This window comes from Papaver somniferum, chromosome 11 (genome assembly GCF_003573695.1).
Source record: "Papaver somniferum cultivar HN1 chromosome 11, ASM357369v1, whole genome shotgun sequence".
In the NCBI taxonomy this organism is placed as follows: domain Eukaryota; kingdom Viridiplantae; phylum Streptophyta; class Magnoliopsida; order Ranunculales; family Papaveraceae; genus Papaver; species Papaver somniferum.
The window spans coordinates 4,823,812-4,895,900 of NC_039368.1; the positions used below are offsets into that span (position 1 = coordinate 4,823,812).

Below are 72,089 nucleotides of genomic sequence, written 5' to 3' on the forward strand. Positions count from 1 at the left end.
ACAATTTTATGTCATAACACCGCACTCGGTCAGAACAATGGAATCAGTTACAAGAAAAATCTTGTCTGAGTGTTTAGTCTCTGAAACGATTTAAGAGCACATGAATTGGTGAAATAAGTCGATAACCATAGAGAAAAAGGTTAATGACTGTGCTTGATATCCTGTGGCAACCATGTTATACTAATAGTCTGCTATCGAGTTAGCTTGAGGAGTTTAATAAAATTTCGGTCCAGGTTCACGCGTGAGCTAACCCGAAGTCAGTATAGACGTTGAACTGTTGATTAACCATGAGTTAAGTGCGATACCTGAACTAATGTTTTCTAAATTGGGGCTGATCTAGATGAGTAACTTGCTGTACGGCCAGAGTACTCTGGACCGTGATTTAGAGATTTAAAAACATGCCAATTAGCCGATCACATCTGCTGAGCCTCAGTTCACATGAAAAGTTGACATGCTGTTAATGTTATGATATTAAGCCATTTGCATGGTTCTTACAGTTCTTTACAGAAGAGTAATTTTTTGATTTCATTTGCAGTACAACTATGGCGCGATCCAGGCTAAAGCCGATGGAGCATCTTCTGCAGATGTTTCAAAGGCTCCTGATGATTGTATAGCAGATGAACCCCAGATTGACATTGTATCGAACTGGAATATATCAGAGTACTTGCCGAAGGTGACTCAGGTAGGTCAATAAGTAATGCCCATAAGCTTAGTAAAGTTGTCAATGCAACACGTAATGAGTGGTAACATGAAATAGGATTTCCTATACCAACTATGATGTACAATTACTTAGTCCTAATCATGCCAGTCTTTATTAATTCAACTTCTGGAATCGGCCTTGCAGGATCATTTTATTTTAATTGTCTCCGAATTTTTGTATAAACCATGGAGGTATGCACAAGAGCAAGCTGCAGTTAGAGCATCCTCAGTAGATGGCAGCCTGTGCACTCCGTCAATAACCGGTGCAGCTGCTGAGTCTTTTGAAATACAGCTGACAGCATATCTTAAAGAGCAGGTTTGGCGACAGATAATGACAAAGATTTTGTATGAATTTCATTGTTTCAAATATTATAAGCCGTGGTATTGATTTGTATTTAAATGTCTACAGGTCAGCTCCTTTTTTACGGAGAAACTTCTTAAGATTGTACGTGATATCACTCAACATTTTAAGACGAATAAATCTAGGAATGATGGGCAGCAATCTCATGAATTGCCTCATGTAGCTGGCTCCAGCTCACATACAGGGGATGCTGCATTAGATTTCATTAAGCATGTCTGTGCTGTTCTTGCTCTTGACCGTAGTGTTCAACATAACGCTCTGGTAAGGCTTCTAATATTTCTTAGAAATTCAGCTATACCTTTTGAATGGATAAAGATTGATAAAGCAATATTATTTGGCCCATATCTTTTCTCACAGGTGCTGAGAAGGAACCTCTTAAAATTTGTCCGTGTTAAGGAGTTTGATCCAGTAGCAGAGTTTCGAAACCCCTGTGTGTCGTTCACCTTACCAAATGTGATTTGCAGGTAATTTGAAAGGAGATACTAATCTTATTTTATTGATACTTGAACATTATTACTGACTAACATGCTCTGTCCTGGATAATTCGTCATGATTTTTTCTTTTTGTTTAGTTTTCTTACAAGAATAAAAATGAATTTTTCTTTCACTTAATATCATTTAAGAGGTTTAATTGAATATTTTCTGCAAAAAAAATTATTGAACTGGTGGTTAGGGAGTTTCTACTCCCACAATGAGTTGAATGACTGAAAATATATATGTTTCACCTCAGAGAATAATTGTTAGATATCAGAGAAACATCGTTTTCTTTTCACTTAGTTACTTGGATCGTTTCTGATTTCTCTGAGTGTGAAACTCATCATCTGACCATGGTTAACTGGATTCATCTAGTTGCTCTCTGGTTTTGTTTTAAGGGTATTATGGTTAATTGTTTGCTTGTCTAGTTTGTTGATTGCGTCTTTCTAGTTGCGATTTCTGATATTGTTTGATGGGTATCATGTTAAACTAATTTCTGATTTGGTTTACCGTCTTTTTAGCTACTGCAATGACTGCCGAGACTTGGATCTATGCCGTGATTCAGCTTTACTTTCAGATGAGTGGCGATGTGCTGTACCACAGTGTGGGCAGCCTTACAACCGTGAGGTGATGGAGAATGCACTTCTCCAAATAGTTCGTCAGAGAGAACGCCTCTACCATATTCAGGATCTCGTGTGTCTCAAGTGCAACCATATAAAAGCTGCCCATTTAGCTGAACAATGCAAGTGTGCTGGCGCATTCAAGTGCAAAGAAGATGCATCTGAATACCACAGCAAAATGCAAGTTTTCCTAAATATTGCTGTTCGTCAAAATTTTCAACTTCTTCAAGAGGCCATCTCATGGATATTAGAAGTTCAATAATGGTTCACAATACATTTCCAATTCATCTGTAGATTTTTGTGTACATAAGTTGTCCGAGCAGATTAGAAGCACCAAACTGTAAATATCCTAACCCTCATCATAGAGTGAACTTAGTAGGCATGAGCAATTCAGAACTAGAGGATGAACATATCTGCAAGGTTTTTGACTATCATTATTTATTTATCCCGGTTTCTTCAATGCATCTTTGTGAGTGTATCTGTAAGCCTCTGTAACATTTTCTAATTACAAATAGTAATAGCTTAAAGAGAATTGCAATGTCTCAACAAGAGAAAACTGACACATCTCTGTATTCAACCTGGTAACGCTATTAAATAATTTCCTTTTTTGCTGACAAACTTGTACAAATCTTACCCATTACTATTCATCAAGTCAGCCTAGCTGCCTCCTCTTCCTCATAGACATGAATAATCTTTGTGAAAACTACGGGGAGACCCATTCTCCATGATGTTTCTACTGTGAAACCCATGCTCCCAAAATTACAGGCGCGCACCCAAATTTTGGAAGAAAATTATTCTCAAACTCAAAATATATAAAATTTTGTTTCTGTCTTTTTTCTTCTTCTTCTTCTTCGTCTTTTTTTCTTCTTTTTCTTTTCCACTATACCTAGATCTCAGAAAAAGGGAGAGATTCGATTGATTTCGAGAACAAGTTCATGCCTAAATTCGATTGATCTCAACAGCAGCACCAAATCGTCTTCTTCTTCGAATTAACGACGAACACTCTTACTACCGATTCTCTTCATTACAATTTAAATTCACTACTGTTATTAATGGTAGCAGCAAAAATCCCTAAATGGGTTTGTAGAACACGGTTTGGTCATCATAGATTTATGATCAAAACTTGTTTTCAATGAAGATTTGAAATGAATTTCAGATTTTTATGAAACTCTCAGCCGTGAATTGAGTTGGAGTAAGCATTACTGGATGAGTTGTGAAGAAGATTTAATTGCAGATGATGGTGTAAATACATGAAAGAAGATGATGGTGTAAATACATGATTTTGACCAAGAGCCCCCGAATAACTGAGATAATGGTTTGCGTGGGAGTTAATGAAACATGAAAGAAGATGATGATGTGGTTATGACTGCACAACATGTCATTCAGTCGAGAAACTGTCTGCATAACATGTTATGCATTCGTGAAAATGGATGCATAACCTGTTATGCATCTACAAAATTTGTTGCATAACTTGTTATGCAGTCCAGAAAACCTGCATAACCTGTTGTGCTTCCGAAAATATGGCTACATAATGCATTATGCATCGAGAAAATAGATGCATAACCTGATATGCATCCGTAAATATGGATGCATACTGCATTATGCATCAATTTTTTATATGTACGGCTAAAATCAACCAAAACAATGGTTACATAACTTGTTATAGATGCATAACTTGTTATGCAGTCACCAAAAACGATGCATAACACATGACTGCATAATGGTTAAGTATCAAGTTTTCAAAAAATTTCCCTAAAATGAGGATCACCTCCGATTTTTTCGTTAAAAACAAAAATTTGATATTCTTGTTTGTACTCGTTGCGTAGCTCTTTTAAAAAGATTTCCAACGATATAAAATTTGTAAAATTCTAAGGCGCTGATTTTTAGATATGTTATGTCCAAGTTGCGCTGCCAATTATACCCCTGAAAAAGATAGTATGCATAACGAGTTATGCCTGAAAAGATAGTATGCATAACCAGTTATGTATTGATTCATATAATAATTTCATATAATTATCGGTGTCACGGTATACAAAATTAACTGTGGGACTGACAACGAGAATATTTTTTTTTTTGGGTCTCCCCCTGATTTCCATCTTTTGTAATGCCATGGTTCCCGTGGGCTCGGTCTTGTTCTTATGCAGTCGAAAAAATGGTTGCATAATTCGTTATGCGTCTGCAGAATGTGTTATGCATCGTTTTTGGTGACTGCATAATGGTTAAGTATCAAGTTTTCAAAAAATTTCCCTAAAATGAGGATCTCCTCCGATTTTTTCGTTAAAAACAAAAATTTGATATTCTTATTTGTACTCGTTGCGTAGCTCTTTTAAAAAGTTTTCCAACGATATAAAATTTGTAAAATTCTAAGGCGCGGATTTTTAGATATGTTATGTCCAAGTTGCGCTGCCAATTATACCCCTGAAAAAGATAGTATGCATAACGAGTTATGCCTGAAAGGATAATATGCATAACCAGTTATGTATTGATTCTTATAATAATTTCATATAATTATGGGTGTCACGGTATACAAAATTAATTGTGGGCCTGAGAACGAGAATATTATTTTTTTGTGTCTCCCCCTAATTTCCATCTTTTGTAATGCCATGGTTCCCGTGGGCTCGGTCTTGTTTTTTTAGAGCCCAAAACCAAAAAAACAGAAGGCTGATTTTAGGCATACGTAAAACTTTGAGGGCATACTAAATAAAGACAAAAAAAAGGTTGTAAATAGCAAAATCAGAAGCCCCTTAACCAAATATTTTTGTTAATGGCCAATCTGCCCTTTTAGGATTAGTGTTAATACTAATGATTAGTCAAAATAATTATGATTAGTGATTAATAATTAGTGATTATTTTTAAGATTATTTAGTTATAAATTTGTGTAGATGAAAATTTTTGAGTAAGGAAAAAAAAGTCAGATTTTTTTGGAGAAGGAGAAGGGAAAAATGAGAAAAAAGCTTGTATTTGATTCAATGGATGAGGAGGGTACATGGTACACTTCTATCTTATGTTTAATCTCACTTTTGTAGCTTAAAATCATAAAAAATTTGTGTTTTTCACTAAGGTTCGGCGAGTCTGGAATATGTTCGGCTTAATATATCAGCCGAACCCACCTGGATATTGACAACTAATGAACAATTCGGCAATCTAAAAGTGTTATTATTGTGAGCCGAACCCACTTTGTAGCCCTAGTTCGGCTTGTTTAAAAATGTCATAATGAACCGAACCTAATCCTGTATGATCTGGAAGAAAAATTATGTGAGGTTCGGCTTATATTGAGAAAATCATAAGCACCGAACCTTTTGGTAGTACATGGTTCGGCTATTTACATAAGTATTATATAAGCCGAACCTGATCATTTATATTCCTGATAATTGTCGGGGTAATAATTTTGTATTGGTTCGGCAAATAATGTGAATATCGTAATACCGAACCTCTTAAATGTGCTAGGTTTATGATTATCGAATACGCCGAACCCCTATGCACCTCTATCTGTGACTAGGTTCGGCTTGAAATTTCATGCCGAACTGTTCATATACACTTACATGAAGCTTTTGTGAAGAACAGTTCGGCTAAAAACGCAACTCAATTTTGAGCCGAACCCAACACCGTAACCGTCATTTAATCGATGAAAAACAGCAAATAGGAAATTGGGTTTGTAAAACTTACTTTCTTATCCTCATTTCCGGAGTTGGAGATGCAGTTGGTTCAATTTCTGGTTCAAGTGGTTGATTTTCAGTTTCTACACCTTCATTTTCAATTGGTTCTTCTTCTTCAATTGATGGATTAGAAGACGATTTGGTTTGCCTAGTCCCTGCTTTTCTTTGTACGAGTCATTATGTAGTTGAGTTTTAATCGACGATCAAATTTTTACGAATCGACAATTAATCACGGTGATGAATTTTTTTTTTTCCGCGGGAGGGGAAGAATTCGGCTAGAGGAGGAAGAAGAAGAGATGTTAAGGAAAACTGATTTTTTAGAAAACTGATTTTAGATTTTTGTATTAAGAATATATAGGTAATTGAACTACCCATTGGGTACCTCTTATAAGGTCACGCAAAACGGGACTATTATTTTGTATGCCTAGAAAGATTTACGTATGCCTAAAAACGACCTTCAAAACAAATAGAGTGTGTGGGTTTTCTCTGGTTTTACTGGCAGCTCCAAATTTACTTCCCCCACACCAAAACCCACAGCTTCAAATTTTACCAGATTTGCAAGAATAAGAGATATCTTCATTCAGTCAACTAACATAAGACAGTTAGATTTGATCAGTGATTAATTTTATTTGTTCGTCTCATCCTTGTTACTTTCTTAACTAGTACTAGCATTTAAATCACCACACCTTGCCTATGGTTGTCTTCTGCCACGGCTTTGTACTTGTTTATGTTGGTTTTTATAGTGTATATCTGTCTCTGACTATTGGACCTTGTTAGTGATATCTTTCGAGACCGGTGTTTAATGTATGTCCTTATAGGTATGCTCCGGGAATTGTAATTATAATTGCCCTTATAGGTATGTCCCGGGAATTACCGATTGTTGTTCGCTAAAGCTTTATCGGTATGTTGGTCATTAGTACTATTTCATTTATCCTGTACGTCTGCTTGGGGATCTGTGATCTTTAGAGCCTTTTATCAATGAATCCTCCTTTGCTAAAAAAAAAAAAACAAACCACCACACCTATCCCACCTGAAAATACAGCCAACTGCCTAGAGTCCTAGACCTCATATATATTCATTCATCTAGAGATGCGCATGAGAAAATTCCCTCTTTTTGGTGCAACATAAAAAGATGTGCAACAGACTCGCAGTCAGTAGCTAGAGATATCTGCCTAGCTGACTCTCTCTCTTCTTTAAGGACTGAATGCCCTTTTTAAATTCAATAAAAAATGAAACAAATTGGGTGTGAGTTTTCAGCTTCTATCATTGTCAGTCAACTAACATAAGACAAGCTAGATTTGATCAGTGATTTCTCATTTGTTGTTTGTCTTATCCCTATTCTGTACTAGCATTTAAGTCAGCTACACCACCCCACATGATCATAGCCAAAGATGTTGGTTGCCAAGTGCCAACTGCCTGGATCTCATATATACATATTCATTCTTGGGATAACCATGAGAAAATGTGCAGCAGACTTGCAGTCATAAGAGATATCAATCACAGCTAGATGATTTTGTCTCTAGTGTTGACTGTCTTGGATGAAGCCCAGGGTACTTGTTTATCCCTTTTTCATGAGAGTGGTGAGGAGAGAGTATTTTTGGTTGTTACAAGGGTCTACTAGACTTTGCATTCACACCTGAAGGTCCTGGACATGTGGGTTTGAATGAAATTCCTCAACCCCAGTAAGACCAACGTTCTTTTTGTCACCTGCATGCTGGGATATAAAACTTACTCAGTAGAGATCTAGCTATAGAAAGGATGGGAAGAAGATCAGGAAAGTTGGTGATAAAGTATATAGAAAACTCAACCAATAGAAAAGTAACTTACTCAAAGAGAAAAAAAGGGATTCTTAAGAAAGCTAGAGAACTAACCATTCTCTGCAATGCTCAAGTTTGTGTCATCATGCTTCCTAAAAGTGGCAAAAATGCTGAATATGTCAGTCCCTCCATTACGTAAGTTCATTCATTGATTGACATGATCAGTTTCTCCATTTTGAACACCTTAAACATCTCTTCACATTTCTTTTTTTGATTTTTGAATTTTTTTGGTTTAGGATGAAGGACTTTCTTGATAGGTACCAAAGGGAGACTAATACTAGTCTATGGGAAGCTCAATATGAGGTTATGATCAGTACTCTCTAATCTCTTTGTTTTTCTATGTTTTCTAGCTACTGACTAGTACTAGTTTGTTTATATGCGTAATAATCATTTGTAATCCGATCGAATCCATAGGCGTTGCAAGAAGAATTGAGAGCACAGCAGGAGATTGGCAGGAGACTTAAGAAAGAGATTAGGTAAATGGTGGATGCATTAATTTTACATGTAATTTTGACCGTTGCTATATGTACTACTTGCTAGTTCATTATGAAATGATGTTTGTTGGGTATTGTGTCCAATAGGCAGAGGACTGGACAAGAAGACGACTTGAGTGAATTTAGCATCGAGGAACTAGGTAGTCTTGAGAAAAATTTGGAAGAGTCTTTGGAAATTGTTCGCGATAGGAAGGTAAATGTAATGCCATAAGATCATCTCCAGTGACACTTTTAGCTGCAATTTGAAAATGCTGATATTCATTTGTGTAGATGTTTTTCTTTAATGTTGTATGCCTCTAGCGGCAGTTCATTTGGTGGAGACTTTGTCTCTTAATACCTCAGTTGTTCTATTTTTACCAATTAGAACATTTATAACATTGGATATACATTTGTTTTTGGCATTTCACTCTAAGCTAACTAGTTTGATCTCTCGTCTGATTAATAGGAGCATGTGTTGACGAGTCGAGCCAATACCCTCACCAGAAAAGTAAGTATACATAATACATAAATTTCCTTCTATTCTCTTGTAGCTTTCTTTCATGTATTTTTTTCTTCAATTCAAGGACTTGCATCATTTTGCTCCGTTTCGCAGGTTAGATTCCTAGAGGAAACACGCACACATCTCCTACGCCTATATGTAAGTTTCAAACTCAATAATAATAATATATATGTTCACCAAGAGTTCCAAATTGGTGAATTATATCCTTGTGCAGGATTTAGTACTATATATAACATTGCTTGTGTGGTTGAGTAAAATTTCTAAATTTGTGAATTATATCCTTGTGAGATTGGTCTTAGGCTAAAAAGTGGAGCCCTGCTATCCAGTTCCCGCTGATAATGAAGGATACCATTTTCTTGATTTTGTAAGTATGACTGACTTCACGAACTTTAGCATGAACTCTTAGTAAGACTTCACGGATGACATTGCTTTAAAATCTAATTGAGAATTTCTGTTCTTGTTTGTTTGGTCGACTTAGGCTCACAAAGAGGAACAAGAGTTTTTCTATGCAGTTCCTGGCAATAGCGAACGAAATCAAGGGCCCAACTATGGATCTGTGTCATCGTTAATGAGAAGTGAGTCAATTGATGGGCGCGGTGGTGATTTTAAGAGTTCGGAAATTACATTCCTACAGCTACTACAACCAAGCCACACCAACCTTCATAACGAAGCAGGGGGAGCATACTGGTACAATCAAACCATTGCTTGAGCAGTCCATCAACAATCAAGTACCTGTTGCAGCAATAAAGAACCCTTTTGTAGGCTTTCCTGGTTCAATTCTGGGGTCTAGTACGTAGTGTACATTTCACCTAAGAACCATTTTGTAGGCTTTCACCGTACAAATTTTGGTGAGTGAAAAATATGTAGCAAGAAAGAAATTTTTTGTAGGCTTTTCCGGTTGGATTTTGGTGTCTGGGAGTTAAAAACTAATTTTTCTTTATCTGAAATTTGATCAGTGCGACTCTGATATGACTAGAAATCTCAAGTATTGTTTAAGTTTATCAGTCAATTTTCTTTTTGCATTCCCATTCCAATTGTATTGTTTTCTATTCTCCTTTAACATTTTGTTAAATTCAATGTTCACTTACAGGATATATATAATAACCCGTGTTGCTAGCATAAAACTTACAACCAGCAGATACATATCTCCGTAGCACCAAAGTTAGTAAAGCTTGCAATGGCAAAAATTGCAGCATGTTTGAATGCTAAAAACTGTCCTATTAATGCTCATCAAATATGCCTATCTTCTTGATATACGGGAATGGCTTTTGTCTGGGGTGTAATACCATGCATGGGTTGCAGTGGAGTATTAAAAAATAACAAAGGGAGGTGTGGGTTTTCAGCTTCTTCTAGGGCTTTATTTACTATCATTTCAGTCAACTAACATAAGACAGCTGGATTCGATCAGTGATTGTTTCATTTGTTTTTCCGTCTCATCCTTATCCTTTGCTTTCCTAACAGGTACTACTAGCATTTAAGTCAGCTAAGCCATCCCACCTGAAATCACAGCAAAAGATGTTAGTCGCATTCCAACTGCCTGGACCTCATATTTATTTATTCATTCATTCGTCTATTCGTCTTGGGATAAGCAAGAGAAAATTCGCTCTTTTTGGTGCAACAAAAAAAGATGTGCAACAGACTTGCAGTCATTAGAGATATCAATCACAGCTAGATTATTTTGCTTCTATTCTAGTCTATCTTGAATGAAGCTGGGGTACTTGCCATGCATACATGGGTTTTTCCCCTTATTATATAGTATGAGAGTGATCAGGAGAGACTAGTTTGGTTGTTGCAGCATTCACACCTGAACCACTTGCAAACTGAGTATTAAATGGTGTGGTTGTGAGTTTGAATGAAATTCCATAACTCCTTAAAACCAACATTCCTTTTGTCACCTGCTGGGATATATACATAATATATACTGGCAAACTCGCTCAATAGAGATCTAGCTATAGAAAAGATGGGTAGAGGAAAGATAGAGATTAAGTATATAAAAAACCCATTAAACAGACAAATAACTTACTCCAAGAGAAAGTCAGGGATTCTTAAGAAAGCTAATGAACTAACCATTCTCTGTAATGCTCAAGTTTGTCTCATCATGTTTTCTAAAAGTGGAAAAATTGCTGAATATGTCAGTCCTGCTACTACGTAAGCTCCTTGATTCATTCATTCACATAATAGTAAGTTTTTATATTAAGAACTCCTGCAACATCATCTTTACATTTTTATTTTTATTTTTTGGTTAGGATTAAGGACATTTTAGATAGGTATCGAAGGAAGACTAATACAAATCTGTGGGAAGCTCAATATGAGGTTAGAAGTACTCTAATTAATCTCTTTGATTTTGATTTTGTTGATATGTGTAAGTAATTGTTTGTTATTGACTGCATAGGCGTTGCAAGAAGAATTGAGAGCACAGCAGGATATTGGCAGTAGAATAAAGAAAGAGATTAGGTAAATGACGGATGGATTCTACAAGTTATTTTAACCCTTGCTATATGCATTACTTGCTAGTTACTTATGATTGATATTTATAACTTGGGTATGGTTTGTAATAGGCAAAGGACTGGAGGAGACGGCTTGAGTGAACTTAGCTGTGGCGAACTACGTGTTCTTGAGGAAGATTTGCATCAGTCTCTGGGTATCGTTCGAAATCGTAAGGTAACATAGTAGAAAGATCTTCATTGATACTTTTAGTTCTAGTTCCAACATTTGTATCTGCTTTCTATGTTTTAGAAAACCATTCAAAACTAACTAGTTTGATCTATGGTTATTTGGTACCAGAACCATGTTTTGACCAGTCAGACTCGTACCACCATGGAAAGTGTAAGTTAAGAAATTAACTTTCATTCTGTGTAAGCTCTCCTATGTTAACGTTTCCCTCAGCTGTCGGACTTACATCATTGTTTGCTACTTTACAGATTAGATTCGAGGAAACACGGAGGAGTATTCTCCAACGCTCATTATGTGTAAGTTTCAATCTTAAAAATAATATATGATCTCTATTAAGGTTTCTTTTTTGAGCTTTAACGAACTGTCGGCCTTGCTTGGTATTTAGGCTGAAAGAGAGAAGCAGGAGTCTCGTCTCATTGCAGTTCCTGCTGGTAATGATGGAGATGACCAGCCGCACTTTACTACGTTGCAAATGTTCACTAATTGGTTTCCAACTGCAACCAAGCCATCTCAATCTTCCTGATCCAGCAGGAGGACTATACTTCTTAACAGTTTGCTCTAGTGCTGCTCTATCAATGTTCGAGTAATTACATTTTGATGTTTCACTTTCACCCCAATGACTCCAAATTGGTACTTGAATATCGTATCTATCTTTGGCTTTTCAATGGAGTAAGTTTTTTGTGGCCGTTTTTAGCACTCTCTTTTGTGGAGTTGGATGTTGATTTTTTTTTTGGCTGTAGCTCTTGGCGTTGTTTTGCTGCTAGTGTACTAATGCTGTAGAGAGCTCTTGGCACAGGAAAGTGATGGTTTTAACTACTAGTGTACTATTGGTGAAATTATTAGCAAGAAAGAAGTCTTTTTTAGTATTTCCAATTTGATTTTGGTGTTTTGTTGTTAGAAACCAAGATTAGCACGATACTTCATAAGTGATTGCCAATGCCTTAAGAATGATAGTCAAGTATAACAATAATCACACTCAGCATTGCTAGAACCATAGAATAACCTATATAGGGGTTGGTTCCAAGAGTTCCCAAATGGAACCAAGCAAAAGGCAACTGCCCCACTTGGTAAATACTCGTTTATGCACATTTGTACCCGAACCCCTTGGCAAACTTGAAGTCATACCTTTTGGACACAAATACTCATGTATATTTTCCCTTGAATACTTATAACAAGTATTTCATTTTCCAGGTTATAGAATCATTATCTTGACGATGTAAAGGTTGATAAACCTATTTATGAAGTGACATACAGATATTAACATTAATAATGGTTTCATCTCTTATTTTTAGTTTGGAATTTCTAGCTCATATTTGTGAGGTGGTGGAGAAAATTGAAGCCTAAGGAAAACAAAAGAGCTGTCCGTGTTTATCATAATTTATCCTTATTATTATAGTGGGTGAAGTTTCTAATCATCACACCAATTAAACTTGTCAAGAACTGAATTCTTGGTCAATGCGAAAGAAAACGTATACTTTTTATTTTTTGTATTTGTTATTCTCCGACAAATTGTTCTACAAATCTTGAAACAATGCGACATATCACGTTCATCTTTTACCCACAAACATTTGTGAACTTTATTAACATATAGCCTTAGCACAAAGATCACAGGACAAATATCACAAACTCCCACATTCATCAATGGTTTTATATATTAACCAAAAAAAAAAAAAAGTTAGGAAAGACAACTTTCTTCGACAGGAAAAAGAAAACTTTGACAAGCCTCATTACATATATTAAATTACAAGCATTTTTCTAGGAAGAATCAAATACAAGAATATTATAGAAAATGTGGTGATTTCCTTATGGGATTCATTATACCGGCCTTCGTAATTTTTGTGGTTTTTATTAATTGGGTAACCGAATCTCCTTTGGATTCTCTTTTTTTTGTTCGGTTGTAATCATTGGGTTAAAATACCCCTTCAATTTTTTAATGAAATTTCTATTTGGCCTATCGAAATAAAGGGAAGGACAACCGTCTCCACTAGTACAAGGAAGCATGACGTTAGGCCACAAGTCTAATTTTGGGTTGAGGCTTATTTTGGATTAATGCGATACATTTACGCTCAGCGTGATAAATCTTTGGGTTCTGTATAATTGCTCGCTTGCGAATTTAAAGTCATAGCTTTTGGATTTTCATGTACATTTCTCCTTCCATGGTCACATAATTTGTGTTTACAAGTGTTTATGATTTTCTTGGTTATAATTACGGAATGACAAGTCTTAATTTGATGATGAGAAAAACATTATTTATATAAGTGAGACAGAGTCATTATTCATTAACAATGGTTATATAAGTGAGACAAAGTCATTATTCATTAACAATGGTTTCATCTCTCATATTTTGTTTGGAAATTATGGTTTGTATTTATCAGGTGTTGGAGAAAACTGAAGAATAAAAAACAAAAATTACCTGTGTGGCGTATTCTTAATTTTTAGTTATTTCAAGCATAAGTGTCGGTACCAGGTAGATTTTTCACGTCGTGAATTGAGTTTGGGCAGTTAGATTTACGATAAATATGATTATCGTGCAGATTTTAAGTTTCATGAGCGAAAGCAAAGACGGTATATGCAAGTAAGAGCCCTACTCAAGTTCGGCAAAATCATATTTCGGTATAATTATCAAAATAATTTTGTAATTATCACTGATGGAGGGTAGTGGAGACCAATGGGGTCTACCGACACCACTTGATTTTGAAGTTCAACTGATTTAGGCTTGTATGTATAATAATATAGGCTTGAAGTTCAAATAATTTTTGTAATTTCCATATCTTGCGAGGGGAAATATGTGTAACGTATAATACTAGAAATAACCGTGCCGTTACGGCACGGTATAAATAAGAATAATTTTTAGTTATAATAATTTAAATATATAAATACAAACTATGGTAAGATTTATTTTATCCCATGAGAACTTGTGGCTATGAAAATTTAAGACATTTATCATCCAAATAATTATGAATTCGGTACACTTGTAATTGATTAAAATAATAATTTCTGATAAAATGTCAGGTAAATTATTTTATTTTGTCCTAAAGTAATTTTTTTTGGTTGATCCCCAAAGATTGGTGGTCTTTAATACTATTTTGTGTTGTATCCGGACCATTATGCTGAATCTTCATTGACATTGCAACCATTTATGGTTGAAAATATAACATCACTCTGCACTTTTTTCATATTCGAGTTTGTAACACCAAATCAGGAGTTGAGAAGATGGAGGTGAATCATGATAATATAGAAGGATTTGGTGATACTAATGGGTCGGTAATATGGAAGGTTTAGATGATGCTCAATCGTGTTGTTATGGAGGGAAACACATTCAGGATCAAGAAGATAAAAAAATTAATTTAAAAGATGCAGAGGAAAAAGAAAACCGCCCAAAAAGTCATGAAGGTTTATGAGAAGATTGAGGTTTCAGTATCAATGTATATAACTTTGAAAAGAATGTGATTCCAAGCTAAATTGTTGTTCCATTTGCAAGGCTGCAAAGAATGCAAAGTTGCAAGTGTACATGTCCTAGATAGGTCAATTATAAGTTTTAAAATGACATTTCTTTTTTCAATAAAATTAAAATTAGGTCTATGATCGAAGTAAAATGTTTGGTGATTCATTATTTGGATAGACATTAATTATATGTACCTATTTTTATTTTTCGATTGTTTCCAAAAAAAGAAAATTGAGTTAAATGAAAATGATTTTTTTTCGTATTTTTAACATAATGTTCTTTTTTGTTTGCAAGTTGATTAAGGACAATTAGTTTATTTAAAGGCAGAAATATACATGTTGTAGCCGCAAATGTTAAATGTTATTATTTTTATAGGTTGATGAAGACGGGAAAATTCGATTTTAAAAAGATATGAGTCTAATTTTTTTTTAATATAAAATATGAGTTTTATATAGTTGTAGCATTTAATTGGTAAGAATTTTTTTGTTGGCACATTAATTTTTTTAGTTAGCGAGCAAATAATTATGAGGGTTATCAATGAATATGTTAATAATTATAGGAGTACAAATCTTACATCTGTCAGATGTAAGATTTTTGTAGGATGAGACTGGGATGGTCAGACGCAACGTTTGTCTCTCAAAATGTTATCTGACCGTGCCGTAACGGCACTGCCTTAATCTAACTGATGTACTTTTTCTTCCAGCATTTTAATTGTTCTATTCCCGAGAGTTTTATATCTTCCTTTAATCTCGAATAATGTTCATAAATACATAATAAAATTATCCATGTATAAGTCAAAATATGACAACCAAATTAGTTAAGTAATATATAGTCTACATGTCTATATCACTTTCCATTAAACTTACCTTGCAACCATTAAATCTAGTTAATTAATATCTTGAGTTATGTTATTCATTAATTAATATCTTGAGTTATCTGATGCATTAATTAAAGATCAATAAATTAAGGTTCATAATGAAAAAGGTAACAAACACCATGATCGTCGGATGTCTATTGTTAGGATGAGATTGGGATGGTCGGATCACTCATTTGTCTCTAAAAATGTTATCTAGCCGTCGGTGCTCAAAAACGCATGCTGTTTTGTATTATAGACTAGAACTTGGCCCGTGCCGTAACGGCACGGTCACGAAAATAAGTGATTTTATTTTGACCGGTGTTATTCATTTGTTGTTACTATTTAAAGGACAATTGTTCTTCATACATTTTGATTATTATTTGTTCTTTTGTATTTGACCGAGCTTATTTTAACACCTAAAAAATCAAGCACAACTTGTAAAATATAATGTTATTTGTGTCATAACGACATCAAACAAACATTGCACACTACTATATTGACTAATTGTGATACCACCACCAGAACCGCCCATCACAAATGCCTTTTCCACCAGCAGCATTGCCGCCACTGCCTCCATGCACCGCCACTCACAAACATCACCCTGGTTACCCATAATATCTATTGATGTAATTATTAACATAGTTGTTATCTATTGAGTGGGAATATATATTCATTAGATAATTAATAAGACATTTATCATGAGATATTAATAAAATATTTATTATGAGAAATTAATGAGATAATAATGATGTGCACAGATTAAGACCGTTAGATATGAATTTCTAACTTTCAATCATAGACGTCACTTATAAACACTTACGTAAACAACCATTGATTTATCTTCTCCCTGAACAAATCTTGAGGATGATACCAAAAGCAATTGACAAATTAAGGTACTAAAGATTTCGCAGATGATACCAAATATTCAAGGAAATAAGGTTGAGCGGAAGCATGTTCTTGGATTTAAATTCTTTTGTCTCTTTAGTCTATCTCTAATTCCCAAATTTATTTCTGATTTAGGATTGCTAAAAAGTGGGGAACTAAAGTTTTTAATTCCACTCCTCCTTCTGGATGTGAGTGAGAGAATCAATTGTTTAGTTTTATGGGAATCTAGGTTTGTTATTTTTAGTCTATCAAATTTCTCCACTTTGCTTTATTTCCCAATTAAAGAGAAAAAGAGAATATATAATGCATTATTTCCCAATTAAAGCGTGTATTCATGGGATCGACCACACACGTGGATTTAACAATTGGGAAGGAAAATCAAGATTTCTCTTTATGTTAACTAACTTAGTTAAACTTTGTTTTATAATATAGAACAAAGAAACACGAAAAAAATATCACCTAGCTACCATATGACTCGTGTCATAACCGTGCGACTTAGTAATAAGTTAATTTATTGTGTACTGATTTTGATTCGCACCGTTCGTTTGAAGTTATTATTTTAATTGTCATGTATTTTGAACGAGTTTATGTTATCATTAAGACGATCAACCACATCTTCTCTTCTTTATAAGGTTAACCAGTTTGTGGTGAAACATTAATAACAAAATATATTACTTTCACCAACACCTACCACATCCAAAATATCACTTGATACCACTTCTTTCCCTCACCTCACCGTTGCTTCCACCCTCAACCACTGGACGTGCTTTTTAATTTTTAATCATAGACGTCATGAGAAAAGTTTATATTGAACAAATTTAAGTCGTCAATTAATTTATTATACTATTTTATTATTACATTATTTTGTTTTTATTATATTCTCTTTTATATTGTAATCAATTTTATTAAACACTAAAAGTCATGATTTATTTGATCGGGCATTATTTGGATGATCCAGCGGTATGATGACATTTTCTTATATGATCTGGTATCATCCACGAAATATTTGGTTTTTTTCCTTACCAATCGTGCAAAAAATACTGTATCTTTCACAATATAATTTTGTGCGTTTGTAAAGACATAAAAATATTATTGTTCACTATTATTCACCAACACCCACCACCATTAAAAACAACCAGTGGCACTATTTCTTCCACCACCAGGGAAAGACCAACACCCACAATTATATTTTTCTGTCTTTAATATCTCTACCACCCACTACTTCATCTAATACCACCATTAATGTTTATTAATATAATTTTTAATAAAAATATAATTTACTAATAAAAATATGTATTTATTAGATCAATTAAGAGGATATTTATGATAAAAAAATTAATTAATCATTCATTATGAGAAATTAATGGGATACTAATTAATAAAACATTTATAGTTTAGTTGAACAAACCAAGACCGTAGATTTATCTTCTTCCTAGACAAATTTCGGCCACCACTTACATAGCCTTTAGTTCAACGTAGATATATCAAGCACTTAACCCGTGCAGAAAAGGCATGGGCATATTTTTATCTGGATATTAAATTTAGTATTTGTTAATTTTCGAGTTTACTCTCCTTATCATTACAAATGAAGACAAAACCAATATATATTTTTACTCTTCAGTCCACAAATCTTTTATCATGTACTCATATATGATTCCTTTCCAGTATGTTTGATTTTGACATTCTCCCAAATAATGTTTATTCTTGCCCTCTTTCACAACAAAACCAACGATATTGCAAAGACAAAAACATATTATCGATCATTTGAAATGGTATTTCCCTTCTACATCTCCCTTATTTTAGTGACCGCGCAAAACCAAAACATCGTACGTTGTAGAATAAAACAAAAGTACATACTCAAACTCATTTTTCCTATAAAATTGTGCCCCAAAAACTCAAAATCCTTGTTTATTTTGTCTCATTCAAAAATGGTCCAACAAGATTAAAAATCTGAATGGACTCTATAGTACATATTACATGGTATGTTTTTATATTTGAATAACACAAATAAATACTATTTCATTTATCTAAGCCACTATATCATAAAACGTTGATCCATTTCAGATGGAAACCCATTCGACTCAGAAAACATATATCTCCAATTCTTAAAAACTCTCAGACAGTCTATGGCATTGAATGTGAGCCATTTCAGATGGAAACCCACCACCAAAACCACTAATTACCACTACCTTTTCCACCACCATTACTATCATTACCAGCTTCATGCATCTCCAATCTCAAACACCACCTGTGTCATCCCTAATTTCTATTGATATGATAATTAAAAAATATATTATTTATTTAATAAAATATATTTAGAAAAATATAATGGGTTAAAAAGATATTTAAAAGTTATTATGATTCTTCATTACAAAATTTATTATTTATTTAATGGAAGTATATTTATTAAGATAATTATAAAACAATTTAATAAAAATATATTTAGAAAAATGTTATAGGCTGAAAATAATTTCAAAAGTTATTATGATTCTTTATTAACAAATTTGATAATTATCTAATGAAAGTATATTTATTAAGATAATTATAAGCTATTTATGATAAGAGATTAATAAAGTATTTATTATAAGAAATTAATAATACAATAATGATGTGAACAAGCATAGCCATGGATTTAGCTTTGCCAAGAATGAATCCTGGCCGCTCTTTATCTTGCCTAAGTTGTCCAAACTATGCTTTATAAGGGAGATTATATTGCAATTTCCAATATAATCATGATTCTGTGTATCACAAATCCATGGTGAAAATTGATTTGATTTGTACAAGATATATCTATTGCTCTATCGCAAATCCGATAAATAAATCCATTGAGTGATTGCATTTTTTAATACATATATGTGTTATGATTGATTGTGTGATAATAGTCAGTCAATTGGAATCCTCGGAAAAGAGGAGAAGAAAAAGCCGATCCTGATGCGGGGAAGAATTGATCCGATGTGGGAAAGGAGAACAAAAAAGTGTTTATTAGGGGAGCATGTCTCTGTTCGCGAGGACAAAGAACCCTCATGGGAAAATGTTTATTTGGGGATCCCATGTCTTTTTGTGAGGAGAAAGCCAACCAGGCCCAACTCGACCCGATCCAACCAGGCCAACTCGGCCCGATCCAACATGGCCCAACTCTGTCCTGTTCTGTCAGGTCCTGTCCTGGTTATGGGATGTTCCTGACAAAGCTGTTCCGGTTCTGTATACATATATAGCGAGAACCAAAGGCTGAGGTATGTAAATAAAATGTGGATTTTTGCATGAAGTACTTGCTAGGCTTATTTATCTGTTTTTAGGACATGACTAGTTTTATATTTATTTGTCTTAAGGTAAGTCTACATCGTGGGAACGATCAATTTAAATTATGATTGCTGATCTTGATAATTATGAATTTTGGTCTTAATGTTATTTTGTTCTTTGGTAGTTGACGTACGTATCAACTGAATATGGGATGAAGCTAAGGTGTAATTCTAGCTCTCACCAAAGAGTTGGGAATGAATCTTCTTACCGGTATTGGTACAAGCAATGCAATGCGGGTACCATAATAGCAACCAATTTCCATGGGAAGGCCATACTTTAGACATCAACTTTAATGAAAAGAAGAACTTTACCTAGCCAATTGACTATTTATTTGAACTAGATCCAATGTCTGCGCTTATGGAATGAAAAATACTTTATTCCAGCAAGACATAAATTCTCTAAAGCACTTGAGATATATATGGATGAAAAAGATATCATTCCCCTGAAACGTAACATATATTCACTCTAAAGTACTTGAGTTGAATTCCAATTTTGTTACGTAATAAGACCACACCACTTATTAGATCTCTCAAGACTCAATGTCTAACTAATAGTGGTTCTTCTCCCACTAATTTAAGGAATATACACTAGTTGTTCAACTAGTTAGTTATAATGTGACTACGATGATTGGATCATCGAGCGAAGCATTGCTAATTTTTTTTTTCCAAGATGGAACAAAGATTAAAAGTCACGAAATCCCTATATGTACCGAGAGCTAATCACATTATTAAATTCCAAAGAAACCCATGCAAGTGGAAATCATATGGAAACTCACCGTGATGAGAATGTAATTGACTGTATCTTTTATAGTCTCTAATGTATTTGGAAGGAAAATGTAAATCACTATAGTATTTGAATTATTGAATCCATATTGACTCAAACGATAAAATATTAGGAGTTGACTCATACAGGCCTTGACATATACCACAATGACAATTTGGTTGTGACATGATGTTTTGTTTTGAAAGGAATCTCACGTACAAACATCACTTTATTTGAGTGAAAAATCAATGGGATAAATATGGACATAATGCGAAGTTACGTCATATCTCACAATAGGTGTTTTCTAAAATACTTGATGCACCACCCCGTAGTTCCTATTATGCTTTTACAGTAAGGAAACACATCACTCATTTTACAAAGTCTATTGTAAAAAGGATTCAGACCATCCGAAGATGAAAATGGTAAACAACCTATATTACAAAGAAAACGAGGTGAAATTTAGAAAAATATTCATGCAGAATGCAGACCATTAAAGTGACTTACGTATCTAATAAATGTTTTGACATTTTGGACTAGTTATATTTCTCAAGATTTGCGTTTGGAAAAATACTAGCACATATTTTACATATAAGGGCTTACCACCCCTTGCAAATGCTACGAGTGTAAATAAAAAGGAATTGATGGTTATTGCATGTTTAATAGGGATCAATGAAGAACATCCTACACTCCATGGTCTCGCAAAGACTATCATCAAAGGTTACAGATGGTGCCTAAGGCATGGTTATGCGTACAAATCTACCTTTAACTGTTTGGGGAATATTCAATATTAACGCATCTTTACTTAATTAATTCGTTTTAGACCCCAATATTAGTCAACCTTTTATGCGTATCAGTTGGTAACTGGATTTAATCCTGCATTCGTGTTCTTACGCATTTTTGGTTGCACCATATATGTGCCATTACGACTCCGCATCGTACTATGACGGGTCTTCAAAACTGTTAAGTAATTATGTTGGAAATGATTCCCAACAATTATCCGCATTTTAAAACTTTTGGCAGAAGATCTTTTACCGCAAGATTTGCGGGTTATAACTTTAATGAGACAGTCTTCTTATCGTTAGGAGGAGATAAGAAAAAGTATTTTATAAGAGCATGCCATGAATTTTCGTGGTATGTTCCCACTGTGTCTCATATTGATTCTTGTACTCCACAAACGTAAATGTGAAGTGACAAAGGATAATGCATTTTCAGAATGTACACTGATGTTGCTAAAGTGACGAGATCACACATGCCAGCTGCAAACCTACCCGTAAGGTTACAAACCCTCAATAAGGGATATACACAACGACACTTAGTGGAAGTGTGGTTGAGGCCGTGACTCCATAAAGAAAGTTGGAGAGACCACTTGGTTCGATCAGTCCTCACCTATAAAGGAAGTAGGTGAGTAAGGCACAACTTATTTTATATCATCAGAAATCATCTCATAATATTGCTATGAATATGTCCATGCATCAAATTGGAGGACGCTCCGAAGTTTAATAATTCAAATCATCTCATAATATTGCTATGAATATGTCCATGCATCAAATTGGAGGACGCTCCGAAGTTTAATAATTCCAGAGAACAACGACATCCCAAGTGGATTGTGAGAATGCGCACGAGTCAATGGAAAGATCATGCGAACATATTGATGATTAATTTCATATACACTTGCTTAAGTAAATAGAGAATGATAAGTTCGAACTAATCTCCTTGTTGCTTAATGTCAACGAAGAGCAGGTATTTGGTGTGGTAGTGCTAACCAACTAAGTGTAAAACCTATTGGACATACATGATTAATTTGTCACAAAACATAATGAGAAGAAAGCAGTCTTAAAGTATAAAGCCTCGCCTTGTAGCGCGAGGTTTCTCACAAAGCTCTGTAATTGTTCTCTTGTAATGAACGTTATAGCATTCCGCTACTTAGTTGGCTAGGTAATTGCAAAGGGACTTGAAATGCAACATATATATGTGGTTGTTATGTATCTATGAAAAAATCAAGAGATAACAGATATTTACAAAAGTACTTGATAACATTTTGTTGCCCAAGTCAAGTGACTCTAAACCACAAAATGCATTTATAGTTAGATAGAACGCTCACTTATAGATTGAAGCAATCAGGCGGATGTGGTATACCCATATAAGTGGCTATTTGATTGGGATGGGATAAACAAGTAAGTTATTTTTCCTAGCATATTCACAAGAAAGTTCCTGATTTGGAATTGAGCTATCTATGCCGATGGTAAAAACGTAATGGGTATTCTTGATGTAACAAGAGGCCTTAAAAGAAATTTGAAATCCGAATTTGAGATGAAAAATCAGGGGAAATCTCGACCGAATAATGAGATTGTGGTATATTATTCCACCAGTTTGTATATGTCTAAATTTGTCAGGCAATTTAACAAAGACATGCATCCTGATGGCACTCCCATGATTAATCGAGGTTCAAATGGAAGTAAGTGACCATTTCGTCTAAAGGAAGATGACGAAGATGTGTTAGGAGATGAAATTCCCATATCTAAGTACAATAGATGCATTTTTGTTTTAGTATAATAATTTACTCGATTAAATTTTACATCCTCATGGAACTTGTTAGCTAGATATAACTCAGAGCCAACGCAACGTCATTGGAATGGTATAGTGAATGTAATCATGTACTTAAAAGTAACCATTGACATAAATTTGTTTTATCCCTGTAAAGACATAAAAAGGAAGGATAATGAAAGTGCAATCCAAAAGTTGTTGATTACGAAGGAACAATAATCTCTTCTCCAACGAAAGTAATCAGGGAGAGATATGGTAAACTATTTTCTAAGTCATTATAGATATTCAGTTTCGAAAAGTACGTGACTAAAAGAATTGTCTGGAACAACTCTAACAGTAATCAGGAGGAAGCAATAGTCAACTTCAACGGAGCAAAGTGATCACTTGCAACAGATCACCTTTACTTACATCTGTCACGTTGTACTCTTATCCTTTCGTTAAGGTTTTATCCCACTGGGTTTTCCTTGTCAAAGGTTTTAATGAGGAAACGTGCATCCAACTATGTTCTAAGTTTACTTAATATTGTACTCTTTTTGTTTGGTTGGTTTTGTCCATCTGGATTTTCCTGATGAAGTTTTAACGAGGCAATTAACTTAAGACTCGTCGGTTTTTGAAGATCGTATTGCATATGATAAACTACATGTAAAGTACGAGACAACATGTGAAGTACCACATGTGAGGATTTGTACCAAGGTTTTGTCCCATTGGAAATTTTTCTTGTCAAAGTTTTAATGAGGCAATTGATTTCGGCAGAAGTCATCATGGAGAGGACGAGATTTAATTAAAGAACTACATTCGAAGTACTATACGTGAAGCACTGCATATGATGTTTTATTGGACTGCAGAAGGGGAAGTGTTGTGGGGCCTACGATCCATAGATGTGGGGCTCAACTAGATGCCTAGGATTTGTCTTTCCATGTATATATGTGTTATTATATCCATATAACCTAAGAAACTCTGCCGCTTTCTCTACCATTTCCACCTTTATACTACAACAAATCTTACTTTTAATGGGTCAAAATTATACCAATAACTATAAACTGGTACTAACAAAATTACGTCAAACATATATGACATAAAATTACCATGTCTAATATAATTACAATATATTATAATTTAAATTATAATTTATAATTTAGTTATTACAAGAAAATCAATTAAAATGCCAAAAAAATGAGCACCCTTCGGCCATACAGATAAGCACGAAAGTGCGACGCATTTTCACCCATAATTGCATTAGCTGGGACTCATTTTATGACTAATAAACTTGTTTGCAGGTATTTTTAGGAAATAAACATTTTTGGAAGAGTCGGCTCGAAAAACTGCTAAAGGCACCCCAGGAGGACATTTGCTAAGCGGACTCCAAGTTTGGATAAGAGGCACCCATGTATGTACACCCCAAATTCATTCTCAGCACCCACATACTATTGGAACCCCGGGAATGGTTAAGAGGCACATTCTTCTCTAATTCGAATTTCATGTTTTGGCGGGAATAATCTTTGCAGCGAGAACATGATTTGGGTTGGATTTTTGGGGTATCTCGAGACTGATTCAATCGCTGGAATCGGTTGCAATCAGCCTGTTTGGTATTAACAGGCTTGGTATGTCTCTTTGGTTCGACGGAAATTGGCTAGATGATCCAATTAGAGATCAAAAAGTGTCTCGGGATTTTGGTTTGAAACAGGGAAGATATGGACGAGATTTAGTTGGATTCTTTATTAGAGTTGGATTGGGATCAATCAAGTACGACTAAATAGGGTGATGAGTCACTTAGAATTGAAGGAAAGGTTACGTGTAAACACACGAAAACAGGGTGCATATTTTCTGTGATATTCTGTGAGGATTTGTGGAGTATTTTTCTCGTGCATGTTGATTGTGTTGACCCTGTTTCATCTAGACAGGGAAGCTATGTAGATTACTTTCGCAAACAAAAGGAAAGAAACGTGCGGACATGAGAAAACAGATTGGAAGAGATAAACGGAGTTTTGTTAGGGTTTTTTTTGGAAGGTTTGAGCGTGTAACCGAGTATATTGGACTATGTCTGCAGCTCTGCAGCGATTGAACGCATGGGAAGGCAACAAAGGAAAGAAAAGTATCCAAGTATATACCTTCTTTACTGTCGAGTTATGGGAATTTTTGGGAGTTATTATTAGGTTTAGGATAAGAGAGTGGAAATTATAGATCGATAGAGGAAGACACCGATTAAAGCGATTAAAGTTGTGCAAGATGACCACCATTTACAGTACCATCGTAGAAACAGGCTAGAACATATATGTATCAGATGATGCTGATCTTAAAGAGAAGATAATGAGCAAATAATATTCGAATAAAAGAGAATACAAATGTTCTGATATGTTGGCTGCCAACATAATATCGGTCAACAATGACTTAGATAATTAACGGGGTTACCGTATGTGATATGAAATCCAAGAATCATATCCTGAATATTTATGAAGATCAATCCAGGAAAATCTGAACTGGAGCAACAAAGATTGTTTTGACAATCAGTGCTAACTTGTTGCTAATGAAGACAAAGAAATAATGATTTGTTCTTTTCTTTTACCCATACTGAACAAATGCTGATGAAAAATGAGATAGACATAAAACCAATAAGGTTTGTCATGTGAGAAGAAAAATTGGGAAAAATTATTAACACACTGATTTTAGCATTGTTGGAGAAGCTAATCTCCAAGAAACTATGGCTAACGATTTGTGTAGTGGTTGAAACCCATGAAACACAAACGAAAATTGCGGAAGCAATTGTTACTAAACATTATAATAATGATGATGTTATTATTAGGTAGAATAGAGAAAGCAATGAAAAAAAAAGATTTTTTTTTTTTACTACTAAACATCATCAATGAGAAAAACAAAAGCAAGGATCTTTTCCTGCTCTATACCATATTAGGTTTATGATAAGAGAGTGGAAATTATAGATCGATAGAGGAAGACAGCGATTAAAGTGGTTCTGCTCTGTAGCTTTAGGGTGAAATTAGATTGATCATCAGTAGATACTGTGATGTTCTACATTTACATTGTAATTCCTATTTATAGGAATGATAAGGTTATTAGTAAGGGTTATTTTGTTTTTGGTACTCAAGTTTTGTCCAACTTTTGAGTTTGGTTTTAACATTTGTCCAACTTGGTGTTTGGTACTTGGAAAAGACGTTGACCCGCATTGACTCAGTTATAGCTTGACTTCTTTTAATGAATTAATAAATAAATTTTTAGAAAATGGTAAAAATATAATTATTAGATGAGTTTACTATCATACCCATCACTTTCTTAATATTTACATTAGATCCAACGGTTTTAATAAACCCATTTAGTCTACGGTCGTGATCAATCTATTAACCCTAACTTTTTATTTTCATTTCTTCACTTCGTTTATTCCGCCTCTACTGTTAACTTAGATCAAAACAAAGTAAATCGAGAACAGAGAGAGAGATTGAGAGAGGGAAGATTTATGATGAGAAATCGAGTGGAATTATGAAAGGAGATCAAGAACAGAGATTAGCAGGGAGATTGAAGCTGTTGTTGGTTGAATGAAGATGAAATTGAAGAACAGAAGATAAGAACCGAAGTAACAAGAAGATACAGGTGGTAATAATGATGGTTTCTGCAATCGAAGAACACAGAGAGGACATGGTTGTAATGGAATCGATTATAGGTTGTCGGATTTAGTTCTACGGCAAGAATTAAACTCAAAAGACGATTCTTGAAGTTACAGAGCAGAAAAGTGGGTGTTTCGGAATCGATAGGAAGAATGAAGGTTAGGGTTTGTGACGAATTAGAACATGAAATTGAGATCGAGAAGAACAAGACGCTGGTGTTGTTGATTAAAAAATTGGGTTGCAGATTTGATTTCGAAGAACACAGAGAGGAGATGGTTGTAATGGAATCGATTATAGGTTGTCGGATTTAGTTCTACGGCAAGAAATTAAACTCAACAGATGATTCTTGAGGTTACACAGCAGAAAAGTGGGTGTTTCTGAACCGATAGGAAGAATGAAGGTTAGGGTTTGTGACGAATTAGAACATGAAATTGAGATCGAGAAGAACAAGACGCTGGTGTTGTTGATTAAAAAATTGGGTTTCAGATTTGATTTTGGTTTGTGTGTGATTGATTTCTGATGGGTATTGGTGCTGGTAGTAGTATTGCAGAGGTGGTCTAAGTGAATTTGCCCGATGGTGCAGGTGAACTTAAGCTGCAAATGGTAGTGAGTTGCTGTTGTAATTTGGATCTCGATTCAATTGTATTTTTTTGTTTTAGGAGTTGAAATTTTAAGTTTTGATTTTTGTTTTGGGATCTTTAATGTGTTAATTTATTTCCTGAAATGAATGTGAGATGGGTGATGGTAGAAATGATTTGGTAGTGATTGGTAGGGTTGTAACTGAATTTTAGTATGCCTTAAAAGGTTTCATTATAACTTGATGGTGATAATTGCGGTAGAGTGTTGGTGGTGGTGGCGGCGGAGTCGGTGATGGGATGGGATGGGATGGCGAGAGGCGGACGACACATCATGTAAACTCGATGGAAACATATGGTAAACTTTACTCCCCTTCAGTTTAAAATGAAGGGCATAATAGTAAATTCAGTCAAATATTAGATTTTATATTAATTTTAATAAATCTTAAACAGAGGTCAACAATCAACGTGGGTCAACGTTATTTTCAAGTACCAAACACCAAGCTGGACAAATGTTAGACCAAACTCAAAAGCTGGACAAAACCTAAGTACCAAAAACAAAATAACCCTATTAGTAAACCCTAAAACCCAGAAGATAATAACAAAATTAACGTATCTTGACTAGGTAATCTCACTAGAGTAAACAGATGTACTAGCTAGATTAAAATGACTTGGTCTTCTAAATATCTTTGACTTTATCTTCACTAGATGCACGGCTACAGTTTTCACGGTCACCTCGCTCGGTTATATTGTATAGGGCTAGATATTCCAACAGTTATTATCGAGTTATTCTGGGTCATGATGGGTATATATAGAGCCATGGTGAAACAGAGAAGGGTATCGAGAGTTTGGGGAGAAGAATAGAGGGTTGCAGAGCAGATTTTTCTGCTGCTGCAGAAAAGAAGAAGAAGAACATACTACGCTCGTAGTCTGTCGTTTAGAACTGTCACTGTTTCTCCAAGGAATGACAGTTGTCTGTGACAGATAAAAACACTTGGTCTCTGTAATATTCATTGTAACAGTTTTGTAATGGGTTTACAGCGTTGCGAAACTCAGTTTTCTTATCTCTTCACCTCTTGTAAGCACTTTTGAGCAATAAAAATGATTTTGAGCATGTTTACAATATGAGGAGTTAAGCCCATACACTTGGTCGACGGAGGAATCCGAATTTCATACATGGGTAAATTTATTTTATACTTTTTATGACTTTTGCACTTATTTTAAATGATTTATGATTTGAATTAATTAGTTATTGTTTTATTTGATGGTTCATGCTTGCTTAAATGTTTGATGTCCCATGCTTACGATTTATAACTAATATTTTGAGAATCTACCTTGGAAAAATCAGAGTCCATGTTTTTATTTATTGAGCTATAATTGCTGAAGAATAAATAATTGAACCTTATGATATGAATTCCGTGAACTTCTAGTCCCAGTAACTCTCGCTTTTATTTATTATTTTTATTAAATCTTTAAATTTAATCTTCACAAGTCTTAGAGTTCGAATCTTTATTACTACAACAACAATTAAAAATCTTATCACATACATCCGCCAGTATGCACAGACTCTTACTACTTCATCCGTCCCAAATTAGATGAGCTAGTTAGTTTTAAATTTTGTTCCATAAATAGATGAGCTATCTCACAAATCAAGGGGATATTTCTAAAACTACCCTTTTAATTGATTCATTTTACTATAAGAAATATGTATAATTTGATATCCATATTTATATTCGTTAAGTAGGTGTTTTAAAATGCTAATCAACGATATAAAGTTTACGAAAAACCGTGGTATAGTTTAAGAGATAAATCGTTTCTAAGTTTTACTAGTTATTATTCATTAGGGTATGGTTGTAAAAAATACATAAACATACTCCCTTTCCTACCTGCCTTAAAGATTGTGCAAACTACAACTAGCTCATGCTCATCTAATTTGGGACTGAGGGGGTAAATAAAATTTCCCCGGCTGGGATAAAGATTTGGCTCCGTCAATTTTAATTTCGGTGTTTGATTAACCTGCAGACTTGCGGTCATAAGAGATGTCAACCACAACTAGATGATTTTGTCTCCAGTGTTGATTGGATGAAGCCTAGGGTACATGTTTATCATGAGAGATATCTTTTGCCTTTTTCATGAGAGTTGTGAGGAGAGAGTAGTTCGATTGTTGCAATGGTGTACTAGACTTTGCATTCACACCTGAAGGTCCTGAACCACTTGCACATGTGGGTTTGAATGAAATTCATTAACTCCAGTAAGACCAACATTCTTTTTGTCACCTGCTGGGATAAATAAACTCATTCAGTAGAGATCTAGCTATAAAAAATATGAGAACTATAAAAAATATGAGAAGAAGATCCGGAAAGGTAGATATAGAGTACAGAGAAAACCTATTTAACAGACAAGTAACTTACTCCAAGAGAAAGTCAGGGATTCTTAAGAAAGCTAGAGAAGTCTCCATTCTTTTTAATGCTCAAGTTTGTCTCATCATGTTTTCTAAAAGTGGCAAAATTGCTGAATATATCATTATCAGTCCTTCTACTATGTAAGTTCATTCATTCACATACTATTTTTTTGCATAATTACGAAATCCTGCAACATCTTTAAAACCACAATGTGTTTTGGTTTTTTGATTTTTTTCTTTGGTTTAGGATGGAGGACTTTATTGATACTTGATAGGTATGAAAAGAAGACCAATGCAGATGTATGAGAATCTCAATATGAGGTTATCAGTGCTCTAATCTCTTTATTTTTGTATGTTTTGTTGGGTGGAATAATCAAAAACAAGGAAAAATCAAATAAGTAAAAGTTATTGATACTTAGATCCTTTATAATTGAAGTGATCAATTTGACGAAACGGACAAGCTCCGCATTCTCCGCAACCTCAAATTCCAATTACAACAAACACCAATTACAGAAATCAACAAATTGAAATTCTAATTAAATCAAATACCTAAATTAAACCACAGAAATCAACAAATTGAAATCCTAATAAAATCAAATACCCAAATTTAAACCCTAATTACATAAATTATTCAAATTCAAACCTTAATAACATATAAAATTGATAAAATATATAAAAAACAAAATCAGATAATCTATATTTTTTCTTCGGGATTATTGATTTTGTTTTTAAACAAAAAAAACAAATATAAAATCAAACCAAGTACCCATCATAGATTTGATTCCCTTTTCAAAAAAATAAAAACAAGGAAGAGATCTAAATAAAGAAAACGAACAGATAAAACAAGAAAAATAAAGTTAGGGTTAGAAAGTTCTTACGGCTGCGTACACTGCTTCTCCTTTTTTTCTTCATCTTCAGGGAAGAGATGTTCATTCAAAAATCCTTATCTATCAGGGAAGAACAAAGCTTTGATTTTTCAGAGACAAAGTTTTTGATTTTTTTCGAAGAAAGTTTCTTCGGAGAGAACGGTGGAGAAAAACGAAGCTGAAGAGAAATAAAGAAGGGATGAAACCCTAACCACAGTTATATTATTTTTCACTTCTCAAACACGTGTAACCTTCTGGTGATTTTAATCTTGAGCCGTCCACTAAATAAACGCGTGGATGGTAACAGATGTTTGAAATCTTAGCCGTCGATTAAGCCAACGCATGGGCGGTGTGATATTTACTTCATCATTTCTAGGCCAATGGGTATATTAGTAATTATGCCCACCTTTTTCTCATCTCGTGTAATGAGAAATTGACAAAGTAAACGAGATTTTACCAAAATGGTGGGATGGAAAGAAAGCATAACGGCGTGGGCATTAAATAACTATTGAAAAAAATGTGGACATTTTCTTAAATGCATTTGCTCACATGGGCACTTTTTTAAGTTTCCCTATAATTTTTAAGCACCATGAAAATATTCCGAAGGCAATTCTTCATCTTTTCACTGCAGTCAAAGTTGTCCAGGGAGATGGACCTCTTTCTGGCTGTATAAAGGAATGAGACTATATTGTTGGTATTTTTATAAACAAAATATTGCAATTGGTGATCCCATCTATATGAATCACTTTGTAATTTACCTTCATTTGTTTGCTTTTGTGCTTGCAGAGGGTAAGGCAATGAGCGGTAAGGAGGAAACCACACGCAATGATGAAATGAGGACTTAACATCACCATATAATTGAAGAAGAATTGATGAAGGATTTCAAGAAGTGTTTGGTCAAGTTACGTTGGGTTTTTCACTCCTTATGGACCTAACAGTCCAAGTGAGCCCCTTAACCATTAGGGGATCTTCCTAACAGGTGCCTTATTAGGTAAGGAAAAGGAAACCGTGAATTGATATATATAGTATATCCTGTTCGTGAATAAGAAGTTTGGTACGTACAAAACAAAGATGCGAGTTTCGCAGCCGTGAGCCGCGAGCAAAACAAGCTGGTATTGATGCCGTGAAGAAAACATGAAGTTAAGAAGAAAGGGAGAAGAATTAACTTCAGTTAGAGAAGTTTGGCGAAGATTGCGTGAGCTTGAAGAAGAAGGGTGTTCTGGCGATGAATTGGTTTGGTTATTGAAGAGTTATACACCACATCCTACATCTCTACAAAGGGTTTACAGGGTTTTATCAAATCCTAGTAGCACTAAGTTTCCCATCTTCCTTGTTTTGTTATTGGTTGAATCTACCTAAGTTTTTGTTTTGTTATTGGTTGAATCTACCTAATGGTTAAGAGTTAATTATCCATAGTTAGCGCTCAGTAGAGAAAGAGGGCATTGTTATCCAAGTACTATATGCATCTTGAAGTTGTATGAAACCCCAGTTTGAGAAAAGTCGTTGTAACCCATTATTTGTCGTAGTGGAAGTTTGCCGGGTTGTTTACTCTTCGCATAGAAGAGGAAGTTTTTCCACGTTAATCTTTGATGTTGTGTGATTGGTATTATTTTCGACGTATTGCGTAATATTACTTGTGTAGGTTCCATATTGTACATAACGTCCCGGATCGATAATTCCCCCAACAAGTTAATCATTCAAGTTTTATGAGCAGAAATGCTAGATTGACCGTGAGTTTCGCAGGAACATTATCTTTTGTGAGAGAATGCAGAGATCCACTTTAGTCCATTACCACGACTGTTTTAACGCGCATTTTTAAATCCATCTGGTAAGGATCCACTTTGAATATTATCCTTTAGGATATATCTCCGTCAGTCTAGAATGGTTGTTTTATGAGTTTTCTCTATCAGCCACGACTGTTTTAACACGCATTTTTTGATGGTTTAGCTGCATATGCATGGTACCCAATCAATCATGTTTAGTTGCATGCATTGTCACATACCCAATGGGACAGTTAGTTAGAAGTATAGTCTAGTCAATTTCCAGAACAGTTTTTCAAATTGTTTCTGCTAGTAGACAGGTAGGATTCTTTGTAGAACCAGGGGAATGCCGTGTTTTTTGAACTTCAGGTAGAACGAATGTTCCTTCCAGTTAAAATTCAGTGGAACTACTTTATTTTATTTATAGAAAATGTACTCGAACCACTTCCTCCACATATTCTCGATCTGTGCCTCTTTTAGACAGTATTACTGTTACAGTTCAACCACTTCCTCTATATATTATTTGACTGGATGTTGTAATGGATAGATCATAGATGTATCCATCCAGGACATAAACAATAAGCAAAGACTAATGAATAGATGTATCCATCCAGGACATAAATTTAGTACCCCATTTACGTATTATCTAACGCTGGCAGGTAAAAGGAAAGTTAGACATGTACAGCTCATAATGTCACAATATCAGCTGATTCTTTTTCTATATAAACTCGTTATACCAACATGGACTCAGTATCAGCTGCTCTAGTATTTCATAGTTCCATATACTTGTGTGCAATGGCTCATCATGGTGTTTCAGGTCTAGTTGGGAAAATTGTAACTGAATTGGAGGTGAATTGTAATGCCGACGAATTTTATAAGATTTTGAAGCGCGATGAAGATGTTCCACGGGCAGTTTCTGATCTTTTCCCTCCCGTCAAAATTGCCAAAGGAGATGGACTTGTTTCTGGTTGTATCAAGGAATGGGACTGTGTTCTTGGTATATAAAAACAATATTCATTCTACATAATTACTCTTTGCATGAATTGATTTGTCACTTTGTAGTTTCACTCAATATATGTTTGTTTTTGTGCATGCAGATGGTAAGGCGATGAGCGGCAAGGAGGAAACAACACACAACGATGAAACGAGGACTTTGCGTCACCGTGAATTGGAAGGAGACTTGATGAAGGATTACAAGAAGTTTGATTCCATAATTGAAGTTAATCCAAAACCAAATGGACATGGAAGCATTGTGACGTGGTCAATTGAGTATGAGAAAATGAACGAAGATTCTCCGGCTCCCTTTGCTTATCTAGCTTCCTTCCATCAGAACGTTGTGGAAGTTGATTCTCACCTCTGCCTTTCTGAATAAGATGCAAGTACATGAACACGACTTTAGTGTTCGATGTACGTCAGTATATGTTGTTTAAATGTTCTTCTTGCGGTATGCCTATGTCTACGTGATCAAGTTCAGTGTTCGTACACGTGAGCTTTGTGGTTTTGTGGTTACCTATACTATGTGTGTGTTTCATAAAAATAAAGATTAATTAAGGGACTTGCAAGTTACAGTGACATCTATCGCATATTGCTTTTAATCTTATTGAATACTACGTATATGGTCTATTCTTCAACTGACTCTACCAAAAATCTTGAACTGCATGCATAATGTGAAGGGTACTAAAAGTAGCATTATTATCTATGAAATGAACTGGGATTATCTAGAATTACTATTTTATTGGAAATCCAATAATCATAACTGATTCTGAAAAAGCCCTAAAGACTAGGATGTCGTATGCAGGATTATGTGTTGAAGTTGATGCTAGGTGTACATTCCCTGCTGTCCTTCCATTCCACATTGATAAAGAGAAATGAATCATTCTAGACAGACCGCCCTCCCAACCACTTTAAAAACCGCCCACTCTTCGCATAGAAGAGGAAGTTTTTCCACGTTAATCTTTGATGTTGTGTGATTGCTATTATTTTCGACGTATTGATGTTGTGTGATTGGTATTATTTTCGACGTATTGCATATTATTGCTTGTGTAGGTTCCATATTGTACATAACGTCCCGGATCGATAATTCCCCCAACAAGTTAATCATTCAAGTTTTATGAGCAGAAATGCTAGATTGACCGTGAGTTTCGCAGGAACATTATCTTTTGTGAGAGAATGCAGAGATCCACTTCAGTCCATTACCACGACTGTTTTAACGCGCATTTTTAAATCCATCTGGTAAGGATCCACTTCGAATATTATCCTTTAGGATATATCTCCGTCAGTCTAGAATGGTTGTTTTATGAGTTTTCTCTATCAGCCACGACTGTTTTAACGCGCATTTCTTGATGGTTTAGCTGCATATGCATGGTACCCAATCAATCATGTTTAGTTGCATGCATTGTCACATACCCAATGGGACACTTAGTTAGAAGTATAGTCTAGTCAATTTCCAGAACCGTTTTTCAAATTGTTTCTGTTAACACAACGTGACTCCATGTTATACACGGCAGTCCTGTATATTTGGAAATCCCTGTATATTAGGAAGTTGTGTTTATTTAGGAAAGATAGTATCTTAACCCTCAAGTTAGTTGTGCATATATATATGCATTTAGTCTCTGTATATCGTATAAGTTGAAATCAATAATATACAAAGTCTTGTTTGAAGTGGTTCTGTCTCTTCCGTCTCTGTTTCAGTAGTTCTAGTTTGGTATCAGTAGGTTAGCCGATCCTATTCAGTTATGACAGAATCATCAACCATCTCTTCTACAACCTCTTATACAGTCTCTGCTATGATTAACTCTACCATGTCTTCAATGCAGTCTTCTATGATGTCTTCTTTTCAGTTTTATCAACCAGATCACATGATCACTGTAAAGCTAGATGACACCAATTACTCCTTATGGCGTGCTCAATTTCTTCCTTATCTTCAGGGACATGACTTGGATGGTTATGTCACTGGTACAACTCCATGCCCTCCACCAACTCTTGCTGCTGATCTTCCAAACCCTGCCTATCTTTCCTGGAGAAAACAGGATAAACTCTTAGTTAGTTGGCTGTTTTCTTCTCTTACCCCGACTGCTTTTCGTCATGTATATCGATTAACAACGTCTAAAGAAATCTGGTTGTCTCTGGAATCTCTTTATGGCTCTAAATATGATGCTCAAGTTCATCATCTTCACTGTGAACTACGAGCATTACAGAAAGGTTCCCAAACTATGCGCCAGTACATAGACCGTGCTCGTGATCTTGTGGACAGCTTAGCAGCAGCAGATACCATTGTCACAGACAAAGAGTTTCGTCACTGTCTATTAGCTTGGTTGGACAGTACATATGATGATATTGCCACATCATTAACCACCACGTTGAGTTCACTGTCTGTTGAAGATTTTCTCACTTTTCTCCTGACGTTTGAACTACGTATTGATCAACATACAAAGCTTTCCAACTCTCAACCAGTTGCTAATCTCGCTTCCCAGAATCGACAATCCTCGTATAATTCTTTTTCATCATCTGGATCATCTTCAACACCCAACTCTCAGTTATCTTCTTTTCGTCCTACTGGTAACAACAGAAATCAGAATCAACATGGGCCTGTTTCATCTCAGCCTGTTCGTTTTCAGAATCAACGTGGGCCTGCTTCACCTGACAATCAACGTGGGCCTATGAACTCTGATTCTTCTTCTACTCGCTGTCAACTTTGTGGGCGTAAAAATCATGAGGCCCAAGACTGCTGGAACCGTTATGACAAGAGTTTTCTACCACCTAGGCGTCAACCACCATCCTCTGCACCTCGGGCTTATGCTGCTTATGGACCTGGGTTTTCATCATCACCTTCTTGGACGCCTGACAGTGGCGCTACAGATCACATTACCAATGATTTCTCTCGTCTTCAATTTCCTACTGAGTATACTGGTCCTGATCAAATTCAGATGGGTAATGGTTCTTCTATACCAATTTCTAATGTTGGTTCCTCTATTTTAGGGACTCCCAACCGTAAGTTGCAGCTTCGTAATGTCCTCTTTGCACCCAAAATCTCTCATAATCTCTTATATGTTTCTCGTTTCACTACTGATAACAATGTCTTATTTGAATTTCATCCAAATTTTTGTCTTGTGAAGGATCGATGTACCGGGAAGGTTCTTCTTCGTGGCATTAGGAAGGGTGGTCTCTATCAACTTGATGTTTCATCTCCAATTCCTCAGGATTACATAGGAGAACGTGCTAGTTTACAAGCCTGGCATGCTAGAATGGGTCATCCAATGATGCGCACAGTTCGCAAAGTTATTTCTCAGTTTTCTCTTCCAGTTTCAAATCAAACTATCAGTTTTTGTTCTTTTTTTCATGAGCATAGAAGTCATAACTTACCCTTTCAATCCAGTACGACAGTTTATTTGAATCCATTAGATTTAATTCTCTCCGATGTGTGGGGACCCTCTCATATTTTATCTAATGAAGGATATAAATATTATATTATATTCATTGATGCGTATAGTCGTTTTACTTGGATGTTTCCTATGTCTCAAAAATCTGATGTTTTCTCAATATTTTTCTTATTTCAAAAGCATGTTGAAAATCTTTTTAGTCGAAAGATAAAAATATTTCAATCTGATAATGCTGCTGAATATCGCAAACTCACTCCATGTCTCCAAGAACTTGGAATTTTTCATCATTTTTCATGTCCACACACTTCTGAAAAAAATGGTTTGGTTGAACGTCGTCATCGTCATATTCGTGAAACTGGTCTTACTATTCTTAACATGGCCTTTGTGCCGTCTTCATATTGGTATGACTCCTTTTACACTGCCTGTTTTTTGATGAATCGTGTCCCTTCGACTTCTGTTAATAATTCTTCTCCATATGAAGCTCTTTTCGGTATTCCGCCTGATTACACTTCTCTTCGTGTATTTGGCTGTCTATGTTATCCTGACTTGCGTCCGTATAGGTCTCATAAGATGGATGCTTTGTCTTATCCCTGTGTTTTTATTGGCTATAGCCCCTCTCATAAGGGTTATAAGTGTCTTCATATTCATACGGGTCGAATATACATCAGTCGACATGTTGTTTTTGATGAGACTACCTTTCCCTTTGCATCCGCGTCATCACCTTCGCCGTCGTCGACTCCTTCACAGGTAACTCTTCCCTTGCCTGTTATTCACAATGTTGAGCCATCATCAGTATCTATCAATCATGAAACGTCTCCAGCTAATCATGAGCCGCCAACAACTTTTTCTCGTCAACCACCTGTTGTTCCTTCACAACCGACATCATCCTTCTCTAATCATCAGCCGTCACCTTCCGTTATTATTCCGTCGCTGCCATCACTCTCTGACGTTTGTCAGCTACAGTTGTCGACAACACTTGATGTTGTAGATTCAGTGTCCCCTGTTCCTGATTCGTCCGACTCTCAGTTGTTGTTGCCGACTTCTTCTGCTGCACCAAACATAGTTCAGACGTCTACTTCTGCTGTTACATCTGTAACTTCAACAGATCCTTCTCCTGTCACACACCCGATGACTACAAGATCTAGATATGGTATTTTCAAACCAAATTCACGCTATGCTCTCATCTGTGATTCAGTTCTTGAACCGTCTTGTATTTCTCAAGCTCATAAGGACCCTGAATGGCGTACATCATCCGACGATGAGGTCAATGCATTACTCCGAAATGGTACTTGGTCCTTAGTCCCATATCATCCTTCTATGAATGTTATTGGTTGTAAGTGGGTTCTTCAAATCAAGCGTAGTCCAGATGGTACCATTTCACGTCGTAAGTCTCGTCTAGTTGCCAAAGGATACAATCAACAAGAAGGAATTGATTACTCTGAAACGTTTAGTCTGGTTGTTAAACCATGCACTATACGCATTACTCTTACATTAGATTTGTCCTCCAATTCGCCCATTCATCAACTTGATGTGTAGAATGCTTTTCTTCATGGAGAACTTTTAGAGGAAGTCTACATGAAACAACCTCCAGGTTATGTTGATTCTCGTTTTCCTACACATGTTTGCAAATTACATCGTTCGCTTTATGGACTTAAACAGGATCCTCGTGCGTGGTATCACAGACTTAGAAATTTTTTGTTGCAAATCGGTTTTGTTACTTCCAAGTGTGATTCGTCCTTGTTTATTTATACTGGGACTCATGGTGTGATCTATTTGTTGGTGTATGTGGATGATATCATTGTCACTGGCTCTAGTACTACAGGTATTACCTCTATTCTCTCTCGTTTGCAGCAAGAATTTGCAATTAAAGATCTTGGTCAATTATCCTATTTTCTTGGGATTGAGGCAATTCGTACTTCTTCGGGGCTCTTTCTCTCGCAACAACGTTATGCTCAAGATCTTCTTATTCGAGTCAAAATGGATGGCGTCAAACCAATTACTACTCCGCTGAGCACTTTTGGTGATGTTTCTTCTGATCGTAGTACTTTATTAACGGATGCTACTGAATATCGTAGCATTGTTGGAGCTTTGCAATATTTTACTTTTACTCGTCCGGATCTTGCATTTGCTGTCAATAAGGTTTGTCAATTTATGCATGCTCCTACAGAGTTTCACTGGGGATTAGTCAAACGCATTCTTCGTTACCTCAAGCACACAAGTACGTTTGGTATACTCCTTAAGCCATCCCCTTCTCTACAACTATCTTTCAGTGCATATACTGATTCTGATTGGGCTGGTTCTCTTGATGATCGTCGTTCTACAAGTGGATATTGTGTTTATTTGGGTGGTAACATTATTTCTTGGAGTGCTCGTAAACAAAACATTGTTTCTCGTTCTAGTACTGAAGTTGAATATCGAGGACTTGCTATTGCTACGGCCGAAATTATGTGGATTCAGTCACTTATTTCTGAGCTTCGTATATCCACACGCTCCCCTCACATATTATGGTGTGATAATCTTGGTGCAACTTATCTCACAGTTAATCCTATATTTCATGCTCGGACGAAACATATAAAAATTGATTATCACTTTGTTCGTGATCAAGTAGCTTCCAAGCTTCTTGATGTCCGTTTTATATCCTCTAAAGATCAAATTGCGGACATATTTACAAAACCACTTTCTAATGATCGGTTTTCTCTTTTAAGGTTCAAACTTACGGTTCAAGATAACCCGTTACGCTTGCGGGAGGGTGTTAACACAACGTGACTCCATGTCATACATGGCAGTCCTGTATATTTGGAAATCCCTGTATATTAGGAAATTGTGTTTATTTAGGAAAGATAGTATCTTAACCCTCAAGTTAGTTGTGCATATATATATGCATTGAGTCTCTGTATATCGTACAAGTTGAAATCAATAATATACAAAGTCTTGTTTGAAGTGGTTCTGTCTCTTCCGTCTCTGTTTCAGTAGTTCTAGTTGTTTATGCTAGTAGACAGGTAGGATTCTTTGTAGAACCAGGGGAATGCCGTGTTTTTTGAACATTCAGGTAGAACGAATGTTCCTTCCATTTAAGATACAGTGGAACTACTTTATTTTATTTATAGAAAATGTACTCGAACCACTTCCTCCACATATTCTCGATCTGTGCCTCTTTTAGACAGTATTACTGTTACAGTTCAACCACTTCCTCTATATATTATTTGACTGGATGTTGTAATGGATAGATCATAGATGTATCCATCCAGGACATAAACAATAAGCAAAGACTAATGGATAGATGTATCCATCCAGGACATAAATTTAGTACCCCATTTACGTATTATCTAACGCTGGCAGGTAAAAGGAAAGTTAGACATGTACAGCTCATAATGTCACAATATCAGCTGATTCTTTTTCTATATAAACTCGTTATACCAACATGGACTCAGTATCAGCTGCTCTAGTATTTCATAGTTCCATATACTTGTGTGCAATGGCTCATCATGGTGTTTCAGGTCTAGTTGGGAAAATTGTAACTGAATTGGAGGTGAATTGTAATGCCGACGAATTTTATAAGATTTTGAAGCGCGATGAAGATGTTCCACGGGCAGTTTCTGATCTTTTCCCTCCCGTCAAAATTGCCAAAGGAGATGGACTTGTTTCTGGTTGTATCAAGGAATGGGACTGTGTTCTTGGTATATAAAAACAATATTCATTCTACATAATTACTCTTTGCATGAATTGATTTGTCACTTTGTAGTTTCACTCAATATATGTTTGTTTTTGTGCATGCAGATGGTAAGGCGATGAGCGGCAAGGAGGAAAAACACACAACGATGAAACGAGGACTTTGCGTCACCGTGAATTGGAAGGAGACTTGATGAAGGATTACAAGAAGTTTGATTCCATAATTGAAGTTAATCCAAAACCAAATGGACATGGAAGCATTGTGACGTGGTCAATTGAGTATGAGAAAATGAACGAAGATTCTCCGGCTCCCTTTGCTTATCTAGCTTCCTTCCATCAGAACGTTGTGGAAGTTGATTCTCACCTCTGCCTTTCTGAATAAGATGCAAGTACATGAACACGACTTTAGTGTTCGATGTACGTCAGTATATGTTGTTTAAATGTTCTTCTTGCGGTATGCCTATGTCTACGTGATCAAGTTCAGTGTTCGTACACGTGAGCTTTGTGGTTTTGTGGTTACCTATACTATGTGTGTGTTTCATAAAATAAAGATTAATTAAGGGACTTGCAAGTTACAGTGACATCTATCGCATATTGCTTTTAATCTTATTGAATACTACGTATATGGTCTATTCTTCAACTGACTCTACCAAAAATCTTGAACTGCATGCATAATGTGAAGGGTACTAAAAGTAGCATTATTATCTATGAAATGAACTGGGATTATCTAGAATTACTATTTTATTGGAAATCCAATAATCATAACTGATTCTGAAAAAGCCCTAAAGACTAGGATGTCGTATGCAGGATTATGTGTTGAAGTTGATGCTAGGTGTACATTCCCTGCTGTCCTTCCATTCCACATTGATAAAGAGAAATGAATCATTCTAGACAGACCGCCCTCCCAACCACTTTAAAAACCGCCCACTCTTCGCATAGAAGAGGAAGTTTTTCCACGTTAATCTTTGATGTTGTGTGATTGCTATTATTTTCGACGTATTGATGTTGTGTGATTGGTATTATTTTCGACGTATTGCATATTATTGCTTGTGTAGGTTCCATATTGTACATAACGTCCCGGATCGATAATTCCCCCAACAAGTTAATCATTCAAGTTTTATGAGCAGAAATGCTAGATTGACCGTGAGTTTCGCAGGAACATTATCTTTTGTGAGAGAATGCAGAGATCCACTTCAGTCCATTACCACGACTGTTTTAACGCGCATTTTTAAATCCATCTGGTAAGGATCCACTTCGAATATTATCCTTTAGGATATATCTCCGTCAGTCTAGAATGGTTGTTTTATGAGTTTTCTCTATCAGCCACGACTGTTTTAACGCGCATTTCTTGATGGTTTAGCTGCATATGCATGGTACCCAATCAATCATGTTTAGTTGCATGCATTGTCACATACCCAATGGGACACTTAGTTAGAAGTATAGTCTAGTCAATTTCCAGAACAGTTTTTCAAATTGTTTCTGCTAGTAGACAGGTAGGATTCTTTGTAGAACCAGGGGAATGCCGTGTTTTTTGAACTTCAGGTAGAACGAATGTTCCTTCCAGTTAAAATTCAGTGGAACTACTTTATTTTATTTATAGAAAATGTACTCGAACCACTTCCTCCACATATTCTCGATCTGTGCCTCTTTTAGACAGTATTACTGTTACAGTTCAACCACTTCCTCTATATATTATTTGACTGGATGTTGTAATGGATAGATCATAGATGTATCCATCCAGGACATAAACAATAAGCAAAGACTAATGAATAGATGTATCCAGGACATAAATTTAGTACCCCATTTACGTATTATCTAACGCTGGCAGGTAAAAGGAAAGTTAGACATGTACAGCTCATAATGTCACAATATCAGCTGATTCTTTTTCTATATAAACTCGTTATACCAACATGGACTCAGTATCAGCTGTCTAGTATTTCATAGTTCCATATACTTGTGTGCAATGGCTCATCATGGTGTTTCAGGTCTAGTTGGGAAAATTGTAACTGAATTGGAGGTGAATTGTAATGCCGACGAATTTTATAAGATTTTGAAGCGCGATGAAGATGTTCCACGGGCAGTTTCTGATCTTTTCCCTCCCGTCAAAATTGCCAAAGGAGATGGACTTGTTTCTGGTTGTATCAAGGAATGGGACTGTGTTCTTGGTATATAAAACAATATTCATTCTACATAATTACTTTGCATGAATTGATTTGTCACTTTGTAGTTTCACTCAATATATGTTTGTTTTTGTGCATGCAGATGGTAAGGCGATGAGCGGCAAGGAGGAAACAACACACAACGATGAAACGAGGACTTTGCGTCACCGTGAATTGGAAGGAGACTTGATGAAGGATTACAAGAAGTTTGATTCCATAATTGAAGTTAATCCAAAAACCAAATGGACATGGAAGCATTGTGACGTGGTCAATTGAGTATGAGAAAATGAACGAAGATTCTCCGGCTCCCTTTGCTTATCTAGCTTCCTTCCATCAGAACGTTGTTGAAGTTGATTCTCACCTCTGCCTTTCTGAATAAGATGCAAGTACATGAACACGACTTTAGTGTTCGATGTACGTCAGTATATGTTGTTTAAATGTTCTTCTTGCGGTATGCCTATGTCTACGTGATCAAGTTCAGTGTTCGTACACGTGAGCTTTGTGGTTTTGTGGTTACCTATACTATGTGTGTGTTTCATAAAAATAAAGATTAATTAAGGGACTTGCAAGTTACAGTGACATCTATCGCATATTGCTTTTAATCTTATTGAATACTACGTATATGGTCTATTCTTCAACTGACTCTACCAAAAATCTTGAACTGCATGCATAATGTGAAGGGTACTAAAAGTAGCATTATTATCTATGAAATGAACTGGGATTATCTAGAATTACTATTTTATTGGAAATCCAATAATCATAACTGATTCTGAAAAAGCCCTAAAGACTAGGATGTCGTATGCAGGATTATGTGTTGAAGTTGATGCTAGGTGTACATTCCCTGCTGTCCTTCCATTCCACATTGATAAAGAGAAATGAATCATTCTAGACAGACCGCCCTCCCAACCACTTTAAAAACCGCCCACTCTTCGCATAGAAGAGGAAGTTTTTCCACGTTAATCTTTGATGTTGTGTGATTGCTATTATTTTCGACGTATTGATGTTGTGTGATTGGTATTATTTTCGACGTATTGCATATTATTGCTTGTGTAGGTTCCATATTGTACATAACGTCCCGGATCGATAATTCCCCCAACAAGTTAATCATTCAAGTTTTATGAGCAGAAATGCTAGATTGACCGTGAGTTTCGCAGGAACATTATCTTTTGTGAGAGAATGCAGAGATCCACTTCAGTCCATTACCACGACTGTTTTAACGCGCATTTTTAAATCCATCTGGTAAGGATCCACTTCGAATATTATCCTTTAGGATATATCTCCGTCAGTCTAGAATGGTTGTTTTATGAGTTTTCTCTATCAGCCACGACTGTTTTAACGCGCATTTCTTGATGGTTTAGCTGCATATGCATGGTACCCAATCAATCATGTTTAGTTGCATGCATTGTCACATACCCAATGGGACACTTAGTTAGAAGTATAGTCTAGTCAATTTCCAGAACAGTTTTTCAAATTGTTTCTGCTAGTAGACAGGTAGGATTCTTTGTAGAACCAGGGGAATGCCGTGTTTTTTGAACTTCAGGTAGAACGAATGTTCCTTCCAGTTAAAATTCAGTGGAACTACTTTATTTTATTTATAGAAAATGTACTCGAACCACTTCCTCCACATATTCTCGATCTGTGCCTCTTTTAGACAGTATTACTGTTACAGTTCAACCACTTCCTCTATATATTATTTGACTGGATGTTGTAATGGATAGATCATAGATGTATCCATCCAGGACATAAACAATAAGCAAAGACTAATGAATAGATGTATCCATCCAGGACATAAATTTAGTACCCCATTTACGTATTATCTAACGCTGGCAGGTAAAAGGAAAGTTAGACATGTACAGCTCATAATGTCACAATATCAGCTGATTCTTTTTCTATATAAACTCGTTATACCAACATGGACTCAGTATCAGCTGCTCTAGTATTTCATAGTTCCATATACTTGTGTGCAATGGCTCATCATGGTGTTTCAGGTCTAGTTGGGAAAATTGTAACTGAATTGGAGGTGAATTGTAATGCCGACGAATTTTATAAGATTTTGAAGCGCGATGAAGATGTTCCACGGGCAGTTTCTGATCTTTTCCCTCCCGTCAAAATTGCCAAAGGAGATGGACTTGTTTCTGGTTGTATCAAGGAATGGGACTGTGTTCTTGGTATATAAAAACAATATTCATTCTACATAATTACTCTTTGCATGAATTGATTTGTCACTTTGTAGTTTCACTCAATATATGTTTGTTTTTGTGCATGCAGATGGTAAGGCGATGAGCGGCAAGGAGGAAACAACACACAACGATGAAACGAGGACTTTGCGTCACCGTGAATTGGAAGGAGACTTGATGAAGGATTACAAGAAGTTTGATTCCATAATTGAAGTTAATCCAAAACCAAATGGACATGGAAGCATTGTGACGTGGTCAATTGAGTATGAGAAAATGAACGAAGATTCTCCGGCTCCCTTTGCTTATCTAGCTTCCTTCCATCAGAACGTTGTTGAAGTTGATTCTCACCTCTGCCTTTCTGAATAAGATGCAAGTACATGAACACGACTTTAGTGTTCGATGTACGTCAGTATATGTTGTTTAAATGTTCTTCTTGCGGTATGCCTATGTCTACGTGATCAAGTTCAGTGTTCGTACACGTGAGCTTTGTGGTTTTGTGGTTACCTATACTATGTGTGTGTTTCATAAAAATAAAGATTAATTAAGGGACTTGCAAGTTACAGTGACATCTATCGCATATTGCTTTTAATCTTATTGAATACTACGTATATGGTCTATTCTTCAACTGACTCTACCAAAAATCTTGAACTGCATGCATAATGTGAAGGGTACTAAAAGTAGCATTATTATCTATGAAATGAACTGGGATTATCTAGAATTACTATTTTATTGGAAATCCAATAATCATAACTGATTCTGAAAAAGCCCTAAAGACTAGGATGTCGTATGCAGGATTATGTGTTGAAGTTGATGCTAGGTGTACATTCCCTGCTGTCCTTCCATTCCACATTGATAAAGAGAAATGAATCATTCTAGACAGACCGCCCCACCACACTTTGAAAAACCGCCCACTCTTCGCATAGAAGAGGAAGTTTTTCCACGTTAATCTTTGATGTTGTGTGATTGCTATTATTTTCGACGTATTGATGTTGTGTGATTGGTATTATTTTCGACGTATTGCATATTATTGGTTGTGTAGGTTCCATATTGTACATAACGTCCCGGATCGATAATTCCCCCAACAAGTTAATCATTCAAGTTTTATGAGCAGAAATGCTAGATTGACCGTGAGTTTCGCAGGAACATTATCTTTTGTGAGAGAATGCAGAGATCCACTTCAGTCCATTACCACGACTGTTTTAACGCGCATTTTTAAATCCATCTGGTAAGGATCCACTTCGAATATTATCCTTTAGGATATATCTCCGTCAGTCTAGAATGGTTGTTTTATGAGTTTTCTCTATCAGCCACGACTGTTTTAACGCGCATTTCTTGATGGTTTAGCTGCATATGCATGGTACCCAATCAATCATGTTTAGTTGCATGCATTGTCACATACCCAATGGGACACTTAGTTAGAAGTATAGTCTAGTCAATTTCCAGAACAGTTTTTCAAATTGTTTCTGCTAGTAGACAGGTAGGATTCTTTGTAGAACCAGGGGAATGCCGTGTTTTTTGAACTTCAGGTAGAACGAATGTTCCTTCCAGTTAAAATTCAGTGGAACTACTTTATTTTATTTATAGAAAATGTACTCGAACCACTTCCTCCACATATTCTCGATCTGTGCCTCTTTTAGACAGTATTACTGTTACAGTTCAACCACTTCCTCTATATATTATTTGACTGGATGTTGTAATGGATAGATCATAGATGTATCCATCCAGGACATAAACAATAAGCAAAGACTAATGAATAGATGTATCCATCCAGGACATAAATTTAGTACCCCATTTACGTATTATCTAACGCTGGCAGGTAAAAGGAAAGTTAGACATGTACAGCTCATAATGTCACAATATCAGCTGATTCTTTTTCTATATAAACTCGTTATACCAACATGGACTCAGTATCAGCTGCTCTAGTATTTCATAGTTCCATATACTTGTGTGCAATGGCTCATCATGGTGTTTCAGGTCTAGTTGGGAAAATTGTAACTGAATTGGAGGTGAATTGTAATGCCGACGAATTTTATAAGATTTTGAAGCGCGATGAAGATGTTCCACGGGCAGTTTCTGATCTTTTCCCTCCCGTCAAAATTGCCAAAGGAGATGGACTTGTTTCTGGTTGTATCAAGGAATGGGACTGTGTTCTTGGTATAAAAACAATATTCATTCTACATAATTACTCTTTGCATGAATTGATTTGTCACTTTGTAGTTTCACTCAATATATGTTTGTTTTTGTGCATGCAGATGGTAAGGCGATGAGCGGCAAGGAGGAAACAACACACAACGATGAAACGAGGACTTTGCGTCACCGTGAATTGGAAGGAGACTTGATGAAGGATTACAAGAAGTTTGATTCCATAATTGAAGTTAATCCAAAACCAAATGGACATGGAAGCATTGTGACGTGGTCAATTGAGTATGAGAAAATGAACGAAGATTCTCCGGCTCCCTTTGCTTATCTAGCTTCCTTCCATCAGAACGTTGTGGAAGTTGATTCTCACCTCTGCCTTTCTGAATAAGATGCAAGTACATGAACACGACTTTAGTGTTCGATGTACGTCAGTATATGTTGTTTAAATGTTCTTCTTGCGGTATGCCTATGTCTACGTGATCAAGTTCAGTGTTCGTACACGTGAGCTTTGTGGTTTTGTGGTTACCTATACTATGTGTGTGTTTCATAAAAATAAAGATTAATTAAGGGACTTGCAAGTTACAGTGACATCTATCGCATATTGCTTTTAATCTTATTGAATACTACGTATATGGTCTATTCTTCAACTGACTCTACCAAAAATCTTGAACTGCATGCATAATGTGAAGGGTACTAAAAGTAGCATTATTATCTATGAAATGAACTGGGATTATCTAGAATTACTATTTTATTGGAAATCCAATAATCATAACTGATTCTGAAAAAGCCCTAAAGACTAGGATGTCGTATGCAGGATTATGTGTTGAAGTTGATGCTAGGTGTACATTCCCTGCTGTCCTTCCATTCCACATTGATAAAGAGAAATGAATCATTCTAGACAGACCGCCCACTCACACTTTGAAAACCGCCCACTCTTCGCATAGAAGAGGAAGTTTTTCCACGTTAATCTTTGATGTTGTGTGATTGCTATTATTTTCGACGTATTGATGTTGTGTGATTGGTATTATTTTCGACGTATTGCATATTATTGGTTGTGTAGGTTCCATATTGTACATAACGTCCCGGATCGATAATTCCCCCAACAAGTTAATCATTCAAGTTTTATGAGCAGAAATGCTAGATTGACCGTGAGTTTCGCAGGAACATTATCTTTTGTGAGAGAATGCAGAGATCCACTTCAGTCCATTACCACGACTGTTTTAACGCGCATTTTTAAATCCATCTGGTAAGGATCCACTTCGAATATTATCCTTTAGGATATATCTCCGTCAGTCTAGAATGGTTGTTTTATGAGTTTTCTCTATCAGCCACGACTGTTTTAACGCGCATTTCTTGATGGTTTAGCTGCATATGCATGGTACCCAATCAATCATGTTTAGTTGCATGCATTGTCACATACCCAATGGGACACTTAGTTAGAAGTATAGTCTAGTCAATTTCCAGAACAGTTTTTCAAATTGTTTCTGCTAGTAGACAGGTAGGATTCTTTGTAGAACCAGGGGAATGCCGTGTTTTTTGAACTTCAGGTAGAACGAATGTTCCTTCCAGTTAAAATTCAGTGGAACTACTTTATTTTATTTATAGAAAATGTACTCGAACCACTTCCTCCACATATTCTCGATCTGTGCCTCTTTTAGACAGTATTACTGTTACAGTTCAACCACTTCCTCTATATATTATTTGACTGGATGTTGTAATGGATAGATCATAGATGTATCCATCCAGGACATAAACAATAAGCAAAGACTAATGAATAGATGTATCCATCCAGGACATAAATTTAGTACCCCATTTACGTATTATCTAACGCTGGCAGGTAAAAGGAAAGTTAGACATGTACAGCTCATAATGTCACAATATCAGCTGATTCTTTTTCTATATAAACTCGTTATACCAACATGGACTCAGTATCAGCTGCTCTAGTATTTCATAGTTCCATATACTTGTGTGCAATGGCTCATCATGGTGTTTCAGGTCTAGTTGGGAAAATTGTAACTGAATTGGAGGTGAATTGTAATGCCGACGAATTTTATAAGATTTTGAAGCGCGATGAAGATGTTCCACGGGCAGTTTCTGATCTTTTCCCTCCCGTCAAAATTGCCAAAGGAGATGGACTTGTTTCTGGTTGTATCAAGGAATGGGACTGTGTTCTTGGTATATAAAAACAATATTCATTCTACATAATTACTCTTTGCATGAATTGATTTGTCACTTTGTAGTTTCACTCAATATATGTTTGTTTTTGTGCATGCAGATGGTAAGGCGATGAGCGGCAAGGAGGAAACAACACACAACGATGAAACGAGGACTTTGCGTCACCGTGAATTGGAAGGAGACTTGATGAAGGATTACAAGAAGTTTGATTCCATAATTGAAGTTAATCCAAAACCAAATGGACATGGAAGCATTGTGACGTGGTCAATTGAGTATGAGAAAATGAACGAAGATTCTCCGGCTCCCTTTGCTTATCTAGCTTCCTTCCATCAGAACGTTGTGGAAGTTGATTCTCACCTCTGCCTTTCTGAATAAGATGCAAGTACATGAACACGACTTTAGTGTTCGATGTACGTCAGTATATGTTGTTTAAATGTTCTTCTTGCGGTATGCCTATGTCTACGTGATCAAGTTCAGTGTTCGTACACGTGAGCTTTGTGGTTTTGTGGTTACCTATACTATGTGTGTGTTTCATAAAAATAAAGATTAATTAAGGGACTTGCAAGTTACAGTGACATCTATCGCATATTGCTTTTAATCTTATTGAATACTACGTATATGGTCTATTCTTCAACTGACTCTACCAAAAATCTTGAACTGCATGCATAATGTGAAGGGTACTAAAAGTAGCATTATTATCTATGAAATGAACTGGGATTATCTAGAATTACTATTTTATTGGAAATCCAATAATCATAACTGATTCTGAAAAAGCCCTAAAGACTAGGATGTCGTATGCAGGATTATGTGTTGAAGTTGATGCTAGGTGTACATTCCCTGCTGTCCTTCCATTCCACATTGATAAAGAGAAATGAATCATTCTAGACAGACCGCCCTCCCAACCACTTTAAAAACCGCCCACTCACATAAGAGCGGGCCCCATGATACGGGAGTTTGAAGGAGTCAGTTTTGGTGGGCCAAAGAGCTTGGGTGTGTGAGGGGGTGGTTTTTTAGGTGTCCATGGGGACGGTACACCAAGAATTTTTAAAGAGAAATATGAGATAAAAGCTGACTAGAATGTCGTATGCAAGAGTATGTGTTGAAATTGATGCTAGGTGTACATCCCCTGTTGTCCTTCCATTCCACATTGATAAAGAGAAATATGAGGTAAAGGATGAGTATCCTTGGAAACCCACTGCTTGAATATGTGAGAACCCTCAAACATATTCAGACGATTCGCTATGGATTGATTTCGATAGCTTAATTTTGAACAATCTTAATTTACCGCTGCAAAATGAAAATTTTATCACACAACTGTAACAATATGAAAAGAATGTGATAAAAAAATATAATGTCTTGCTGCAGTAGTAGAGAATGGGTGCAATAATAGACTTTTTGCTACATAGGTTATGGCGACACTAGTAGGGGTTTAAGCTATAACTATTGGGTGCCATAACCAAATATCTATTTTCTTCCGGTGATCATTAATAATGGTTTCATATCTCAATTTTTATTTGGAATTTATAGATCATATTTATGATGTGGTGGAGAAGATTGAAGCATAAGGAAAAAATATAGATATTTGTATTATTCTTAATTTACTCTTATTTCAGAAGATAAAGTTTCTGATAATCACCGTTATTATCTGAAATTAACACTTTAGGAGCCGAATTCTTCGTCGATAAAAAGAAAATTATTCATTTTATTTGTATTTGTTTTTGTCCTCCAATAAATAGGATATATGCTTTACAAATCTTGAAACGATACGATAACGCATAGGCGTCTTTTATCCACAAATATTTGTGAATTTTATTAACATAACCTTAGCACAAGTATCACGGGACAAATATCACAAAATCCCACATCTACTATTTTACCAAATTTTTCTTAAAAATACCTGGAAGGACAACTGTCCCCACAAGTACAAGTATGGCATTAGGCCACATGCCCTTCCTAGTTTGGGCCTAGTTATTTTATTTGAGGTCTGCCACTATGAGACAAAAACACATATTTAGAAGTAAAAGGGAAAACCCTTTATCCAACTATTTTACATAATGTCTAATTTATCCCTGATTAATTAGCATTAATCGAGTGACTAATTGATGTTTACTCAAGTTAAACTAGAAATAAACTAATTTTAAATCATAATCAAAACATGAAAAAATCTCGATGTTTAATCAGCTAATATTAATCGAATTTAAAAACACAAACCAAAATCGAGTTACATTCATGCCCTCGTGGATCGACTCTTGGTTGGTATCACGAAGCACACCAGAATCGGTTAATGTATGAATACATAAAATCCGATTATTACAACCGGTTATTCATTAGTCTTACAGGAAAATAGAAAATTTATTTTTGGCCAAAATCGGTCTATATGGACATCCACATCACCCGATTATATGTAGGAAAAACAACAAACAAAATTAAAATTCATAGTACTTCATATGTATATATATGCCCGAGTTAAAAATGAGTATGATTTCATACTCCTTCTAAAATTGAGTACGAGTCAAAGAATGAGTATGTTCGAGTACAAATCATACTCATTTTCATGTCGGGTACAAGGCATATACAAAATTTTCAAAACTTAATTTATACTCATCGTGAGTTCGAATACACACATACAATTTTCATAAATTTATACTCATGTTAAGTTCGAGTTACATCACTTGAATTTTAGAATGAATATGAAATCAGACTTTTTCTATGATCGAGTATGTCATAAGATTGTTAATAATCAGACGATGTGATATAATCATATGGACTGATTCCAACAATTAAGAAATAAAATACTGTAAAATCGGTTTATGTGAACATTCACATAATCCGATTCTAGCAAAAAAAAACAACAACAATAAACTTGGTATATGTTCCATACCAGAATCGGGGGATATTGGCATGAACATCAACCAGTTCTGGTTAAATATTTATCAACTTGAAATTACATAAAGAATAATCAGTTGACTTGGTCATGTACATAGACTGATTATCATAGGAATTTGACAATATGGATATGGACGTCAATCGATTATGATCAAACACAGAAACCCAACATTGTTTGTAATTTTCATCTTTGAATGGATAATTAATAACAAGTATAATTAGCAATCAACGATGTTTACCTTGAATTTCTTTTAAAAAAAAGAGGTGATGAAATTTTCCTTAAAGCGATCGATGTAGTTAGAATTGATTGATGAAGTTAATTAGGTTTCAATTTTAGTTTGCGAGGAAATGATTTGAAAGAGTTTTAATTTTGAAAGGATTTGAATATGTTTAAAATCTGAAAGGATGGGACTTAGAATTGAATTTTATAGTGAGGGTAACTTAGTACTTTTATCTTATTTAGACACCCTTTATCCCCTTAGTCTAGGTGGGATTCAAATCCATAGGCCCCAAATAACACAGTAGGCCCCAAACTCGGAAGGTAAATTTGGGTTGAGGTTTATTTGGGATTAATGCTATACATTTTGGCTCAGTGTGATAAGTCTTTGGGTTACGTAGAATTTCTCGTTACGCGAATCTGAAAGTCATAGCTTTTGGATTTTCACATATGTTTCTCCTTCCATGGTCACACAGTTTGTGTTTACGTTGGTTATTTATAACACGTATTTGATTTTCCCGGTTATAATTACCAAAAGACAAGTCATAATTTTACTATTTATATAGGTGAGACAGAATCATTATTCATTAACAATGATTTCATCTCGCATTTTTTGTTTGGAAATTCTGGTTTATATTTGTGAGGTGCCTGAGTAAACTGAAAAAAAAAAACAAAAATTACATGTACCCTACACTCCTAATTTCTAGTTATTCCAAGTATAAAATATTGGTGTCGTGTAGATTTTCACATCGTGAATTGAGTTTGAACAGTTGAATTTACAATATATATAATTGTTGTGCAGATATGCAAGGAAAATCTAAGTTCTGCAAAATCTTATTTTGGTATTGTTAGCAAAAAAAAAAAAAAAAAAACTTTGTGATGTTATATATTGCAAGATTAAGGAACATTGGATGAAATTACAAAATTATCCCGTACCAGATCCTAATAAGAAAAGCTAAAAATTTTAAACTCTAATCTCGATATCTCGATGTAAATGTATTTATTTGGATGATATTTCTTTTTGTTGAATCGCTTGTATCCACTTCGATACATTATCTCTCTCTTTCAACTTATATAGGACAAAATCAATATTTTCTTATGTGGACCAATTAAGTCATCGATGCAAGACATTTTGATACGAATTTGTTGTTGTTGTTGAGACGACAACAATTTTTTTCCAATGGCTAATAACACTGTATTACAAAGGGTGAGTTTTTGGTGATCATATCAATGACGAAAAACAATTTTTTCCGAATGGCTAATAACCTCTGCTGCTGTGACCTATTTTTACCATCAAACAGTCCATCTCCCTTGTTTCCTGCGAGTGTATTGCAATCAGCTAGCAAAACCTTTTATCACCCTTTAAATTCATTTTTAATTCCTGTTTCTTGTGCATTTTTCTATAAATTGGGCTCAAATTTACAAGATGCGTTCACCTTTATCTCATATCTCTTGGTCTCCTGCCTTAGTTAGCTCTCTAGATTAACTGTTTTTTATATCTTGTTTGTTATGCAGTTGTAATCGTTTCTGTTTTGCCATGTCTAGCCGCTGGCAAAGGGATGGAGCTTTTAGAAGCTTTCATAGTCAATATAATTTTTCTGTTAACCCTGTTAGTCAATGAAAGCATAAGCTTGCGGTTTTTAACTAGAATTGATAAAATCTCTTTTTTTTCTTAGAAATGCTATAAGATTTCGTTTGTTTTTAAAGGAGGGTTGTCTGTTAACAAATTCAACAAGTTTTACTACCTTATTAAGTTTTAATGTCATCATGAAATGCTTAGAATCCTTAGGCAGGGGACTAGAGTCATATATGGAGATATTTTCATGTTATATCCTTGGAACCCATACTTAAACCCACGAACCTTCTCAATCTATTGTGAAGATTTTTTGAAATCATTATGCACAAAAAAAAATCATGAGCAAACACAATTTATCAATGTCAAATCTAATACATCAGAATTAGGTGAGCTAATTGCATAGAATGACCCCATCCAATCCCATTCTGGTTACAGCAGCATGAGTATTAGGTTGAGAATTGATCTTTCTCAACCACTGTTTTTTGGTATCCTAGTCCCAAACAACTTCAATGGTGTCAACTGGATTGATTTCCAGTTCCTTAAGCTACCAAGACTTTTTTGTCTGCAATAAGTTGGGTTATCTTGCTGAAGATTGCATTGATTTGTTTATTTTCACTCATCCAAGACTGCAAGTTCCATCCCCTGTCCAACCTTCTCACTTTGGACATTCAAGCAGACTTTGAACTAGTGTCGGGCTCACCAAGCAAGCTAGCAAGACCTGGTCATAAAAGGATGAACCCTGACCAGCGAGCATATCTACTCAACAATGGAATTGGTTTTTCTTCTGCAACTCCTATTTCTAGAAGGGTTTCAAGTGAATATATAGAACAATGGAAGTCACAATACCAACCAGTCAAGAGATTTAAAAGTGCAGCAGCAGTACAATCAGATCCAAATATCTTGAACACCAACAAACAATGCAGCAGCAACACCAGTAACAGCAACAACAACATGTAACCGGTCAGCATCGAACACTTCAGCTAAGATGAATCATCAGCACCTCATCTGATACTCCAGTACAGCCTTAACTACATCATACATCTAGGGCTGGTGGATTCACCACCTTTTTTGGTTTATAGCCTCGTGCAAGTTTATTACCGTACTAAGTTTATTGTTTTTCCTTGTCTGCATTCTAGGCTTAGGTCATATTTACTGCATTGTGCATCGCTTTACACTAGGTCATCAACTTGCTAGATAAAACTCCTCATAGGTTTCACGTTTAATTCCAGTATCCATCTAAGTTCATATTATCAGTGTGTGTCTTTTAGCTTTCTCTGTTCCTACAGAGTGATTTTGGTTTCTGGTTTGTTAAGTCTTATGTGTGAATCTTCATCCTTCTGCTTCCGCAGAGTGCGTTTGGTATAGTATCTGGTTAGCTATTACTTCTGTTGGCGTGTATTAGCCCTGTATTCCTTAAAAAAGTGTTTGTTGTTAACACTCCTTGTAAGTCCTATATTATACAGTGTGTTTCGAGTCCTCTCTATGCCACAGAGTGCTTTTGGATTAGTCCTAATAATCTTATTTTTAGTCTTAGTATCATATCTGCATACAGCTCTTTACTTTCTTTGTACCTGGCAACTCACTTAACCCTGACTGCTTCTCTTTTGATTAGTGTCCGCTTTACTGACTGCTTCCTTGAAGACACTTGGCCTTTGTTAATCCTACTACTCTACCTTCAAACATCTGAAGCTTCAATCAAAAAACATACTCTCCAAGCCCAAACTATTGAATTTATTCAACGATCCAAAGCCCACATTTGATTTCACAAAACAAGCTACACCCGCTCGCTTACACTAGCCACTACCCACCCCTATTCTCCGATACCCAACCATACCAACCTATAGAAAATGACCACTCTCGCATGGAACTTTCAGGGATTAAACCTTCCAACAACCATTCAACATCTTCGTGGACTTGTCTCGATGTATAAACCAACCATTTTATTTCTTTCAGAAACATTGGTCAATGAAATTCAAATATTGCGCATCGCCCAAATACTACAATTTCAAAACCACTGCTCCGTTCCTAAAGTAGGTAGAAAAGGAGGTTTATGCCTACTATGGAAAAACGAGATCGATGTCCAAATCCTCATGAAATCCAAGAACTACATTCATGCACTTGTTACACCCCCCCACTCTAGCCCATCATTGTCTTTGCACATTATGTATGCCCCTCTCTCCCAGACCCAAGGAAAATGTTTTGGGAAGACTTTCCAATAATTTTTCCCAACACTTAAACACTTTGGATACTCCTGGGAGACTTCAATGAAGTGATGGACCAATCGGAGGAAAAAGGTGGCAGGCCAGTCACATATGCATAAACACAACCTTTTCTCAATTTAATGGACCAGATGGGATATTTGGATCTTGGATTCATGGAAGACCCATTCACTTGGACAAACAACCAAAAAGGCAAGGAAAATATCCAAGAAAGACTTGATCGAGCAATAGCAAGCCAACAATGGAGAACAACCAACCCTCATGCTGGATTGAATCACTCATCTTCCGCGAATAGCGTCGAATCATGCCCCCATGATCCTACTCCAAACGAAAGATTTAGATTGGCAAGGAAGAAAGAATTACAAATTTTGAGCATCTATGGTTATCTCATCCTCAGCTTCATCAAGTTGTTAACTCGGCATAGGATAAGCTACATGATTCAGACCCCCCCTTAAACGTCTATCTCAAACTCATATCAACCAGTGAAACCTTAACGAAATGGAACAAGATCAACTTCGACTTACCCACATTAATTAAAAAATCGACCGCGAAAATTAAAGAAGCCCAACATTAATGTACGACTCATACTGGCTTTAATTTGGAATATTGGATTCAACAAGAAAAGCAACTCCGAATCGAACATTTAAATCTTCTTGACTTCCACGCAACTTACTGGCAGCAGAGATCCAGAATACAATGGCTTCAATCGGAGGACCGCAACACAAATTTCTTTCATACCAAGGTTACAATTCATAGAAAGTTGTAACAACATATAACAAATCCAAGATCACCAAAAATACTGGATTACAGATAAGGAAGAAATTATCAAGATCATGTTTGAGCACTTCACAAATCAGTATACAGCACCAAATACAATAATTGAAGGCATCCTGTTTGAAGCAATAACACCAAGGTTAATCCCTCAACAATGTAATAAGTTAACAGCCGAGGTGACCCCCGGGGAGATCAAAGAAGTGCTCTTCTTCAAGGAATCGGAGCGTGCCCTAGGACCAGACGGATACACCAGTAAGTTTTTCAAAGTTTTTTAGGAAATAACCAAACCTAAACTGATTGAAATGGTTCGGAGTTTCTTTAATTCCCTTAGCATTCACCATCTCATGAATCACACTAACCTTGCATTAATCCCGAAGGTTGATCACCCCTCTAAACCCTCCTAATTTAGGCCAATAGGAATCTGTAACGTCACTTATAAAATTATTTCAAAGATAATGGTCAATCGCATAAGACTTCTACTCCCATTTTTGATAAGCCCATATCAAAGTGCTTTTGTGCCACAAAGATCCATTCACGACAACATAGCTATCGCTGCCGAACTCTTTCACTATATCAAAACCTCAAACAACACCAAATATCCCGAAATAGCCCTTAAATTAGATATTCAAAAAGCCTATGACTCCTTGGATTGAGGTTTCATAAAACAAGCCTTAACCACCCTAGGCTTCCCTTCATCCTTTGTCGATTAAATTATGATGTGCATATCAACAGTAACATACTCTATCAATATCAATGGAACTCCACACAGGTACATCACACCAACTAGGTGAATAAGACAAGGAAATCCTCTCTCATCCTATATATTTATTATCTGCGCGGAAATACTATCAAAAAATCTTGGAATTCTTGAAAATAAAAAAAGATAGAGGGGATCCACATTTCCCAGAAGGCCCCGCCAATACTACATCTCATGTATGCAGATGACTTATTGATAACATATAAACAAACTCCAGAAGGCATCAACCTTCTCAAACATCTGCTACAAGCTTATTGAAATTTGGCGGGTCAACACATCAAAATCTTCAATCATCCACCAACCAAAGCTAGAACAACACCAGTTGGAGGAACTAAAACAAGCCTTCAACATGCCAGCAACATCAAACCCCCCTCCCCACCCCACCTCACCTACTTAGGAGTGCAATTTAAACATGAGAGATCTTCCATCCATATCTTTGCCCTAATACTTCAACGCCTAGATCGAAATGCAAAAGGATGGATGACTAAATTCCTAAACCAAGCTGGCAGATTCGCACTCATAAAATCGTCCCTTACCCCTACAACCAATCACCTCATGCAAACACAAATCCTTCCTTCCCACATCCACAAAAATAGATCATATTACGAAAAATTTATTATGGGGCCATGACTCTTCCATCAATAAGATCCACCCACTAGGAAGGGACAAGCTTTACAAATCCAAATCTCAGGGAGGACTAGGCATCAGAAGCAACAAAGAACACAACAAAGCACTTCTCATGAAAAGAATCTGGAACATTCACGAAAAACCTAATTCTGTATTAGCCACATTATACAATGCAAAATACCTCAAAGAAAACCCCATTTTCAAAAATATCCCTCCCCTCCCGTCATCTACCAGCCCACAATAGAGACAACTAGCATCACTCATACCAATCTTCAACCAACATCTCTTCTAAAAAATTGGAGACGGATTAAACATCCCTATCCAATCAAATTGGATTACACAATTCAATAATAACATTAACCCAACCCTATGCTATCCCATACAAATCGATTGCCGACATCATCCACCCGACAGCAAGAAACTGGAATCATGATAGGCTAAATCTACTTTCCCAGCCAATAGTTCAACGAATCGTCAAAATTTCAGTCCTACAGAACAACCAACCAGACAGAATCATTTGGCCTTTTACCAAAAGTTGAAAAATACGACGGCATCAGGACACAACTGCCTCATCAACGACACTGCACAAACCAATAAAACCCCTCTCCCACCAACTACCTTCCTTTGGATATTCCCGTGTCCCCCAAAAGTACAGCTTTTCTGGTGGAAATCAATTAATGAGGGTCTATCAACCCTCAACCGCATACAACTCACCAACACTGACCTATGCCCTCAATGAAGTTCTAGTATTGAAACATCAGGTCATATTTTTATTCATTGTCAAACAACCATTGATTCTCGGAACCTCCTACTACCTCACCTCACAAACAACCAAAATTCCGCTCATACCATACTCACCTTACTGCCCCCATCAGACGACAATATCCCTATTCCTAAAAACAAAAGCTCCTACCACAGTTATCACAAATTTCTGCTTCCATTTTTGTTCCTTATGGATAACAAGAAACGACGCAATCTATCGCGAGCAACAACCAAATCCAATGAGTATAATGCAAATGGCCATAAAACTCCAGCAGGAATATACCTGGGCTCAAAACCACCTACTGCCAGTACTACCTGGGATGCAACCATATCCAAACCCAGCACAAAAAACACAAGAAACATCAATAATCTTCGTGGGATGGATCAAACCTCACTCATATTGGATCAAAATCAACACAGATGGAGTAGCAAGGGGATATCCAGGAATAGCGGGAGTAGGTATTATATTACGAAACAAGGGGGACGACACAATCTTAGCAATAACACAACCACTGGGCATCACCACTGCACTTGCAACGAATACTTGGTCCATGCTCATTGCTTCTAGAACGATGACGGAAAGGTGGTGGACAAAAGTTCAATTCAGAACAGACTCGGAGAACTTAACGAGATTTCTAAACTCGGACACCGACGCCCCATGGTATATTTCTAATCAGATTGCAGAAATCAACCATAGGTTTACCCAAATTCAGCAATATAGCATTAGGCACTTCTACATAGAAGAAAATCAAGCATCAGACGGTCTGGAAAATCGAGCGGCAGATGATTGCTCTATAGGGAAGCTCACAACAACAATGTGGGACAATGTAATACCTCCACCTATAAGTTCTATTGTACTAGCATACTCTATGGGCATAACATATCCATGTGTAATCTCAGTTCAATCTAATAAATTGCATGCTTCAAAAAAAAAGTGAATTTGAAGTTAGTCGGCATCAAATTTTTTTTATAAATTTTTCTTCTTCTATGAACAATATGGTTTACAAGTTTACCAACAAGACAAATCATGCATCAAGCATGCGTCTTTACCAAGTTAGTCAATATCGGTTGTACAAGCCGATATTAAAGGTTTTTATAGGATATCGGAAAAAATCTTTACGATATTGAAAATATCGGCGATACGAAGGAGAAACGATAAAAAGGCGTGTATCGTCCTGTAAGGACTGATATATCAGTTTCACTTGTACATTGATAATATATGTTTCACTTGTGCACTGATATATCACTAATGTATTTTGATTATGATTTCTGGAACTTTTAGTTCAAGAAAGTAACTCCACTAATTTTTTTAACTTCATATATTATTATGGTGGATGTAATTACTATAAATGTTATGTTGATGGGCTAACAGACACTCAATACTTGGTTTCGTTATTGATAGTATAAGGCTCTAATCAACCACCTCTTATTTTATAAGATTGAAGTATGCTTACCACAATTACTAATTTTTATTATGATTATATCAGTATATTTTTTTTAATAAATAATAAATATTAAAAATATCATAATGATGTATCGCCTATAAAACATATATTATCATTTGTATAGGTGTATAAGACTCGACCGATACGATACCGATACACGATATTAACTACCTTGGTCTTTACTAATGATTTTGATGTTAAGAGCCAATATCCTACCGCCGGTTTTAATTTTGGTGTTTGACTAGTCAGACTAACTCTAATGGGACGCTCAAATTTTAGTCATTTGCCTGTCCACGTAAACGGACAAACAAGATTTCTCACAATGAGAAGAAATTATCTCATAAATGGAACGCTCCAAGTACAAATACACTAAATATTAATGTAGATGCAAATTGGATCCAGAATTACTACCTTCTACATATGCTTTTATCTCGAGAAATGACACATGAGATTGTGAATGAGGAAGAGCAGAGCATGCAGCAGGCTTCGACCCACAAGAGGCAGAGTCTATAGGAGCTTTGCAGGTGGTGACTTGGGATAAAGAGAGGCGGATTCAAAATTTCAGTATTGAGGGAGACTGTGAAAATATTTTCAACTACATCCATGGACAGAATGCAGACATCTCTTGGAGCACTAAAGCCTGTATGAATGAAGCAAATAGAAAAGCTCATCTTTGCACCAATTTTTTGGGTTTTAAATTTAGTCCTAGACTAGGAAATCAAGTAGCGGATATTTTAGATAAGTTCATTAGACCTTTTGAATTCAGTTGTTGGATGGGAACATCTCCACCAGTTAATTTTTAGTATTAACCAACTTATAGTAGATAAATCTAATATTGGGAACTCCTCTAATCCCAGATTAGATGGCTCTACTTCTTTTGTTTCCCCGACTCCTTCCGAGTCAAAGTCTTTTAATGATATATCTTTCTAACTAGTGGGACCCAATTTATATACTAAAAAATATTTTTATAATATGAAGGAAACACTTTTATCAAGGAGACCTGAATCAGTAGTCTCAGGATTTATTTTTATAGAAAAGAAAGAGATCTCAGGAGAGCGGCCTACTCTTGATTACAGTTGTGGTATCATCTGTGCTTTCTCGAGCACCAGATGATAACCTCAAAATGTGATGATAGTTAAAATTGTTATTACAATTATCCAGGTGAGTAGTTTTGGTAAGAGGCTGTAAGGCAATCAAAAGGGACTGGAGGTTGGGGCCTTTCCAGTTGAAGTTATGAAATAAATTAGACTTGCTGGCTAGATTAGCTAAATTTGTAGCAGATTCATTTTGTTCAGCTGTAATGCTGATGAGTCTACCAAAGAAAAAGTTGATAGTTGCACTGTTTCTATCATCATTTTGAAGACAACTTCCTTGAAATATTTGTTGAACTTCTAGATTGTATATTGTTTGATTGGCTTCTTCCTTTACAACAAAGTTGATGTTAGTCTGCTGCATTTTCTTTCCCCAGAACTAGTTGAGCTTCTATGCTTGCTCTTCTTGTTTTGCTGAGGCTAGTTGTAGTGTCTTTGATGCTCCTTTCTCCCAAACATTGGCCTGCGAAGGACATTGTGATAAAAGCAAAGTTAGTATAGTGTATTTCATCACTATTAGCATGGTGATTGTTTAGATATAATATATGCATGCTAATAGTGATTCCAAATTTATCATTGTTGTGCATATCCAGACTATTAAAGTTTAACTCCTGAGTATTGTTGTCACTCTGATAATAGAGATTGTTTAGAATGTTCCCTGGTTTATGGTTAACTCTAGAGAAAAGACAGAGGTGTTGAGTGATTTTCCTTGCAGTGATGGGAGCAGAGGGAGTTATATTGCTGAACACCCAATCACATCTGGCTTTCCAGATAAACCAGCAAATAGTGGCATAAGTAGCATTCCAACTTGCAGTTTCATTGTTATGATGGAACCAGCCGTTGAACTAGTCATGGAAAGATCTATGTGTGGTGAAAATTTGATGATGAACACCAAATAGAGTATCCCAAACTTCATAAGCAGCTGGGAAAGTTAGCAGAACATGTGTTATATCTTCAACACCATTCTTGCAGAAGGTGCATATAGGATCACTGTAGCTCAAGATGTTGGCAGACTTGGCATTAGTTGAAAGAATTCCATGAGCACATTTCCATATAAATAGATGAATAGTTGTTGTTGTATCAAGCTTCCAGATCTTCCTCCAAGGAGCTACGAGAATACCATTGGCATACTTGTCATTGATTTGTTTGTCATATAGAGATTTGACAGAGAATTTTATATTTGTGGTAAGACTCCACCTAACTCTATCTTCCTCATTAGGTGAATGGGGAGTTTGGGTGATGAAATGTTGTATGTCTTGGGTAAACCAAAGGGATAAGGTGTTAGTATCCCATTCTCCTTGGGTATTGAGAAGTTGGTTGACGGTTCTGAGGTTTTCAGGGCAATGAGTGGGTCTTGTTATGATGTCAGGGTAATTGGAAATCCATCTATCCTCCCAAATATAAACTATGTTACCATTTCCAATCTTCCATATGTAATTTTGTTGGATGGATGAAATTCCTTCTAAGATTCCTTTCCATATCCAAGAATCAGTTGATTTTGGCTTAGTATCCATTTCGATAAGTTCCTAAGTTGGAAAGTGGAATGCCTTCATGGTACTTCTCCATAGAGAATTTGGTTCTTCAATCAACCTCCAGGAAATCTTGGTTATCATAGCCAAGTTGAAGTATTCCATGTTTTTAAAGCTCAATCCTCCTATTTCTTTTGGTTTATTGACGGCATCTTAGGCAATGTAGAATAGACCTTTGGATTTATCTTGCTCTTTATTTCATAAAAAGTCCCTTTGTACGTATAACATTGATTTCTTTACAGGTTCCTTTAGGGATCTTGAAGCAGTTCATTTGATAAATACTAGAAGTTGAGGTGACAGTTTGTATCATGGTTACTTTACCAGCTGTTGATAGATTGGTTTTCCAGCCAGCAAATCTGTGTTTCAGCTTGTCAACACAAGGTTTGAAGGCTTGAAGCTTACTTATGTTAGTAAAAAAAGGGGAGCCCAGATACTTATTAGTAGTGTTGATTCTTTGAACATGCATGGCTTCACTGATGCTGTCAGCTATATTTGGAGCAGTATTTTTGCTGAAGAAAATGCCTGATTTGGCAAAGTTAATTAATTTACCAGAGGATTGACCAAATTCTTGAAATACCTTGATGAGATTGTTGCACTCTATCATGTTAGCTTTGCAGAAGATCATGCAGTCATCAGCAAATAGAAGATGGTTGATAGCTGGTGTTTTTTTGCAGATTCTTATGCCATGAATAAGATCTTGAGATTCAGCAATTGTCAGATATCTAGAGAGAGCTTCCATACAGAATAGGAATAGATAAGGAGATAGGGGATCTCCTTGTCTCAAGCCTCTAGAAGGTTTAAGTAAGTTACCAGGAGAAACATTGACAAGCACTGCAAGGTTGGTAGTGAGGATGCATTGATATATTAAGTTACACCATTCAGAGATGAAACCCATTTGAGTCATGAATTTGATCAGAAAATTCCAGTTGACTCTATCAAAGGCTATGTCCATATCAATATTAATGCCCATAGTCCCATTATTTCCTTTTTTCCCTTTCCTAGTATTCATATGGTGAATGATTTCATGAGCAATTGATATATTATCAGAGATTTGTCTTCCATGTATGAAAGCAGACTGAAAAGGAGATATAATCATGGGTATAAGAGGTTTAAGTCTTTGAGCAATGAGTTTGTAAATGATTTTTTATGTGGTATTACATAGAGATATGGGTCTGAATTGAGCAGGGGTAGTTTGACTTTCAGTTTTGGGTATATGAGATATGAAGGTAGAGTTCATTTCTTTTAGGATGTAACCAGAGGTGAAAAATTCTGAACCATGTTTATAAAGTCTTCACCCACAATGTCCCAATTTGCTTGAAAAAAGTTTGGGGGAATCTATTAGGCCCTGGATCCTTGTCTCATGCCATACTGAATAAGATATCTTCGATTTCTGCAGCATCAGGAGTTTTTAGAAAGTCTTGGTTTTCATTATTGGTTATAATGGTTGGAATAAGGTTTATAATGGATTGATTGATGGTAATGGGTTCAGCAGTATCCATAGTGGCAAAACGATTTGTAAAACATTGAGAAATAACAGTACTGTCATGAAGCTAAGAGCCATCTTCATGTTGAATATAATCAATTTTGTTTCTTCTGTATCTCTTTTTTGCAGCTAAATGGAAGAAGCAAGTATTTTTGTCACCAAGCTTAATGAACTGATCTCTGCTTTTAGTTTTCCAGAAATATTCTTGAACATTTTGCCAGTACTCCACTTTTTTCTTGGCCTCTCTGATTTCCTGTCCTCTATTTATATTGAATTGGTTTTTGGTTATCCATTCCAAGTGTTGAATACTGTCTTCCAGGTTGGTTTTGATGTTCCCATATACTTATTTATTCCATTTCTTTAAAATAGTTTTGACATCTCTCAATTTCCTAGCTATTTTGATAGCAAGAGATCCTTTATGCTGAGTTTTCCAACATTCTTCTATGATTGCTTTGCAGTCTTTGTGATCAAGCAAGGGACCAAAAAATTTGAAGGGAATGTGTCCTTGTTTCCATGAAGGATTGGTATTGAGATGAATATGGTTATGATCAGAACCGATGGCAGGTAGGTTGGATATGGTGGTATTAGGGTGTATATCCAACTACTTTCATTTGCTAGCCCCATGTCTAATTTTTGTTATGTAAGACAATTACCAGTTTTTCTGTGTGTCCATGTAAAAGGACATTCAGTGTACCCCAAATCTGTAAGATTAGATGCTTCTATTTGGTTCAGAAAAATGTCAGCTTCATAATTATCAACAGAATGTTGGGTAAACTTCTCATGATCATGTAAGACAAAATTAAAATCACCCATTATCAACCAGGGTAGGTGGTTAGATTTATCTGTATTTTCTATCATTTTCCAAGAGAGGATTTTTTCAAGAGTAGTGTAAGGATTGCCATAATATCCTGTGAACAATCAAGGATCTCCAATACTAGAGAAAATAATGGCACTAATGTGGTAGTTGAAGAAATCCTGAATAGTGACTTTTAAATTGGTTTGCCAAGCTAAAACTAAACCACCATCAGTTTTGGATTTTCCTCTAGGTTCAACATACCAGAAATTAGTGACTGCTATATTGCTAAGATTTTTTTTTACATTTCTAGTTTGTTGTTTGGTTCAGAGAGAAATAAAATGTCAGGGTTGTGTTTGTGTAACATGTTGTTTAAGTTTCTACTAATGTTAGGTTTTCCTAGACCTTGACAGTTCCAGGCCATGACTGGATAGAATTTCCAAAAGTAGGAGACAGTAGGATAAGTGAATAATGTGATTAGGTGTCCTAGAAGAACCATATGCATAATTGAAAAAGCGGGACAACACCACCCAATATTTCTCTTAGAAATATGTATGGACTAACTTCAATATACTTTGCTATAGAATCAATTAGACAGTCAGACTCAATCTAGCTTAAAGTATATCAAGGAGTTAATATCTCTCTCTTGTTTTGATTTACTCGAGCTAATAGAAATTAGCGAGTCTTAATCAAACACAGGGAATAACTTGGATGGTACCAAAGACCAATATCCAAGGATCAATCAAAGACAATCAACAAACAAAGTTTGGATTACTCTAATTGATGATCTAACACACAACTTGTATTATTTCAATTATAAAGATAAAACAATATAATGCGGAAATTGAAATAACATAGACAACAGAAATTTTGTTAACGAGGAAATCGAAAATGCAGAAAAACCACGGACCTAGCCCAGATTGAACCCACACTATATTAAGCCGCTACAGACACTAACCTACTCCAAGCTAACTTCGGACTGGACTGTAGTTGAACCCCAATCAATATCCCACTTATCCAAGGTACAGTTATGCTCCTACGCCTCTGATAACAGCAGGATACTACGCACTTGATTCCCTTAAATGATCTCACCCATAACTAAGAGTTGCTACGACCCAAAATCGCAGGCTTTGACAATAAACAAATATGTCTCACACAGACAAGTCTATCAAAAGATAAATCTGTCTCCCATAGATAAACCCTAAAGGTTTTGTTACGTATTTTGATAATAATCAATTCGAACAGGAACCAATTGATAATCCAGTCTTACATTCCCGAAGAACAGCATAGAGTTATCAATAACCTCACAACAATCTTAATCGTATGGTAGCGAAACAAGATGTTGTGGAATAAAAAACAATGAGACGAAGATGTTTTTGATTACTTTTTATATCTTTCCTATCGGAGATATCAATCTCAAGAAAATCAATCTGATTTTACTCGTACGATAAAAGATGCAAGATCAGATCACACAACTACGATAAAAGTAGTATCGGTCTGGCTTCACAATCCCAATGAAGTCTTTAAGTCGTTAACCTAGTTTTCAAAGAAGAAAACCAAAGTTTAAAGGAGAATCGACTCTAGCACACAAACTAGTATCACACTTAATGTGTGGAGATTGGTTTTTCACAATACTAGATGTCTCATTTATATAGTCTTTCAAATCAGGGTTTGCAATCAATGTTAGATTAGTAACAAAGAATTCAATATTCACTGTTAGATGAAAACCTGATTTAGATTCAATCAAATATTTCTCAACCGTTAGATCGAAAACTTAGCTTGTTACACACACTTGACAATGCACGCTTCTACGTTTGTTAACCGTACCCAAAAGTGTGCACTTGTTGGTTCAAAAATAGTTAACCAAAAGGTTAGCCATATGAGCATTTCATATCAACCATGTTCTTCTTGATAATAACTAGTTCGAATGACTTCAAATGAACTAGTTAGAGAGTTGTTCAATTGCAAGGAAATCTGATGTGCTACATTAGACACAATTGAAGCAAAGATGATTTGATTCACTTGAATCGGTTCATGAACTTTTACATCCATGGTTTGCAAACTGCATTCCTTAGTCTTTTTAAATTTAAGTTCAGAAATCATCTTCAGATATATAACCTTCTCAAGATCGCAAACTAGGTTCGTTGACTTAAGTTACCGGGCAGAGTTTACAAACTCCAGCAAAAATTCTCGTGTATAAGAACTTCGCCGTTTCGCGGACTGGGTTTACGGACTGAGTTCACTGACTTAGCTTCACGCAAGTAGTTTGTCAACTCCAGCAGAAATTCTCGGGTTTGAGAACTTCGGAAGTTCGCGGACTTGGCTCACGCCATTCTTCCGGTTCTCTTGATCAACAAAGTTCGCAAACTTTGGTTCAAGAAATAGGACTTATACATAAATGTGTTTCCACAACAGTGCTTATGTCCACCATTGGTTATGTAATCTAACCTCTCATTTCAATCATTGAAACATTCTTAGAGGACGTTATACAGTTGTTACACCATTTATCGTCAAAGCAATTTTCAAGATGATTGAAACATATCATGACTTTCGTCACATGGTAAAGATAAACTTGATCGAAGCGAAAAGCTTACCAACATATATTTCGAGATATGGATAAGAGAGGTATACTCGGCTCGAAATACTAAATGTATATAATCCAAGTCTATATATATAGCATACGACTTCTTGTCTCAAAGAGTAGGAGATAGAGTAAACAGACTTTTGAGTGATAGATAAGTTCAAGTCTTCACATACCTTTTTTTTGAGAAGTTCCACCGGTTCCTTGGGTAGTTCTTCTACTTGTATGATGAATCGCCATGAAGTCCTTGAGCTCAACCACACTTTCTGTCCTAGTCCTAGACTTAGCTATAATAGACTAGAAATCAAGACTTATAGTTTTGATCACTAACATTGACAAACATGCTTGAGATAGCAACACATGCGAGTTAGACCGAGAAATTATCTAACAATCTCCCCCTTTGTCAATTTTAGTGACAAACTATCAATACATAAGGAATACAAAAAAGATAAAGAGACTTTAGTGGCTCCTATTCCACATGTCTAATCTTCAACATTCCTAGAAATCTTCGTCACTTCCAAGTACTCCATTGATCCCAAAGGTTGTAAGTTTAGCATCACCTCTGTTTAAGATCCGTAGATATAACAATGAGAAAACAAAGTTCTCGATCATTGTTATACAATGTCATAGTATTATTACACAGCGTCAAAGTTCAGTTGTATCATGACTTCAACAATAATACTATGGTGATATGTGTCACTACCCCTTAGTCAATACTCCATCTCACATGGAAACCACTCCCCCTTACATAATGATGCGAAAACCATATGTCTTTGTAGTATGAACTACATATTAATTCTCCCCTTTTTTGTCAATAAAATTGGCAAAGGTACAAGAACGGGATCATAATAAAATTTCCGAGAGAGACATTTCATGACAAAAGGAAAAAAAACATACCAACTAATTTAGATGCAATCATAAAGCCGAAGCTAAATGCATTCATCAAGGAGTTTTAAAGATACAAGATAACCCCTCTAAAATTCCAAAGCCGCACGCCCCTCAAGATATGGCCATTAAGCACAAGTTCAAAAGAACTCTCCCCCATTAGATGTCATTCCCGAAAGAACAACAAGAGCGAACTTAATTTCAAAAGAAAAGAAAGATTTTATTGAACACCAAAAACCATGAGAACGATTTTCTATATCCAAAAAACTCAATCAAATAAATCACAAGTAAACCCATGATTAATTTAATCGGAATACATAATCAAATTAAACACAAAAAGTGATCAATTCAACTGATTATGCTCAACATAAGAGAACTTATGGAGACATGAAAATATTCAACTAGATTAATTATAAGAGAACCCATAATTAATCTAATTGGAATACACAACCAAACTGATCACAAAAGTAATCAATTTAATTGTCATTTGTTTTTCTCGACATAAGATAACTTACGGAACAATAACTAAATAACCAAACAAGATGATTAATTTAGTTCAATATGCTCGACATAACATATCTCACGGAACACCAACTAAGCTAAAAGATCAACTTGGTTGTATAGTGCTCAACATAAGATACATTATGGAGCCTCACAGTAATACAAAAAATATGGATCAGGGATAATCAATACTGCGGAATACACAAGGATTCATTCTATCTTCAATCTCTATTTGCATAATGACAATTAATAGACACAGTCCTTGAAAACAAAACATTTTAACCTATCTTCCATCAAATGTTTGACAATATAGGCTTAAATTTTGTATTTGTCAAAAGTCTATTCATTCTTTTATCAGTACGTGAATACCGATCACAAACGACTTTACTTTGCACATAGTATGGGACAAATATAGTTCACGGACGTAAACACCAATATCCCATAACAAATTGCTATATATATCAAATCATAAAGATTAATACTGCAAACATCATCCTCCAAATATTTTTAGAATTTAAACCAATAAACCTAAACAAAGAAGATGAAACATAATAGTTATGTGCAGTCACAATCATTGTTATTCAAGCACTAGTTATTCTTCCAACTAAACCAAAAATTAGACATACTAGGAAACAATGTCTTTGAGAAATTCCTTATCATTCCCGAACTCCTTGTCGTCAACAGTCATTGGAATATAAGGTTCGTGGAGGAATGAGTCAATACCAACGAACCGTCTTGGCTGATGATGTCGAACCAGGGCCTTCTGAATTTCCAAAGATCTTAAAACGCAAGCCTTTATTTCACTAATATCCTTTCTTACTTCCTTCAACTCATCAACAACATCGGAAAACTTCTGAGAGTTAGAAGGGACAGTCCTTGGCTTTCTTGTATTCCTCCTCTTTCTTTTCAAGGAATGAGTTACTGGAGATTTCTCTTTTTCCTTGATTGATGGCTTAACAATCATATTGACATATTTTCTATCCAAAGACATGATGCTTAGAGAATAATTATAAAAAACTGGTTTTTGTGAGTGGAATTCACAATCTCATCAAGCAGTCTTAAGATATAAAGGATATCAGAGAGGAAAAAGGAATTTAGGGTTCGAAACCTTTAAACAGGTTCGTGGACGCCCAACTCTAAACCCTATAAGAGTAGAATTGTTGATAATAACCCTTTCTTTTATTTTGATAGACAAACAACTAAGAAAACAAGAAGAAAAAGTTTTCCTAAAGACTGATTGGTACACAACCTTGTCTCTTTTGATCAGGCACATGAGACAAGATTTACCAAACAACACAATCAATTTGTGTTGTGGTGAACAAAAAAATGTCCACCATTTTCCTCTAGAGAGGAGTCCTCAGACTTCTGTCCATCAAAGTGATTTGACCATACCTTCTTCTCTAATGGTCTTATTTTGTCTTTGGAAACCAACTTCTTAGACGAAGATAAAATCCTACATACCTCATCAGTCTTCTGATCAAGTTTAAGCTTCCTTGCTAATCGATTTGCTCTTCGTTGAAGTTTGTTGGCATGCCTCACTTGATGTTGTACTTGTAACATCTTGATAGTTCATGACCCTTCTGAGAACAAAAAGAGCACGTCAAACTTGGATAGTATTCAGTCATCTGTGGTTGAAAGCAGCCAGACACATACTAGATCCTGAAACATTATAAAAAGAGTTTCCAAAGGATGGGTCAATTAATTCTTGCAACTTGATTGGATTCTCTTATTCACCGAAGCCATCAAGGTTGATATATATGTTGCTACAATTATTAAAATCACATAGAAGACCAACAATTGATTTCCTATCTTCATCAGAATCATAGATTTCAGACATCTCATCAAGTGTTACAACAAGACCTTTGTTCCCAGTGTATTTTCTACGATTTGGGCACTCATTTGCAAAATGACCAAAACCTTTACACTTAAAGCACTGTGACATGTCCTCGTCATCAGCCTCGTCAGCATCCCTGTTTATAGGAGGGACGCGATTGTGAGGTTTATCTGACGACCTAGGTTTGTCTCTTAAAAACCGTTTACTTCTCTTCAATAAAAAATACCTAAACTTTCTTGTGATCAAGAAGACTGATTTGTCAAGATCTTCACCCGAAAAATCACCCTCAGACTGATCATCCTCAGAGACACAAACACTTTTACTTTTATCAGGTAACTTAGTGTTCTTCTATGCTTTAAAGGAAACATCCTTTCCGATTTTGGATGCATGCTCATGATCAAAGATCTTTAGCTTTCTAACCAATGTATTTATGGAAAAATTATCAAGGTTATTTCTCTCAACGATGGCATGCTTCTGAGACTCGTATCTAGATAACAACGATCTGAGAATTTCATCACAATATCCTTTTCAGGAATAGTCTTACCCAATGCAAAAAATGCATTAACAATTTCAGACACTTTGTGATTAAACTCATCAAATGTATATTCGTCTTCCATACGAAGGTTCTCCGAAACGGAATTAAGGCTTTGAAGCCTAGCTTCCTTTTCATTGGAGTTACCTTCAAATACGGTTTCTAAGATATCCCAAGCATCTTTATACCTAGTGCAATTTGACATATGGTGCTGAAGATTTGGGGTAATGACATGTATGACGGCATTCAAACCGTCGAAATTTTGATTTGCAGCAAGTATGTCGGAAGGATTATATTCATCAATATTCTTAGGAACGTTTACATCTTTAACTGCCACAACGGGAGCATCATATCCATTAACAACATACACCCATGATTGAAAATCTCGCGCTTGAAGAAAAGCTCGCATAAAAATTTTCCACCATAAGTAATTAGAGTCATCGAAGACTGGTGGTACGTTAATAGAGATATCACCTCTGTCCATAAAGTCAGATCGCTACAAACACAGACCTGTAAGGTCTTAAACGCGTTTGCCTGCTCTGATACCAATTGAACAAGAGGGGTCTAAACCCCTCCCCCCCCCCCCCCCCCCCCCCCCC

The 72,089-nt window shown here is 35.8% G+C and overlaps 7 protein-coding genes and 1 pseudogene across 8 annotated transcripts in view; all 8 read left to right on the top strand.

Annotated features, from left to right (window-relative positions):
* The window catches only part of LOC113322025 (DNA polymerase epsilon catalytic subunit A-like), a 17,170-nt gene extending 14,405 nt beyond the window's left edge, over positions 1–2,765 (top strand). For both annotated transcript variants that reach the window (XM_026570025.1, XM_026570024.1), the window contains exons 45-49: positions 536–682; positions 845–1,015; positions 1,109–1,321; positions 1,418–1,524; positions 2,055–2,765. In XM_026570025.1, the coding sequence (XP_026425810.1) occupies positions 536–682; positions 845–1,015; positions 1,109–1,321; positions 1,418–1,524; positions 2,055–2,415 (999 nt within the window). In that variant the 3' untranslated portion in view covers positions 2,416–2,765. The remainder of the gene's footprint in view (positions 1–535; positions 683–844; positions 1,016–1,108; positions 1,322–1,417; positions 1,525–2,054) is intronic.
* A 4,802-nt stretch (positions 2,766–7,567) lies between these two features.
* On the top strand, positions 7,568–9,328 carry LOC113323965 (MADS-box transcription factor 16-like). The gene is made up of 5 exons (XM_026572308.1): positions 7,568–7,761; positions 7,863–7,929; positions 8,041–8,102; positions 8,208–8,313; positions 9,098–9,328. Exons 1-5 carry the CDS (start codon positions 7,568–7,570, stop codon positions 9,326–9,328), a joined length of 660 nt encoding a protein of 219 aa, XP_026428093.1.
* Positions 9,329–10,579: 1,251 nt separating this feature from the next.
* On the top strand, positions 10,580–11,815 carry LOC113323966 (MADS-box transcription factor 16-like). The gene is made up of 5 exons (XM_026572310.1): positions 10,580–10,767; positions 10,866–10,932; positions 11,012–11,073; positions 11,178–11,280; positions 11,678–11,815. Exons 1-5 carry the CDS (start codon positions 10,580–10,582, stop codon positions 11,813–11,815), a joined length of 558 nt encoding a protein of 185 aa, XP_026428095.1.
* A 21,206-nt stretch (positions 11,816–33,021) lies between these two features.
* On the top strand, positions 33,022–33,874 carry LOC113325420 (major latex protein 15-like). Its single transcript, XM_026573627.1, has 2 exons — positions 33,022–33,297; positions 33,398–33,874. Exons 1-2 carry the CDS (start codon positions 33,042–33,044, stop codon positions 33,670–33,672), a joined length of 531 nt encoding a protein of 176 aa, XP_026429412.1. The 5' UTR covers positions 33,022–33,041; the 3' UTR covers positions 33,673–33,874.
* A 6,219-nt stretch (positions 33,875–40,093) lies between these two features.
* On the top strand, positions 40,094–40,929 carry LOC113321260 (major latex protein 22-like). Its single transcript, XM_026569159.1, has 2 exons — positions 40,094–40,356; positions 40,457–40,929. The coding sequence occupies exons 1-2, from the start codon at positions 40,101–40,103 to the stop codon at positions 40,540–40,542; spliced, it is 342 nt and encodes a 113-aa protein (XP_026424944.1). The 5' UTR covers positions 40,094–40,100; the 3' UTR covers positions 40,543–40,929.
* Positions 40,930–42,276: 1,347 nt separating this feature from the next.
* Positions 42,277–43,088, top strand: LOC113321008 (annotated as a pseudogene).
* A 1,311-nt stretch (positions 43,089–44,399) lies between these two features.
* LOC113320582 (major latex protein 15-like) lies at positions 44,400–45,252 on the top strand. The gene is made up of 2 exons (XM_026568487.1): positions 44,400–44,675; positions 44,776–45,252. The coding sequence occupies exons 1-2, from the start codon at positions 44,420–44,422 to the stop codon at positions 45,048–45,050; spliced, it is 531 nt and encodes a 176-aa protein (XP_026424272.1). The 5' UTR covers positions 44,400–44,419; the 3' UTR covers positions 45,051–45,252.
* A 1,320-nt stretch (positions 45,253–46,572) lies between these two features.
* On the top strand, positions 46,573–49,575 carry LOC113323967 (MLP-like protein 34). The gene is made up of 4 exons (XM_026572311.1): positions 46,573–46,838; positions 46,937–47,208; positions 48,728–48,998; positions 49,099–49,575. Exons 1-4 carry the CDS (start codon positions 46,583–46,585, stop codon positions 49,371–49,373), a joined length of 1,074 nt encoding a protein of 357 aa, XP_026428096.1. The 5' UTR covers positions 46,573–46,582; the 3' UTR covers positions 49,374–49,575.
* Positions 49,576–72,089: the final 22,514 nt, after the last annotated feature.

Bases quoted from the DNA above. Each gene is read 5' to 3' on its own strand.
- LOC113323966 (XM_026572310.1), top strand. From the start codon at position 10,580: ATGGGTAGAGGAAAGATAGAGATTAAGTATATAAAAAACCCATTAAAC. The intron at 10,933-11,011 runs GTTAGAAGTACT...TTGACTGCATAG, and splicing joins TGTGGGAAGCTCAATATGAG to GCGTTGCAAGAAGAATTGAG. The intron at 11,074-11,177 runs GTAAATGACGGA...GGTTTGTAATAG, and splicing joins AGAATAAAGAAAGAGATTAG to GCAAAGGACTGGAGGAGACG.
- LOC113323967 (XM_026572311.1), top strand. From the start codon at position 46,583: ATGGACTCAGTATCAGCTGCTCTAGTATTTCATAGTTCCATATACTTG. The intron at 46,839-46,936 runs GTATAAAAACAA...TTGTGCATGCAG, and splicing joins GGAATGGGACTGTGTTCTTG to ATGGTAAGGCGATGAGCGGC. The intron at 48,999-49,098 runs GTATATAAAAAC...TTGTGCATGCAG, and splicing joins GGAATGGGACTGTGTTCTTG to ATGGTAAGGCGATGAGCGGC.
- LOC113323965 (XM_026572308.1), top strand. From the start codon at position 7,568: ATGGGAAGAAGATCAGGAAAGTTGGTGATAAAGTATATAGAAAACTCA. The intron at 7,930-8,040 runs GTTATGATCAGT...TCGAATCCATAG, and splicing joins TATGGGAAGCTCAATATGAG to GCGTTGCAAGAAGAATTGAG. The intron at 8,314-9,097 runs GTAAATGTAATG...TGGTCGACTTAG, and splicing joins AAATTGTTCGCGATAGGAAG to GCTCACAAAGAGGAACAAGA.
- LOC113325420 (XM_026573627.1), top strand. From the start codon at position 33,042: ATGGACTCAGTATCAGCTGCTCTAGTATTTCATAGTTCCATATACTTG. The intron at 33,298-33,397 runs GTATATAAAAAC...TTGTGCATGCAG, and splicing joins GGAATGGGACTGTGTTCTTG to ATGGTAAGGCGATGAGCGGC.
- LOC113320582 (XM_026568487.1), top strand. From the start codon at position 44,420: ATGGACTCAGTATCAGCTGCTCTAGTATTTCATAGTTCCATATACTTG. The intron at 44,676-44,775 runs GTATATAAAAAC...TTGTGCATGCAG, and splicing joins GGAATGGGACTGTGTTCTTG to ATGGTAAGGCGATGAGCGGC.
- LOC113321260 (XM_026569159.1), top strand. From the start codon at position 40,101: ATGGACTCAGTATCAGCTGCTCTAGTATTTCATAGTTCCATATACTTG. The intron at 40,357-40,456 runs GTATATAAAAAC...TTGTGCATGCAG, and splicing joins GGAATGGGACTGTGTTCTTG to ATGGTAAGGCGATGAGCGGC.